The following is a 72089-nucleotide window of genomic DNA, read 5'->3' as shown; positions in this document are numbered from 1 at the left end:
GAGTGATAGGCACCCACCCCTCCTGTGTCTGGGCACTGCTGGGAGGACTCTGCACCCACCCCTCATATGTCTGGGCACTGCTGGGAATGATAGGCACCCACCCCTCCTGTGTCTGGGCACTGCTGGGAGTGATAGGCACCCACCCCTCCTATGTCCGGGCACTGCTGGGGGGACTCTGCACCCACCCCTCCTATGTCTGGGCACTGCTGGGAGTGATTGGCACCCACCCCTCCTATGTCTGGGCACTGCTGGGGGGACTCTGCACCCACCCCTCCTATGTTTGGGTACTGCTGGGGGGACTCTGCAACCACCCCTCATACGTCTGGACACTGCTGGGGGGACTCTGCACCCACCCCTCCTATGTCTGGGCACTGCTGGGGGGACTCTGCACCCACCCCTCCTATGTCTGGGCACTGCTGGGAGTGATAGGCACCCACCCCTCCTGTGTCTGGGCACTGCTGGGAGTGATAGACACCCACCCCTCCTATGTCTGGGCACTGCTGGGGGGACTCTGCACCCACCCCTCCTATGTCTGGGCACTGCTGGGGGGACTCTGCACCCACCCCTCATATGTCTGGGCACTGCTGGGGGGACTCTGCAGCCACCCCTCCTATGTCTGGGCCCTGCTGGGAGTGATAGGCACCCACCCCTCATATGTCTGGGCACTGCTGGGGGGACTCTGCACCCACCCCTCCTATGTCTGGGCACTGCTGGGAGTGATTGGCACCCACCCCTCCTATGTCTGGGCACTGCTGGGAAGACTCTGCACCCACCCCTCATATGTCTGGGCACTGCTGGGAATGATAGGCACCCGCCCCTCCTATGTCTGGGCACTGCTGGGAGTGATTGGCACCCACCCCTCCTATGTCTGGGCACTGCTGGGAGGACTCTGTACCCACCCCTCCTGTGTCTTGGCACGGCTGGGAGTGATAGGCACCCACCCCTCCTGTGTCTGGGCACTACTGGGAGTGATAGGGACCCACCCCTCCTATGTCTGGGCACTGCTGGGAGTGATAGGCACCCACCCCTCATATGTCTGGGCACTGCTGGGAGGACTCTGCACCCACCCCTCCTATGTCTGGGCACTGCTGGGAGTGATTGGCACCCAGCCCTCCTATGTCTGGGCACTGCTGGGAGGACTCTGCACCCACCCCTCCTATGTCTGGGCACTGCTGGGATTGATAGGCACCCACCCCTCCTGTGTCTTGGCACTGCTGGGAGTGATAGGCACCCACCCCTCCTATGTCTGGGCACTGCTGGGAGTGATAGGCACCCACCCCTCATTTGTCTAGGCACTGCTGGGGGGACTCTGCACCCACCCCTCCTATGTCTGGGCACTGCAGGGAGTGATTGGCACCCACCCCTCATATCTCTGGGCACTGCTGGGGGACTCTGCACCCACCCCTCCTATGTCTGGGCACTGCAGGGAGTGATTGGCACCCACCCCTCATATGTCTGGGCACTGCTGGGGGGACTCTGCACCCACCCCTCCTATGTCTGGGCACTGCTGGGGGGACTCTACACCCACCCCTCCTATGTCTGGGCACTGCTGGGAGTGATAGGCACCTAGCCCTCCTGTGTCTGGGCACTGCTGGGAGTGATAGGCACCCACACCTCCTATGTCTGGGCACTGCTGGGGGGACTCTGCACCCACCCCTCCTATGTCTGGGCTCTGCTGGGGGGACTCTGCACCCACCCCTCCTTTGTCTGGGCACTGCTGTGGGGACTCTGCACCCACCCCTCCTATGTCTGGGCACTGCTGGGAGTGATAGTCACCCACCCCTCCTGTGTCTGGGCACTGCTGGGGGTGATAGGCACCCACCCCTCCTATGTCTGGGCACTGCTGGGGGGACTCTGCGCCCACCCCTCCTATGTCTGGGCACTGCTGGGAGTGATAGGCACCCAACCCTCCTGTGTCTGGGCACTGCTGGGAGTGATAGGCACCCACCCCTCCTATGTCTGGGCACTGCTGGGGGGACTCTGCACCCACCCCTCCTATGTCTGAGCACTGCTGGGGGGGCTCTGCACCCACCCCTCATATGTCTGGGCACTGCTGGGGGGACTCTGCACCCACCCCTCCTATGTCTGAGCACTGCTGGGAGGACTCTGCACCCACCCCTCCTATGTCTGGGCACTGCTGGGAGTGAAAGGCACCCACCCCTCCTGTGTCTGGGCACTCCTGGGAGTGATAGGTACCCACCCCTCCTATGTCTGGGCACTGCTGGGAGTGATAGGCACCCACCCCTCCTATGTCTGGGCACTGCTGGGGGGACTCTGCACACACCTTCCTATGTATGGGCACTGCTGGGAGTGATAGGCACCCACCCCTCCTATGTCTGGGCACTGCTGGGGGGACTCTGCACCCACCCCTCCTATGTCTGGGCACTGCTGGGGGGACTCTGCACCCACCCCTCCTATGTCTGGGCACTGCTGGGAGTGATAGGCACCCACCCCTCCTGTGTCTGGGCACTGCTAGGAGTGATAGGCACCCACCCCTCCTATGTCTGGGCACTGCTGGGAGGACTCTGCACCCACCCCTCATATGTCTGGGCACTGCTGGGAATGATAGGCACCCGCCCCTCCTATGTCTGGGCACTGCTGGGAGTGATTGGCACCCACCCCTCCTATGTCTGGGCACTGCTGGGAGGACTCTGTACCCACCCCTCCTGTGTCTTGGCACGGCTGGGAGTGATAGGCACCCACCCCTCCTGTGTCTGGGCACTAATGGGAGTGATAGGGACCCACCCCTCCTATGTCTGGGCACTGCTGGGAGTGATAGGCACCCACCCCTCATATGTCTGGGCACTGCTGGGAGGACTCTGCACCCACCCCTCCTATGTCTGGGCACTGCTGGGAGTGATTGGCACCCAGCCCTCCTATGTCTGGGCACTGCTGGGAGGACTCTGCACCCACCCCTCCTATGTCTGGGCACTGCTGGGATTGATAGGCACCCACCCCTCAGGTGTCTTGGCACTGCTGGGAGTGATAGGCACCCACCCCTCCTATGTCTGGGCACTGCTGGGAGTGATAGGCACCCACCCCTCATTTGTCTGGGCACTGCTGGGGGGACTCTGCACCCACCCCTCCTATGTCTGGGCACTGCAGGGAGTGATTGGCACCCACCCCTCATATGTCTGGGCACTGCTGGGGGACTCTGCACCCACCCCTCCTATGTCTGGGCACTGCTGGGAGGACTCTGCACCCACCCCTCCTATGTCTGGGCACTGCTGGGAGTGATAGGCACCCACCCCTCCTGTGTCTGGACACTGCTGGGAGTGATAGGCACCCACCCCTCCTATGTCTGGGCACTGCTGGGAGTGATAGGCACCCACCCCTCATATGTCTGGGCACTGCTGGGGGGACTCTGCACCCACCCCTCCTATGTCTGGGCAGTGCTGGGAGTGATTGGCACCCACCCCTCCTATGTCTGGGCACTGCTGGGAGGACTCTGCACCCACCCCTCCTATGTCTTGGCACTGCTGGGGGGACTCTGCACCCACCCCTCCTATGTCTGGGCACTGCTGGGGGGACTCTACACCCACCCCTCCTATGTCTGGGCACTGCTGGGAGTGATAGGCACCCACCCCTCCTGTGTCTGGGCACTGCTGGGAGTGATAGGCACCCACACCTCCTATGTCTGGGCACTCCTGGGGGGACTCTGCACCCACCCCTCCTATGTCTGGGCACTGCTGGGAGTGATTGGCACCCACCCCTCATATGTCTGGGCACTGCTGAGAGGACTCTGCACCCACCCCTCCTATGTCTGGGCTCTGCTGGGAGTGATTGGCACCCACCCCTCCAATGTCTGGGCACTGCTGGGAGTGATTGGCACCCACCCCTCCTGTGTCTGGGCACTGCTGGGAGGACTCTGCACCCAGCCCTCCTATGTCTGGGCACTGCTGGGAGTGATAGGCACCCACCCCTCCTGTGTCTGGGCGCTGCTGGGAGTGATAGGCACCCACCCCTCCTATGTCTGGGCCCTGCTGGGAGTGATAGGCACCCACCCCTCATATGTCTGGGCACTGCTGGGGGGACTCTGCACCCACCCCTCATATGTCTGGGCCCTGCTGGGAGTGATAGGCACCCACCCCTCATATGTCTGGGCACTGCTGGGGGGACTCTGCACCCACCCCTCCTATGTCTGGGCACTGCTGGGAGTGATTGGCACCCACCCCTCCTATGTCTGGGCACTGCTGGGAAGACTCTGCACCCACCCCTCCTATGTCTGGGCACTGCTGGGGGGACTCTGAACCCACCCCTCCTATGTCTGGGCACTGCTGGGGGGACTCTGCACCCACCCCTCCTATGTCTGGGCACTGCTGGGAGTGATAGGCACCCACCCCTCCTGTGTCTGGGCACTGCTGGGAGGACTCTGCACCCACCCCTCATATGTCTGGGCACTGCTGGGAATGATAGGCACCCACCCCTCCTGTGTCTGGGCACTGCTGGGAGTGATAGGCACCCACCCCTCCTATGTCCGGGCACTGCTGGGGGGACTCTGCACCCACCCCTCCTATGTCTGGGCACTGCTGGGAGTGATTGGCACCCACCCCTCCTATGTCTGGGCACTGCTGGGAGGACTCTGCACCCACCCCTCCTATGTCTGGGCACTGCTGGGAGTGATAGGCACCCACCCCTCCTGTGCCTGGGCACTGTTGGGAGTGATAGGTACCCACCCCTCCTATGTCTGTGCACTGCTGGGGGGACTCTGCACCCACCCCTCCTATGTTTGGGTACTGCTGGGGGGACTCTGCAACCACCCCTCATACGTCTGGACACTGCTGGGGGGACTCTGCACCCACCCCTCCTATGTCTGGGCACTGCTGGGGGGACTCTGCACACACCCCTCCTATGCCTGGGCACTGCTGGGAGTGATTGGCACCCACCCCTCCTATGTCTGGGCACTGCTGGGAGGACTCTGCACCCACCCCTCCTATGTCTGGGCACTGCTGGGAGTGATAGGCACCCACCCCTCCTGTGTCTGGACACTGCTGGGAGTCATAGGCACCCACCCCTCCTATGTCTGGGCACTGCTGGGAGTGATAGGCACCCACCCCTCCTATGTCTGGGCACTGCTGGGGGGACTCTGCACACACCTTCCTATGTATGGGCACTGCTGGGAGTGATAGGCACCCACCCCTCCTATGTCTGGGCACTGCTGGGGGGACTCTGCACCCACCCCTCCTATGTCTGGGCACTGCTGGGGGGACTCTGCACCCACCCCTCCTATGTCTGGGCACTGCTGGGAGTGATAGGCACCCACCCCTCCTGTGTCTGGGCACTGCTAGGAGTGATAGGCACCCACCCCTCCTATGTCTGGGCACTGCTGGGAGGACTCTGCACCCACCCCTCATATGTCTGGGCACTGCTGGGAATGATAGGCACCCGCCCCTCCTATGTCTGGGCACTGCTGGGAGTGATTGGCACCCACCCCTCCTATGTCTGGGCACTGCTGGGAGGACTCTGTACCCACCCCTCCTGTGTCTTGGCACGGCTGGGAGTGATAGGCACCCACCCCTCCTGTGTCTGGGCACTAATGGGAGTGATAGGGACCCACCCCTCCTATGTCTGGGCACTGCTGGGAGTGATAGGCACCCACCCCTCATATGTCTGGGCACTGCTGGGAGGACTCTGCACCCACCCCTCCTATGTCTGGGCACTGCTGGGAGTGATTGGCACCCAGCCCTCCTATGTCTGGGCACTGCTGGGAGGACTCTGCACCCACCCCTCCTATGTCTGGGCACTGCTGGGATTGATAGGCACCCACCCCTCCTGTGTCTTGGCACTGCTGGGAGTGATAGGCACCCACCCCTCCTATGTCTGGGCACTGCTGGGAGTGATAGGCACCCACCCCTCATTTGTCTGGGCACTGCTGGGGGGACTCTGCACCCACCCCTCCTATGTCTGGGCACTGCAGGGAGTGATTGGCACCCACCCCTCATATGTCTGGGCACTGCTGGGGGACTCTGCACCCACCCCTCCTATGTCTGGGCACTGCTGGGAGGACTCTGCACCCACCCCTCCTATGTCTGGGCACTGCTGGGAGTGATAGGCACCCACCCCTCCTGTGTCTGGACACTGCTGGGAGTGATAGGCACCCACCCCTCCTATGTCTGGGCACTGCTGGGAGTGATAGGCACCCACCCCTCATATGTCTGGGCACTGCTGGGGGGACTCTGCACCCACCCCTCCTATGTCTGGGCAGTGCTGGGAGTGATTGGCACCCACCCCTCCTATGTCTGGGCACTGCTGGGAGGACTCTGCACCCACCCCTCCTATGTCTTGGCACTGCTGGGGGGACTCTGCACCCACCCCTCCTATGTCTGGGCACTGCTGGGGGGACTCTACACCCACCCCTCCTATGTCTGGGCACTGCTGGGAGTGATAGGCACCCACCCCTCCTGTGTCTGGGCACTGCTGGGAGTGATAGGCACCCACACCTCCTATGTCTGGGCACTGCTGGGGGGACTCTGCACCCACCCCTCCTATGTCTGGGCACTGCTGGGAGTGATTGGCACCCACCCCTCATATGTCTGGGCACTGCTGAGAGGACTCTGCACCCACCCCTCCTATGTCTGGGCTCTGCTGGGAGTGATTGGCACCCACCCCTCCAATGTCTGGGCACTGCTGGGAGTGATTGGCACCCACCCCTCCTGTGTCTGGGCACTGCTGGGAGGACTCTGCACCCAGCCCTCCTATGTCTGGGCACTGCTGGGAGTGATAGGCACCCACCCCTCCTGTGTCTGGGCGCTGCTGGGAGTGATAGGCACCCACCCCTCCTATGTCTGGGCCCTGCTGGGAGTGATAGGCACCCACCCCTCATATGTCTGGGCACTGCTGGGGGGACTCTGCACCCACCCCTCATATGTCTGGGCCCTGCTGGGAGTGATAGGCACCCACCCCTCATATGTCTGGGCACTGCTGGGGGGACTCTGCACCCACCCCTCCTATGTCTGGGCACTGCTGGGAGTGATTGGCACCCACCCCTCCTATGTCTGGGCACTGCTGGGAAGACTCTGCACCCACCCCTCCTATGTCTGGGCACTGCTGGGGGGACTCTGAACCCACCCCTCCTATGTCTGGGCACTGCTGGGGGGACTCTGCACCCACCCCTCCTATGTCTGGGCACTGCTGGGAGTGATAGGCACCCACCCCTCCTGTGTCTGGGCACTGCTGGGAGGACTCTGCACCCACCCCTCATATGTCTGGGCACTGCTGGGAATGATAGGCACCCACCCCTCCTGTGTCTGGGCACTGCTGGGAGTGATAGGCACCCACCCCTCCTATGTCCGGGCACTGCTGGGGGGACTCTGCACCCACCCCTCCTATGTCTGGGCACTGCTGGGAGTGATTGGCACCCACCCCTCCTATGTCTGGGCACTGCTGGGAGGACTCTGCACCCACCCCTCCTATGTCTGGGCACTGCTGGGAGTGATAGGCACCCACCCCTCCTGTGCCTGGGCACTGTTGGGAGTGATAGGTACCCACCCCTCCTATGTCTGTGCACTGCTGGGGGGACTCTGCACCCACCCCTCCTATGTTTGGGTACTGCTGGGGGGACTCTGCAACCACCCCTCATACGTCTGGACACTGCTGGGGGGACTCTGCACCCACCCCTCCTATGTCTGGGCACTGCTGGGGGGACTCTGCACACACCCCTCCTATGCCTGGGCACTGCTGGGAGTGATTGGCACCCACCCCTCCTATGTCTGGGCACTGCTGGGAGGACTCTGCACCCACCCCTCCTATGTCTGGGCACTGCTGGGAGTGATAGGCACCCACCCCTCCTGTGTCTGGACACTGCTGGGAGTCATAGGCACCCACCCCTCCTATGTCTGGGCACTGCTGGGAGTGATAGGCACCCACCCCTCATATGTCTAGGCACTGCTGGGGGGACTCTGCACCCACCCCTCCTATGTCTGGGCACTGCTGGGAGTGATTGGCACCCACCCCTCCTATGTCTGGGCACTGCTGGGAGGACTCTGCACCCACCCCTCCTATGTCTGGGCACTGCTGGGGGGACTCTGCACCCACCCCTCCTATGTCTGGGCACTGCTGGGGGGACTCTACACCCACCCCTCCTATGTCTGGGCACTGCTGGGAGTGATAGGCACCCAGCCCTCCTGTGTCTGGGCACTGCTGGGAGTGATAGGCACCCACACCTCCTATGTCTGGGCACTGCTGGGGGGACTCTGCACCCACCCCTCCTATGTCTGGGCTCTGCTGGGGGGACTCTGCACCCACCCCTCCTATGTCTGGGCACTGCTGTGGGGACTCTGCACCCACCCCTCCTATGTCTGGGCACTGCTGGGAGTGATAGGCACCCACCCCTCCTGTGTCTGGGCACTGCTGGGGGTTATAGGCACCCACCACTCCTATGTCTGGGCACTGCTGGGGGGACTCTGCGCCCACCCCTCCTATTTCTGGGCACTGCTGGGAGTGATAGGCACCCACCCCTCCTGTGTCTGGGCACTGCTGGGAGTGATAGGCACCCACCCCTCCTATGTCTGGGCACTGCTGGGGGGACTCTGCACCCACCCCTCATATGTCTGGGCACTGCTGGGGGGACTCTGCACCCACCCCTCCTATGTCTGGGCACTGCTGGGAGTGATAGGCACCCACCCCTCCTGTGTCTGGGCACTCCTGGGAGTGATAGGCACCCACCCCTCCTATGTCTGGGCACTGCTGGGAGTGATAGGCACCCACCCCTCCTATGTCTGGGCACTGCTGGGTGGACTCTGCACACACCTTCCTATGTATGGGCACTGCTGGGAGTGATAGACACCCACCCCTCCTATGTCTGGGCACTGCTGGGGGGACTCTGCACCCACCCCTCCTATGTCTGGGCACTGCTGGGGGGACTCTCCACCCACACCTCCTATGTCTGGGCACTGCTGGGAGTGATAGGCACCCACCCCTCCTGTGTCTGGGCACTGCTGGGAGTGATAGGCACCCACCCCTCCTATGTCTGGGCACTGCTGGGAGGACTCTGCACCCACCCCTCCTATGTCTGGGCACTGCTGGGAAGGATAGGCACCCACCCCTCCTGTGTCTGGGCACTGCTGGGAGTGATAGGCACCCACCCCTCCTATGTCTGGGCACTGCTGGGAGTGATTGGCACCCACCCCTCCTCTGTCTGGGCACTGCTGGGAGGACTCTGTACCCACCCCTCCTGTGTCTTGGCACGGCTGGGAGTGATAGGCACCCACCCCTCCTGTGTCTGGGCACTACTGGGAGTGATAGGGACTCACCCCTCCTATGTCTGGGCACTGCTGGGAGTGATAGGCACCCACCCCTCATATGTCTGGGCACTGATGGGAGGACTCTGCACCCACCCCTCCTATGTCTGGGCACTGCTGGGAGTGATAGGCACCCACCCCTCCTGTGTCTGGACACTGCTGGGAGTCATAGGCACCCACCCCTCCTATGTCTGGGCACTGCTGGGAGTGATAGGCACCCACCCCTCATATGTCTAGGCACTGCTGGGGGGACTCTGCACCCACCCCTCCTATGTCTGGGCACTGCTCGGAGTGATTGGCACCCACCCCTCCTATGTCTGGGCACTGCTGGGAGGACTCTGCACCCACCCCTCCTATGTCTGGGCACTGCTGGGGGGACTCTGCACCCACCCCTCCTATGTCTGGGCACTGCTGGGGGGACTCTACACCCACCCCTCCTATGTCTGGGCACTGCTGGGAGTGATAGGCACCTAGCCCTCCTGTGTCTGGGCACTGCTGGGAGTGATAGGCACCCACACCTCCTATGTCTGGGCACTGCTGGGGGGACTCTGCACCCACCCCTCCTATGTCTGGGCTCTGCTGGGGGGACTCTGCACCCACTCCTCCTATGTCTGGGCACTGCTGTGGGGACTCTGCACCCACCCCTCCTATGTCTGGGCACTGCTGGGAGTGATAGGCACCCACCCCTCCTGTGTCTGGGCACTGCTGGGGGTGATAGGCACCCACCCCTCCTATGTCTGGGCACTGCTGGGGGGACTCTGCGCCCACCCCTCCTATGTCTGGGCACTGCTGGGAGTGATAGGCACCCAACCCTCCTGTGTCTGGGCACTGCTGGGAGTGATAGGCACCCACACCTCCTATGTCTGGGCACTGCTGGGGGGACTCTGCACCCACCCCTCCTATGTCTGAGCACTGCTGGGGGGACTCTGCACCCACCCCTCATATGTCTGGGCACTGCTGGGGGGACTCTGCACCCACCCCTCCTATGTCTGAGCACTGCTGGGAGGACTCTGCACCCACCCCTCCTATGTCTGGGCACTGCTGGGAGTGAAAGGCACCCACCCCTCCTGTGTCTGGGCACTCCTGGGAGTGATAGGTACCCACCCCTCCTATGTCTGGGCACTGCTGGGAGTGATAGGCACCCACCCCTCCTATGTCTGGGCACTGCTGGGGGGACTCTGCACACACCTTCCTATGTATGGGCACTGCTGGGAGTGATAGGCACCCACCCCTCCTATGTCTGGGCACTGCTGGGGGGACTCTGCACCCACCCCTCCTATGTCTGGGCACTGCTGGGGGGACTCTGCACCCACCCCTCCTATGTCTGGGCACTGCTGGGAGTGATAGGCACCCACCCCTCCTGTGTCTGGGCACTGCTAGGAGTGATAGGCACCCACCCCTCCTATGTCTGGGCACTGCTGGGAGGACTCTGCACCCACCCCTCATATGTCTGGGCACTGCTGGGAATGATAGGCACCCGCCCCTCCTATGTCTGGGCACTGCTGGGAGTGATTGGCACCCACCCCTCCTATGTCTGGGCACTGCTGGGAGGACTCTGTACCCACCCCTCCTGTGTCTTGGCACGGCTGGGAGTGATAGGCACCCACCCCTCCTGTGTCTGGGCACTACTGGGAGTGATAGGGACCCACCCCTCCTATGTCTGGGCACTGCTGGGAGTGATAGGCACCCACCCCTCATATGTCTGGGCACTGCTGGGAGGACTCTGCACCCACCCCTCCTATGTCTGGGCACTGCTGGGAGTGATTGGCACCCAGCCCTCCTATGTCTGGGCATTGCTGGGAGGACTCTGCACCCACCCCTCCTATGTCTGGGCACTGCTGGGATTGATAGGCACCCACCCCTCCTGTGTCTTGGCACTGCTGGGAGTGATAGGCACCCACCCCTCCTATGTCTGGGCACTGCTGGGAGTGATAGGCACCCACCCCTCATTAGTCTGGGCACTGCTGGGGGGACTCTGCACCCACCCCTCCTATGTCTGGGCACTGCAGGGAGTGATTGGCACCCACCCCTCATATGTCTGGGCACTGCTGGGGGACTCTGCACCCACCCCTCCTATGTCTGGGCACTGCTGGGAGGACTCTGCACCCACCCCTCCTATGTCTGGGCACTGCTGGGAGTGATAGGCACCCACCCCTCCTGTGTCTGGACACTGCTGGGAGTGATAGGCACCCACCCCTCCTATGTCTGGGCACTGCTGGGAGTGATAGGCACCCACCCCTCATATGTCTTGGCACTGCTGGGGGGACTCTGCACCCACCCCTCCTATGTCTGGGCACTGCTGGGAGTGATTGGCACCCACCCCTCCTATGTCTGGGCACTGCTGGGAGGACTCTGCACCCACCCCTCCTATGTCTTGGCACTGCTGGGGGGACTCTGCACCCACCCCTCCTATGTCTGGGCACTGCTGGGGGGACTCTACACCCACCCCTCCTATGTCTGGGCACTGCTGGGAGTGATAGGCACCCACCCCTCCTGTGTCTGGGCACTGCTGGGAGTGATAGGCACCCACACCTCCTATGTCTGGGCACTGCTGGGGGGACTCTGCACCCACCCCTCCTATGTCTGGGCACTGCTGGGAGTGATTGGCACCCACCCCTCATATGTCTGGGCACTGCTGAGAGGACTCTGCACCCACCCCTCCTATGTCTGGGCTCTGCTGGGAGTGATTGGCACCCACCCCTCCAATGTCTGGGCACTGCTGGAAGTGATTGGCACCCACCCCTCCTGTGTCTGGGCACTGCTGGGAGGACTCTGCACCCAGCCCTCCTATGTCTGGGCACTGCTGGGAGTGATAGGCACCCACCCCTCCTGTGTCTGGGCGCTGCTGGGAGTGATAGGCACCCACCCCACCTATGTCTGGGCCCGGCTGGGAGTGATAGGCACCCACCCCTCATATGTCTGGGCACTGCTGGGGGGACTCTGCACCCACCCCTCCTATGTCTGGGCACTGCTGGGAGTGATTGGCACCCACCCCTCCTATGTGTGGGCACTGCTGGGAGGACTCTGCACCCACCCCTCCTATGTCTGGGCACTGCTGGGGGGACTCTGCACCCACCCCTCCTATGTCTGGGCACTGCTGGGGGGACTCTGCACCCACCCCTCCTATGTCTGGGCACTGCTGGGAGTGATAGGCACCCACCCCTCCTGTGTCTGGGCACTGCTGGGAGTGATAGACACCCACCCCTCCTATGTCTGGGCACTGCTGGGGGACTCTGCACCCACCCCTCCTATGTCTGGGCACTGCTGGGGGGACTCTGCACCCACCCCTCATATGTCTGGGCACTGCTGGGGGTGATTGGCACCCACCCCTCCTATGTCTGGGCACTGCTGGGAAGACTCTGCACCCACCCCTCCTATGTCTGGGCACTGCTGGGGGGACTCTGAACCCACCCCTCCTATGTCTGGGCACTGCTGGGGGGACTCTGCACCCACCCCTCCTATGTCTGGGCACTGCTGGGAGTGATAGGCACCCACCCCTCCTGTGTCTGGGCACTGCTGGGAGTGATAGGCACCCACCCCTCCTATGTCTTGGCACTGCTGGGGGGACCCTGCACCCACCCCTCCTATGTCTGGGCGCTGCTGGGGGGACTTCGCACCCACCCCTCCTATGTCTGGGCACTGCTGGGAGGACTCTGCACCCACCCCTCCTATGTCTGAGCACTGCTGGGAGTGATAGCCACCCACCCCTCCTGTGTCTGGGCACTGCTGGGAGTGATAGGTACCCACCCCTCCTATGTCTGGGCACTGCTGGGAGTGATAGACACCCACCCCTCCTATGTTTGGGCACTGCTGGAGGGACTCTGCACCCACCCCTCCTATGTCTGGACACTGCTGGGAGTGATTGGCACCAACCCCTCCTATGTCTGGGCACTGCTGGGAGGACTCTGCTCCCACCCCTCCTGTGTCTGGGCACTGCTGGGAGTGATAGGCACCCACCCCTCCTATGTCTGGGCACTGCTGGGAGTGATAGGCACCCACCCCTCATATGTCTGGGCACTGCTGGGGGACTCTGCACCCACCCCTTCTATGTCTGGGCACTGCTGGGGGGGACTCTGCACCCACCCCTCCTATGTCTGGGCACTGCTGGGAGTGATAGGCACCCACCCCTCCTGTGTCTGGGCACTGCTGGGAGTGATAGGCACCCACCCCTCCTATGTCTGGGCACTGCTGGGGAGACTCTGCACCCACCCGTCCTATGTCTGGGCACTGCTGGGGGGACTCTGCACCCACCCCTCCTATGTCTGGGCACTGCCGGGAGGACTCTCCACCCACCCCTCCTATGTCTGGGCACTGCTGGGAGTGATTGGCACCCACCTCTCCTATGTCTGGGCACTGCTGGGAGTGATAGGCACCCACCCCTCCTATGTCTGGGCACTGCTGGGGGGACTCTGCACCCACCCCTCATATGTCTGGGCACTGCTGGGGGGACTCTGCACCCACCCCTCCTATGTCTGGGCACTGCTGGGAGGACTCTCCACCCACCCCTCCTATGTCTGGGCACTGCTGGGAGTGATTGGCACCCACCTCTCCTATGTCGGGGCACTACTGGGAGTGATAGGCACCCACCCCTCATATGTCTGGGCACTGCTGGGGGGACTCTGCACCCACCCCTCCTATGTCTGGGCACTGCTGGGGGGACTCTGCACCCACCCCTCCTATGTCTGGGCACTGCTGGGAGTTATAGGCACCCACCCCTCCTGTGTCTGTGCACTGCTGGGAGTGATAGGCCCCCACCCCTCCTATGTCTGTGCACTGCTGGGGGGACTCTGCACCCATCCCTCCTATGTCTGGGCACTGCTGGGGGGACTCTGCAACCACCCCTCATACGTCTGGGCACTGCTGGGGGGACTCTGCACCCACCCCTCCTATGTCTGGGCACTGCTGGGAGGACTTTGCACCCACCCCTCCTATGTCTGGGCACTGCTGGGAGTGATAGGCACCCACCCCTCCTGTGTCTGGGCACTGCTGGGAGTGATAGGCACCCACCCCTCCTATGTCTGGGCACTGCTGGGAGTGATAGGCACCCACCCCTCCTATATCTGGGCACTGCTGGGGGAACTCTGCACACACCCCTCCTATGCCTGGGCACTGCTGGGAGTGATTGGCACCCACCCCTCCTATGTCTGGGCACTGCTGGGAAGACTCTGCACCCAACCCTCCTATGTCTGGGCACTGCTGGGAGTGATAGGCACCCACCCCTCCTGTGTCTGGACACTGCTGGGAGTCATAGGCACCCACCCCTCCTATGTCTGGGCACTGCTGGGAGTGATAGGCACCCACCCCTCATATGTCTGGGCACTGCTGGGGGGACTCTGCACCCACCCCTCCTATGTCTGGGCACTGCTGGGAGTGATTGGCACCCACCCCTCCTATGTCTGGGCACTGCTGGGAGGACTCTGCACCCACCCCTCCTATGTCTGGGCACTGCTGGGGGGACTCTGCACCCACCCCTCCTATGTCTGGGCACTGCTGGGGGGACTCTACACCCACCCCTCCTATGTCTGGGCACTGCTGGGAGTGATAGGCACCTAGCCCTCCTGTGTCTGGGCACTGCTGGGAGTGATAGGCACCCACACCTCCTATGTCTGGGCACTGCTGGGGGGACTCTGCACCCACCCCTCCTATGTCTGGGCTCTGCTGGGGGGACTCTGCACCCACTCCTCCTATGTCTGGGCACTGCTGTGGGGACTCTGCACCCACCCCTCCTATGTCTGGGCACTGCTGGGAGTGATAGGCACCCACCCCTCCTGTGTCTGGGCACTGCTGGGGGTGATAGGCACCCACCCCTCCTATGTCTGGGCACTGCTGGGGGGACTCTGCGCCCACCCCTCCTATGTCTGGGCACTGCTGGGAGTGATAGGCACCCAACCCTCCTGTGTCTGGGCACTGCTGGGAGTGATAGGCACCCACACCTCCTATGTCTGGGCACTGCTGGGGGGACTCTGCACCCACCCCTCCTATGTCTGAGCACTGCTGGGGGGACTCTGCACCCACCCCTCATATGTCTGGGCACTGCTGGGGGGACTCTGCACCCACCCCTCCTATGTCTGAGCACTGCTGGGAGGACTCTGCACCCACCCCTCCTATGTCTGGGCACTGCTGGGAGTGAAAGGCACCCACCCCTCCTGTGTCTGGGCACTCCGGGGAGTGATAGGTACCCACCCCTCCTATGTCTGGGCACTGCTGGGAGTGATAGGCACCCACCCCTCCTATGTCTGGGCACTGCTGGGGGGACTCTGCACACACCTTCCTATGTATGGGCACTGCTGGGAGTGATAGGCACCCACCCCTCCTATGTCTGGGCACTGCTGGGGGGACTCTGCACCCACCCCTCCTATGTCTGGGCACTGCTGGGGGGACTCTGCACCCACCCCTCCTATGTCTGGGCACTGCTGGGAGTGATAGGCACCCACCCCTCCTGTGTCTGGGCACTGCTAGGAGTGATAGGCACCCACCCCTCCTATGTCTGGGCACTGCTGGGAGGACTCTGCACCCACCCCTCATATGTCTGGGCACTGCTGGGAATGATAGGCACCCGCCCCTCCTATGTCTGGGCACTGCTGGGAGTGATTGGCACCCACCCCTCCTATGTCTGGGCACTGCTGGGAGGACTCTGTACCCACCCCTCCTGTGTCTTGGCACGGCTGGGAGTGATAGGCACCCACCCCTCCTGTGTCTGGGCACTACTGGGAGTGATAGGGACCCACCCCTCCTATGTCTGGGCACTGCTGGGAGTGATAGGCACCCACCCCTCATATGTCTGGGCACTGCTGGGAGGACTCTGCACCCACCCCTCCTATGTCTGGGCACTGCTGGGAGTGATTGGCACCCAGCCCTCCTATGTCTGGGCATTGCTGGGAGGACTCTGCACCCACCCCTCCTATGTCTGGGCACTGCTGGGATTGATAGGCACCCACCCCTCCTGTGTCTTGGCACTGCTGGGAGTGATAGGCACCCACCCCTCCTATGTCTGGGCACTGCTGGGAGTGATAGGCACCCACCCCTCATTAGTCTGGGCACTGCTGGGGGGACTCTGCACCCACCCCTCCTATGTCTGGGCACTGCAGGGAGTGATTGGCACCCACCCCTCATATGTCTGGGCACTGCTGGGGGACTCTGCACCCACCCCTCCTATGTCTGGGCACTGCTGGGAGGACTCTGCACCCACCCCTCCTATGTCTGGGCACTGCTGGGAGTGATAGGCACCCACCCCTCCTGTGTCTGGACACTGCTGGGAGTGATAGGCACCCACCCCTCCTATGTCTGGGCACTGCTGGGAGTGATAGGCACCCACCCCTCATATGTCTTGGCACTGCTGGGGGGACTCTGCACCCACCCCTCCTATGTCTGGGCACTGCTGGGAGTGATTGGCACCCACCCCTCCTATGTCTGGGCACTGCTGGGAGGACTCTGCACCCACCCCTCCTATGTCTTGGCACTGCTGGGGGGACTCTGCACCCACCCCTCCTATGTCTGGGCACTGCTGGGGGGACTCTACACCCACCCCTCCTATGTCTGGGCACTGCTGGGAGTGATAGGCACCCACCCCTCCTGTGTCTGGGCACTGCTGGGAGTGATAGGCACCCACACCTCCTATGTCTGGGCACTGCTGGGGGGACTCTGCACCCACCCCTCCTATGTCTGGGCACTGCTGGGAGTGATTGGCACCCACCCCTCATATGTCTGGGCACTGCTGAGAGGACTCTGCACCCACCCCTCCTATGTCTGGGCTCTGCTGGGAGTGATTGGCACCCACCCCTCCAATGTCTGGGCACTGCTGGAAGTGATTGGCACCCACCCCTCCTGTGTCTGGGCACTGCTGGGAGGACTCTGCACCCAGCCCTCCTATGTCTGGGCACTGCTGGGAGTGATAGGCACCCACCCCTCCTGTGTCTGGGCGCTGCTGGGAGTGATAGGCACCCACCCCACCTATGTCTGGGCCCGGCTGGGAGTGATAGGCACCCACCCCTCATATGTCTGGGCACTGCTGGGGGGACTCTGCACCCACCCCTCCTATGTCTGGGCACTGCTGGGAGTGATTGGCACCCACCCCTCCTATGTGTGGGCACTGCTGGGAGGACTCTGCACCCACCCCTCCTATGTCTGGGCACTGCTGGGGGGACTCTGCACCCACCCCTCCTATGTCTGGGCACTGCTGGGGGGACTCTGCACCCACCCCTCCTATGTCTGGGCACTGCTGGGAGTGATAGGCACCCACCCCTCCTGTGTCTGGGCACTGCTGGGAGTGATAGACACCCACCCCTCCTATGTCTGGGCACTGCTGGGGGGACTCTGCACCCACCCCTCCTATGTCTGGGCACTGCTGGGGGGACTCTGCACCCACCCCTCATATGTCTGGGCACTGCTGGGGGTGATTGGCACCCACCCCTCCTATGTCTGGGCACTGCTGGGAAGACTCCGCACCCACCCCTCCTATGTCTGGGCACTGCTGGGGGGACTCTGAACCCACCCCTCCTATGTCTGGGCACTGCTGGGGGGACTCTGCACCCACCCCTCCTATGTCTGGGCACTGCTGGGAGTGATAGGCACCCACCCCTCCTGTGTCTGGGCACTGCTGGGAGTGATAGGCACCCACCCCTCCTATGTCTGGGCACTGCTGGGGGGACCCTGCACCCACCCCTCCTATGTCTGGGCACTGCTGGGGGGACTTCGCACCCACCCCTCCTATGTCTGGGCACTGCTGGGAGGACTCTGCACCCACCCCTCCTATGTCTGAGCACTGCTGGGAGTGATAGCCACCCACCCCTCCTGTGTCTGGGCACTGCTGGGAGTGATAGGTACCCACCCCTCCTATGTCTGGGCACTGCTGGGAGTGATAGACACCCACCCCTCCTATGTTTGGGCACTGCTGGAGGGACTCTGCACCCACCCCTCCTATGTCTGGACACTGCTGGGAGTGATTGGCACCAACCCCTCCTATGTCTGGGCACTGCTGGGAGGACTCTGCTCCCACCCCTCCTGTGTCTGGGCACTGCTGGGAGTGATAGGCACCCACCCCTCCTATGTCTGGGCACTGCTGGGAGTGATAGGCACCCACCCCTCATATGTCTGGGCACTGCTGGGGGACTCTGCACCCACCCCTTCTATGTCTGGGCACTGCTGGGGGGGACTCTGCACCCACCCCTCCTATGTCTGGGCACTGCTGGGAGTGATAGGCACCCACCCCTCCTGTGTCTGGGCACTGCTGGGAGTGATAGGCACCCACCCCTCCTATGTCTGGGCACTGCTGGGGAGACTCTGCACCCACCCGTCCTATGTCTGGGCACTGCTGGGGGGACTCTGCACCCACCCCTCCTATGTCTGGGCACTGCCGGGAGGACTCTCCACCCACCCCTCCTATGTCTGGGCACTGCTGGGAGTGATTGGCACCCACCTCTCCTATGTCTGGGCACTGCTGGGAGTGATAGGCACCCACCCCTCCTATGTCTGGGCACTGCTGGGGGGACTCTGCACCCACCCCTCATATGTCTGGGCACTGCTGGGGGGACTCTGCACCCACCCCTCCTATGTCTGGGCACTGCTGGGAGGACTCTCCACCCACCCCTCCTATGTCTGGGCACTGCTGGGAGTGATTGGCACCCACCTCTCCTATGTCGGGGCACTACTGGGAGTGATAGGCACCCACCCCTCATATGTCTGGGCACTGCTGGGGGGACTCTGCACCCACCCCTCCTATGTCTGGGCACTGCTGGGGGGACTCTGCACCCACCCCTCCTATGTCTGGGCACTGCTGGGAGTGATAGGCACCCACCCCTCCTGTGTCTGGGCACTGCTGGGAGTGATAGGCCCCCACCCCTCCTATGTCTGTGCACTGCTGGGGGGACTCTGCACCCATCCCTCCTATGTCTGGGCACTGCTGGGGGGACTCTGCAACCACCCCTCATACGTCTGGGCACTGCTGGGGGGACTCTGCACCCACCCCTCCTATGTCTGGGCACTGCTGGGAGGACTTTGCACCCACCCCTCCTATGTCTGGGCACTGCTGGGAGTGATAGGCACCCACCCCTCCTGTGTCTGGGCACTGCTGGGAGTGATAGGCACCCACCCCTCCTATGTCTGGGCACTGCTGGGAGTGATAGGCACCCACCCCTCCTATGTCTGGGCACTGCTGGGGGAACTCTGCACACACCCCTCCTATGCCTGGGCACTGCTGGGAGTGATTGGCACCCACCCCTCCTATGTCTGGGCACTGCTGGGAAGACTCTGCACCCAACCCTCCTATGTCTGGGCACTGCTGGGAGTGATAGGCACCCACCCCTCCTGTGTCTGGACACTGCTGGGAGTCATAGGCACCCACCCCTCCTATGTCTGGGCACTGCTGGGAGTGATAGGCACCCACCCCTCATATGTCTGGGCACTGCTGGGGGGACTCTGCACCCACCCCTCCTATGTCTGGGCACTGCTGGGAGTGATTGGCACCCACCCCTCCTATGTCTGGGCACTGCTGGGAGGGCTCTGCACCCACCCCTCCTATGTCTGGGCACTGCTGGGGGGACTCTGCACCCACCCCTCCTATGTCTGGGCACTGCTGGGGGGACTCTACACCCACCCCTCCTATGTCTGGGCACTGCTGGGAGTAATAGGCACCCACCCCTCCTGTGTCTGGGCACTGCTGGGAGTGAGAGGCACCCACCCCTCCTATGTGTGGGCACTGCTGGGAGGACTCTGCACCCACCCCTCCTATGTCTGGGCACTGCTGGGGGGACTCTGCACCCACCCCTCCTATGTCTGGGCACTGCTGGGGGGACTCTGCACCCACCCCTCCTATGTCTGGGCACTGCTGGGAGTGATAGGCACCCACCCCTCCTGTGTCTGGGCACTGCTGGGAGTGATAGACACCCACCCCTCCTATGTCTGGGCACTGCTGGGGGGACTCTGCACCCACCCCTCCTATGTCTGGGCACTGCTGGGGGGACTCTGCACCCACCCCTCATATGTCTGGGCACTGCTGGGGGTGATTGGCACCCACCCCTCCTATGTCTGGGCACTGCTGGGAAGACTCTGCACCCACCCCTCCTATGTCTGGGCACTGCTGGGGGGACTCTGAACCCACCCCTCCTATGTCTGGGCACTGCTGGGGGGACTCTGCACCCACCCCTCCTATGTCTGGGCACTGCTGGGAGTGATAGGCACCCACCCCTCCTGTGTCTGGGCACTGCTGGGAGTGATAGGCACCCACCCCTCCTATGTCTGGGCACTGCTGGGGGGACCCTGCACCCACCCCTCCTATGTCTGGGCACTGCTGGGGGGACTTCGCACCCACCCCTCCTATGTCTGGGCACTGCTGGGAGGACTCTGCACCCACCCCTCCTATGTCTGAGCACTGCTGGGAGTGATAGCCACCCACCCCTCCTGTGTCTGGGCACTGCTGGGAGTGATAGGTACCCACCCCTCCTATGTCTGGGCACTGCTGGGAGTGATAGACACCCACCCCTCCTATGTTTGCGCACTGCTGGAGGGACTCTGCACCCACCCCTCCTATGTCTGGACACTGCTGGGAGTAATTGGCACCAACCCCTCCTATGTCTGGGCACTGCTGGGAGGACTCTGCTCCCACCCCTCCTGTGTCTGGGCACTGCTGGGAGTGATAGGCACCCACCCCTCCTATGTCTGGGCACTGCTGGGAGTGATAGGCACCCACCCCTCATATGTCTGGGCACTGCTGGGGGACTCTGCACCCACCCCTTCTATGTCTGGGCACTGCTGGGGGGGACTCTGCACCCACCCCTCCTATGTCTGGGCACTGCTGGGAGTGATAGGCACCCACCCCTCCTGTGTCTGGGCACTGCTGGGAGTGATAGGCACCCACCCCTCCTATGTCTGGGCACTGCTGGGGAGACTCTGCACCCACCCGTCCTATGTCTGGGCACTGCTGGGGGGACTCTGCACCCACCCCTCCTATGTCTGGGCACTGCCGGGAGGACTCTCCACCCACCCCTCCTATGTCTGGGCACTGCTGGGAGTGATTGGCACCCACCTCTCCTATGTCTGGGCACTGCTGGGAGTGATAGGCACCCACCCCTCCTATGTCTGGGCACTGCTGGGGGGACTCTGCACCCACCCCTCATATGTCTGGGCACTGCTGGGGGGACTCTGCACCCACCCCTCCTATGTCTGGGCACTGCTGGGAGGACTCTCCACCCACCCCTCCTATGTCTGGGCACTGCTGGGAGTGATTGGCACCCACCTCTCCTATGTCGGGGCACTACTGGGAGTGATAGGCACCCACCCCTCATATGTCTGGGCACTGCTGGGGGGACTCTGCACCCACCCCTCCTATGTCTGGGCACTGCTGGGGGGACTCTGCACCCACCCCTCCTATGTCTGGGCACTGCTGGGAGTGATAGGCACCCACCCCTCCTGTGTCTGGGCACTGCTGGGAGTGATAGGCCCCCACCCCTCCTATGTCTGTGCACTGCTGGGGGGACTCTGCACCCATCCCTCCTATGTCTGGGCACTGCTGGGGGGACTCTGCAACCACCCCTCATACGTCTGGGCACTGCTGGGGGGACTCTGCACCCACCCCTCCTATGTCTGGGCACTGCTGGGAGGACTTTGCACCCACCCCTCCTATGTCTGGGCACTGCTGGGAGTGATAGGCACCCACCCCTCCTGTGTCTGGGCACTGCTGGGAGTGATAGGCACCCACCCCTCCTATGTCTGGGCACTGCTGGGAGTGATAGGCACCCACCCCTCCTATGTCTGGGCACTGCTGGGGGAACTCTGCACACACCCCTCCTATGCCTGGGCACTGCTGGGAGTGATTGGCACCCACCCCTCCTATGTCTGGGCACTGCTGGGAAGACTCTGCACCCAACCCTCCTATGTCTGGGCACTGCTGGGAGTGATAGGCACCCACCCCTCCTGTGTCTGGACACTGCTGGGAGTCATAGGCACCCACCCCTCCTATGTCTGGGCACTGCTGGGAGTGATAGGCACCCACCCCTCATATGTCTGGGCACTGCTGGGGGGACTCTGCACCCACCCCTCCTATGTCTGGGCACTGCTGGGAGTGATTGGCACCCACCCCTCCTATGTCTGGGCACTGCTGGGAGGACTCTGCACCCACCCCTCCTATGTCTGGGCACTGCTGGGGGGACTCTGCACCCACCCCTCCTATGTCTGGGCACTGCTGGGGGGACTCTACACCCACCCCTCCTATGTCTGGGCACTGCTGGGAGTAATAGGCACCCACCCCTCCTGTGTCTGGGCACTGCTGGGAGTGAGAGGCACCCACACCTCCTATGTCTGGGCACTGCTGGGGGGACTCTGCACCCACCCCTCCTATGTCTGGGCACTGCTGGGAGTGATTGGCACCCACCCCTCATATGTCTGGGCACTGCTGAGAGGACTCTGCACCCACCCCTCCTATGTCTGGGCTCTGCTGGGAGTGATTGGCACCCACCCCTCCTGTGTCTGGGCACTGCTGGGAGGACTCTGCACCCACCCCTCCTATGTCTGGGCACTGCTGGGAGTGATAGGCACCCATCCCTCCTGTGTCTGGGCACTGCTTGGAGTGATAGGCACCCACCCCTCCTATGTCTGGGCCCTGCTGGGAGTGATAGGCACCCACCCCTCATATGTCTGGGCACTGCTGGGGGGACTCTGCACCCACCCCTCCTATGTCTGGGCACTGCTGGGAGTGATTGGCACCCACCCCTCCTATGTCTGGGCACTGCAGGGAGGACTCTGCACCCACCCCTCCTATGTCTGGGCACTGCTGGGGGGACTCTGCACCCACCCCTCCTATGTCTGGGCACTGCTGGGGGGCCTCTGCACCCACCCCTCCTATGTCTGGGCACTGCTGGGAGTGATAGGAACCCACCCCTCCTGTGTCTGGGCACTGCTGGGAGTGATAGGCACCCACCCCTCCTATGTCTGGGCACTGCTGGGGGGACTCTGCACCCACCCCTCCTGTGTCTGGGCACTGCTGGGGGGACTCTGCACCCACCCCTCATATGTCTGGGCACTGCTGGGTGGACTCTGCACCCACCCCTCCTATGTCCGGGCACTGCTGGGAGGACTCTGCACCCACCCCTCCTATGTCTGAGCACTGCTGGGAGTGATAGCCACCCACCCCTCCTGTGTCTGGGCACTGCTGGGAGTGATAGGCACCCACCCCTCCTATGTCTGGGCACTGCTGGGAGTGATAGGCACCCACCCCTCCTATGTTTGGGCACTGCTGGGGGGACTCTGCACACACCCCTCCTATGTCTGAGCACTGCTGGGAGTGATAGGCACCCACCCCTCCTATGTCTGGGCACTGCTGGGGGGACTCTACACCCACCCCTCCTATGTCTGGGCACTGCTGGGGGGACTCTGCACCCACCCCTCCTATGTCTGGGCACTGCTGGAGTGATAGGCACCCACCCCTCCTGTGTCTGGGCACTGCTGGGAGTGATAGGCACCCACCCCTCCTATGTCTGGGCACTGCTGGGAGGACTCTGCACCCACCCCTCATATGTCTGGGCACTGCTGGGAATGATAGGCACCCACCCCTCCTGTGTCTGGGCACTGCTGGGAGTGATAGGCACCCACCCCTCCTATGTCCGGGCACTGCTGGGGGGACTCTGCACCCACCCCTCCTATGTCTGGGCACTGCTGGGAGTGATTGGCACCCACCCCTCCTATGTCTGGGCACTGCTGGGAGGACTCTGCACCCACCCCTCCTATGTCTGGGCACTGCTGGGAGTGATAGGCACCCACCCCTCCTGTGTCTGGGCACTGTTGGGAGTGATAGGTACCCACCCCTCCTATGTCTGTGCACTGCTGGGGGGACTCTGCACCCACCCCTCCTATGTCTGGGTACTGCTGGGGGGACTCTGCAACCACCCCTCATACGTCTGGACACTGCTGGGGGACTCTGCACCCACCCCTCCTATGTCTGGGCACTGCTGGGGGGACTCTGCACACACCCCTCCTATGCCTGGGCACTGCTGGGAGTGATTGGCACCCACCCCTCCTATGTCTGGGCACTGCTGGGAGGACTCTGCACCCACCCCTCCTATGTCTGGGCACTGCTGGGAGTGATAGGCACCCACCCCTCCTGTGTCTGGACACTGCTGGGAGTCATAGGCACCCACCCCTCCTATGTCTGGGCACTGCTGGGAGTGATAGGCACCCACCCCTCATATGTCTAGGCACTGCTGGGGGGACTCTGCACCCACCCCTCCTATGTCTGGGCACTGCTGGGAGTGATTGGCACCCACCCCTCCTATGTCTGGGCACTGCTGGGAGGACTCTGCACCCACCCCTCCTATGTCTGGGCACTGCTGGGGGGGACTCTGCACCCACCCCTCCTATGTCTGGGCACTGCTGGGGGGACTCTACACCCACCCCTCCTATGTCTGGGCACTGCTGGGAGTGATAGGCACCCAGCCCTCCTGTGTCTGGGCACTGCTGGGAGTGATAGGCACCCACACCTCCTATGTCTGGGCACTGCTGGGGGGACTCTGCACCCACCCCTCCTATGTCTGGGCTCTGCTGGGGGGACTCTGCACCCACCCCTCCTATGTCTGGGCACTGCTGTGGGGACTCTGCACCCACCCCTCCTATGTCTGGGCACTGCTGGGAGTGATAGGCACCCACCCCTCCTGTGTCTGGGCACTGCTGGGGGTGATAGGCACCCACCACTCCTATGTCTGGGCACTGCTGGGGGGACTCTGCGCCCACCCCTCCTATGTCTGGGCACTGCTGAGAGTGATAGGCACCCATCCCTCCTGTGTCTGGGCACTGCTGGGAGTGATAGGCACCCACCCCTCCTATGTCTGGGCACTGCTGGGGGGACTCTGCACCCACCCCTCATATGTCTGGGCACTGCTGGGGGGACTCTGCACCCACCCCTCCTATGTCTGGGCACTGCTGGGAGTGTTAGGCACCCACCCCTCCTGTGTCTGGGCACTCCTGGGAGTGATAGGCACCCACCCCTCCTATGTCTGGGCACTGCTGGGAGTGATAGGCACCCACCCCTCCTATGTCTGGGCACTGCTGGGTGGACTCTGCACACACCTTCCTATGTATGGGCACTGCTGGGAGTGATAGGCACCCACCCCTCCTATGTCTGGGCACTGCTGGGGGGACTCTGCACCCACCCCTCCTATGTCTGGGCACTGCTGGGGGGACTCTCCACCCACCCCTCCTATGTCTGGGCACTGCTGGGAGTGATAGGCACCCACCCCTCCTGTGTCTGGGCACTGCTGGGAGTGATAGGCACCCACCCCTCCTATGTCTGGGCACTGCTGGGAGGACTCTGCACCCACCCCTCCTATGTCTGGGCACTGCTGGGAATGATAGGCACCCACCCCTCCTGTGTCTGGGCACTGCTGGGAGTGATAGGCGCCCACCCCTCCTATGTCTGGGCACTGCTGGGAGTGATTGGCACCCACCCCTCCTATGTCTGGGCACTGCTGGTAGGACTCTGTACCCACCCCTCCTGTGTCTTGGCACGGCTGGGAGTGATAGGCACCCACCCCTCCTGTGTCTGGGCACTACTTGGAGTGATAGGGACCCACCCCTCCTATGTCTGGGCACTGCTGGGAGTGATAGGCACCCACCCCTCATATGTCTGGGCACTGATGGGAGGACTCTGCACCCACCCCTCCTATGTCTGGGCACTGCTGGGAGTGATAGGCACCCACCCCTCCTGTGTCTGGACACTGCTGGGAGTCATAGGCACCCACCCCTCCTATGTCTGGGCACTGCTGGGAGTGATAGGCACCCACCCCTCATATGTCTAGGCACTGCTGGGGGGACTCTGCACCCACCCCTCCTATGTCTGGGCACTGCTGGGAGTGATTGGCACCCACCCCTCCTATGTCTGGGCACTGCTGGGAGGACTCTGCACCCACCCCTCCTATGTCTGGGCACTGCTGGGGGGACTCTGCACCCACCCCTCCTATGTCTGGGCACTGCTGGGGGGACTCTACACCCACCCCTCCTATGTCTGGGCACTGCTGGGAGTGATAGGCACCTAGCCCTCCTGTGTCTGGGCACTGCTGGGAGTGATAGGCACCCACACCTCCTATGTCTGGGCACTGCTGGGGGGACTCTGCACCCACCCCTCCTATGTTTGGGCTCTGCTGGGGGGACTCTGCACCCACCCCTCCTATGTCTGGGCACTGCTGTGGGGACTCTGCACCCACCCCTCCTATGTCTGGGCACTGCTGGGAGTGATAGGCACCCACCCCTCCTGTGTCTGGGCACTGCTGGGGGTGATAGGCACCCACCCCTCCTATGTCTGGGCACTGCTGGGGGGACTCTGCGCCCACCCCTCCTATGTCTGGGCACTGCTGGGAGTGATAGGCACCCAACCCTCCTGTGTCTGGGCACTGCTGGGAGTGATAGGCACCCACCCCTCCTATGTCTGGGCACTGCTGGGGGGACTCTGCACCCACCCCTCCTATGTCTGAGCACTGCTGGGGGGACTCTGCACCCACCCCTCATATGTCTGGGCACTGCTGGGGGGACTCTGCACCCACCCCTCCTATGTCTGAGCACTGCTGGGAGGACTCTGCACCCACCCCTCCTATGTCTGGGCACTGCTGGGAGTGAAAGGCACCCACCCCTCCTGTGTCTGGGCACTCCTGGGAGTGATAGGTACCCACCCCTCCTATGTCTGGGCACTGCTGGGAGTGATAGGCACCCACCCCTCCTATGTCTGGGCACTGCTGGGGGGACTCTGCACACACCTTCCTATGTATGGGCACTGCTGGGAGTGATAGGCACCCACCCCTCCTATGTCTGGGCACTGCTGGGGGGACTCTGCACCCACCCCTCCTATGTCTGGGCACTGCTGGGGGGACTCTGCACCCACCCCTCCTATGTCTGGGCACTGCTGGGAGTGATAGGCACCCATCCCTCCTGTGTCTGGGCACTGCTAGGAGTGATAGGCACCCACCCCTCCTATGTCTGGGCACTGCTGGGAGGACTCTGCACCCACCCCTCATATGTCTGGGCACTGCTGGGAATGATAGGCACCCGCCCCTCCTATGTCTGGGCACTGCTGGGAGTGATTGGCACCCACCCCTCCTATGTCTGGGCACTGCTGGGAGGACTCTGTACCCACCCCTCCTGTGTCTTGGCACGGCTGGGAGTGATAGGCACCCACCCCTCCTGTGTCTGGGCACTACTGGGAGTGATAGGGACCCACCCCTCCTATGTCTGGGCACTGCTGGGAGTGATAGGCACCCACCCCTCATATGTCTGGGCACTGCTGGGAGGACTCTGCACCCACCCCTCCTATGTCTGGGCACTGCTGGGAGTGATTGGCACCCAGCCCTCCTATGTCTGGGCACTGCTGGGAGGACTCTGCACCCAACCCTCCTATGTCTGGGCACTGCTGGGATTGATAGGCACCCACCCCTCCTGTGTCTTGGCACTGCTGGGAGTGATAGGCACCCACCCCTCCTATGTCTGGGCACTGCTGGGAGTGATAGGCACCCACCCCTCATTTGTCTGGGCACTGCTGGGGGGACTCTGCACCCACCCCTCCTATGTCTGGGCACTGCAGGGAGTGATTGGCACCCACCCCTCATATGTCTGGGCACTGCTGGGGGACTCTGCACCCACCCCTCCTATGTCTGGGCACTGCAGAGAGTGATTGGCACCCACCCCTCATATGTCTGGGCACTGCTGGGGGGACTCTGCACCCACCCCTCCTATGTCTGGGCACTGCTGGGGGGACTCTACACCCACCCCTCCTATGTCTGGGCACTGCTGGGAGTGATAGGCACCTAGCCCTCCTGTGTCTGGGCACTGCTGGGAGTGATAGGCACCCACACCTCCTATGTCTGGGCACTGCTGGGGGGACTCTGCACCCACCCCTCCTATGTCTGGGCTCTGCTGGGGGGACTCTGCACCCACCCCTCCTATGTCTGGGCACTGCTGTGGGGACTCTGCACCCACCCCTCCTATGTCTGGGCACTGCTGGGAGTGATGGCACCCACCCCTCCTGTGTCTGGGCACTGCTGGGGGTGATAGGCACCCACCCCTCCTATGTCTGGGCACTGCTGGGGGGACTCTGCGCCCACCCCTCCTATGTCTGGGCACTGCTGGGAGTGATAGGCACCCAACCCTCCTGTGTCTGGGCACTGCTGGGAGTGATAGGCACCCACCCCTCCTATGTCTGGGCACTGCTGGGGGGACTCTGCACCCACCCCTCCTATGTCTGAGCACTGCTGGGCGGACTCTGCACCCACCCCTCATATGTCTGGGCACTGCTGGGGGGACTCTGCACCCACCCCTCCTATGTCTGAGCACTGCTGGGAGGACTCTGCACCCACCCCTCCTATGTCTGGGCACTGCTGGGAGTGAAAGGCACCCACCCCTCCTGTGTCTGGGCACTCCTGGGAGTGATAGGTACCCACCCCTCCTATGTCTGGGCACTGCTGGGAGTGATAGGCACCCACCCCTCCTATGTCTGGGCACTGCTGGGGGGACTCTGCACACACCTTCCTATGTATGGGCACTGCTGGGAGTGATAGGCACCCACCCCTCCTATGTCTGGGCACTGCTGGGGGGACTCTGCACCCACCCCTCCTATGTCTGGGCACTGCTGGCGGGACTCTGCACCCACCCCTCCTATGTCTGGGCACTGCTGGGAGTGATAGGCACCCACCCCTCCTGTGTCTGGGCACTGCTAGGAGTAATAGGCACCCACCCCTCCTATGTCTGGGCACTGCTGGGAGGACTCTGCACCCACCCCTCATATGTCTGGGCACTGCTGGGAATGATAGGCACCCGCCCCTCCTATGTCTGGGCACTGCTGGGAGTGATTGGCACCCACCCCTCCTATGTCTGGGCACTGCTGGGAGGACTCTGTACCCACCCCTCCTGTGTCTTGGCACGGCTGGGAGTGATAGGCACCCACCCCTCCTGTGTCTGGGCACTACTGGGAGTGATAGGGACCCACCCCTCCTATGTCTGGGCACTGCTGGGAGTGATAGGCACCCACCCCTCATATGTCTGGGCACTGCTGGGAGGACTCTGCACCCACCCCTCATATGTCTGGGCACTGCTGGGAGGACTCTGCACCCACCCCTCCTATGTCTGGGCACTGCTGGGATTGATAGGCACCCACCCCTCCTGTGTCTTGGCACTGCTGGGAGTGATAGGCACCCACCCCTCCTATGTCTGGGCACTGCTGGGAGTGATAGGCACCCACCCCTCATTTGTCTGGGCACTGCTGGGGGGACTCTGCACCCACCCCTCCTATGTCTGGGCACTGCAGGGAGTGATTGGCACCCACCCCTCATATGTCTGGGCACTGCTGGGGGACTCTGCACCCACCCCTCCTATGTCTGGGCACTGCTGGGGGGACTCTGCACCCACCCCTCCTATGTCTAGGCACTGCTGGGAGTGATAGGAACCCACCCCTCCTGTGTCTGGGCACTGCTGGGAGTGATAGGCACCCACCACTCCTATGTCTGGGCATTGCTGGGGGACTCTGCACCCACCCCTCATATGTCTGGGCACTGCTGGGGGGACTCTGCACCCATCCCTCCTATGTCTGGGCACTGCTGGGAGGACTCTGCACCCACCCCTCCTATGTCAGGGCACTGCTGGGAGTGATAGGCACCCACCCCTTCTGTGTCTGGGCCCTGCTGGGAGTGATAGGCACCCACCCCTTCTATGTCTGGGCACTGCTGGGAGTGATTGGCACCCACCCCTCCTATGTCTGGGCACTGCTGGGAGGACTCTGCACCCACCCCTCCTGTGTCTGGGCACTGCTGGGAGTGATAGGCACCCACCCCCCCTATATCTGGGCACTGCTGGGAGTGATAGGCACCCACCCCTCATATGTCTGGGCACTGCTGGGAGGACTCTGCACCCACCCCTCCTATGTCTGGGCACTGCTGGGAGTGATTGGCACCCAGCCCTCCTATGTCTGGGCACTGCTGGGAGGACTCTGCACCCACCCCTCCTATGTCTTGGCACTGCTGGGATTGATAGGCACCCACCCCTCCTGTGTCTGGGCAATGCTGGGAGTGATAGGCACCCACCCCTCCTATGTCTGGGCACTGCTGGGAGTGATAGGCACCCACCCCTCATATGTCTGGGCACTGCTGGGGGACTCTGAACCCACCCCTCCTATGTCTGGGCACTGCTGGGGGGACTCTGCACCCACCCCTCCTATGTCTGGGCACTGCTGGGAGTGATAGGCACCCACCCCTCCTGTGTCTGGGCACTGCTGGGAGTGATAGGCACCCACCCCTCCTATGTCTGGGCACTTCTGGGGGGACTCTGCACCCACCCATCCTATGTCTGGGCACTGCTGGGGGGACTCTGCACCCACCCCTCATATGTCTGGGCACTGCTGGGGGGACTCTGCACCCACCCCTCCTATGTCTGGGCACTGCTGGGAGGACTCTCCACCCACCCCTCCTATGTCTGGGCACTGCTGGGAGTGATTGGCACCCACCTCTCCTATGTCTGGGCACTACTGGGAGTGATAGGCACCCACCCCTCATATGTCTGGGCACTGCTGGGGGGACTCTGCACCCACCCCTCCTATGTCTGGGCACTGCTGGGGGCACTCTGCACCCACCCCTCCTATGTCTGGGCACTGCTGGGAGTGATAGGCACCCACCCCTCCTGTGTCTGGGCACTGCTGGGAGTGATAGGCACCCACCCCTCCTATGTCTGTGCACTGCTGGGGGGACTCTGCACCCACCCCTCCTATGTCTGGGCACTGCTGGGGGGACTCTGCAACCACCCCTCATACGTCTGGACACTGCTGGGGGGACTCTGCACCCACCCCTCCTATGTCTGGGCACTGCTGGGAGGACTCTGCACCCACCCCTCCTATGTCTGGGCACTGCTGAGAGTGATAGGCACCCACCCCTCCTGTGTCTGGGCACTGCTGGGAGTGATAGGCACCCACCCCTCCTATGTCTGGGCACTGCTGGGAGTAAAAGGCACCCACCCCTCTTATGTCTGGGCACTGCTGGGGGGACTCTGCACACACCCCTCCTATGCCTGGGCAATGCTGGGAGTGATTGGCACCCACCCCTCCTATGTCTGGGCACTGCTGGGAGGACTCTGCACCCACCCCTCCTATGTCTGGGCACTGCTGGGAGTGATAGGCACCCACCCCTCCTGTGTCTGGACACTGCTGGGAGTGATAGGCACCCACCCCTCCTATGTCTGGGAACTGCTGGGAGTGATAGGCACCCACCCCTCATATGTCTAGGCACTGCTGGGGGGACTCTGCACCCACCCCTCCTATGTCTTGGCACTGCTGGGAGTGATTGGCACCCACCCCTCCTATGTCTGGGTACTGCTGGGAGGACTCTGCACCCACCCCTCCTATGTCTGGGCACTGCTGGGGGGACTCTGCACCCACCCCTCCTATGTCTGGGCACTGCTGGGGGGACTCTACACCCACCCCTCCTATGTCTGGGCACTGCTGGGAGTGATAGGCACCCAGCCCTCCTGTGTCTGGGCACTGCTGGGAGTGATAGGCACCCACACCTCCTATGTCTGGGCACTGCTGGGGGGACTCTGCACCCACCCCTCCTATGTCTGGGCTCTGCTGGGGGGACTCTGCACCCACCCCTCCTATGTCTGGGCACTGCTGTGGGGACTCTGCACCCACCCCTCCTATGTCTGGGCACTGCTGGGAGTGATAGGCACCCACCCCTCCTGTGTCTGGGCACTGCTGGGGATGATAGGCACCCACCCCTCCTATGTCTGGGCACTGCTGGGGGGACTCTGCGCCCACCCCTCCTATGTCTGGGCACTGCTGGGAGTGATAGGCACCCACCCCTCCTGTGTCTGGGCACTGCTGGGAGTGATAGGCACCCACCCCTCCTATGTCTGGGCACTGCTGGGGGGACTCTGCCCCCACCCCTCCTATGTCTGGGCACTGCTGGGGGGACTCTGCACCCACCCCTCATATGTCTGGGCACTGCTGGGGGGACTCTGCACCCACCCCTCCTATGTCTGGGCACTGCTGGGAGGACTCTGCACCCACCCCTCCTATGTCTGGGCACTGCTGGGAGTGATTGGCACCCACCCCTCCTATGTCTGGGTACTGCTGGGAGGACTCTGCACCCACCCCTCCTATGTCTGGGCACTGCTGGGGGGACTCTGCACCCACCCCTCCTATGTCTGGGCACTGCTGGGGGGACTCTACACCCACCCCTCCTATGTCTGGGCACTGCTGGGAGTGATAGGCACCCAGCCCTCCTGTGTCTGGGCACTGCTGGGAGTGATAGGCACCCACACCTCCTATGTCTGGGCACTGCTGGGGGGACTCTGCACCCACCCCTCCTCTGTCTGGGCACTGCTGTGGGGACTCTGCACCCACCCCTCCTATGTCTGGGCACTGCTGGGAGTGATAGGCACCCACCCCTCCTGTGTCTGGGCACTGCTGGGGGTGATAGGCACCCACCCCTCCTATGTCTGGGCACTGCTGGGGGGACTCTGCGCCCACCCCTCCTATGTCTGGGCACTGCTGGGAGTGATAGGCACCCACCCCTCCTGTGTCTGGGCACTGCTGGGAGTGATAGGCACCCACCCCTCCTATGTCTGGGCACTGCTGGGAGTGATAGGCACCCACCCCTCCTGTGTCTGGGCACTGCTGGGGGTGATAGGCACCCACCCCTCCTATGTCTGGGCACTGCTGGGGGGACTCTGCGCCCACCCCTCCTATGTCTGGGCACTGCTGGGAGTGATAGGCACCCGCCCCTCCTGTGTCTGGGCACTGCTGGGAGTGATAGGCACCCACCCCTCCTATGTCTGGGCACTGCTGGGGGGACTCTGCCCCCACCCCTCCTATGTCTGGGCACTGCTGGGGGGACTCTGCACCCACCCCTCATATGTCTGGGCACTGCTGGGGGGACTCTGCACCCACCCCTCCTATGTCTGGGCACTGCTGGGAGGACTCTGCACCCACCCTCCTATGTCTGGGCACTGCTGGGAGTGATAGGCACCCACCCCTCCTAAGTCTGGGCACTGCTGGGGGGACTCTGCACCCACCCCTCCTATGTCTGGGCACTGCTGGGGGGACTCTGCACCCACCCCTCCCATGTCTGGGCACTGCTGGGAGTGATAGGCACCCACCCCTCCTGTGTCTGGGCACTGCTGGGAGTGATAGGCACCCACCCCTCCTATGTCTGGGCACTGCTGGGAGGACTCTGCACCCACCCCTCATATGTCTGGGCACTGCTGGGAATGATAGGCACCCACCCCTCCTGTGTCTGGGCACTGCTGGGAGTGATAGGCACCCACCCCTCCTATGTCTGGGCACTGCTGGGAGTGATTGGCACCCACCCCTCCTATGTCTGGGCACTGCTGGGAGGACTCTGTACCCACCCCTCCTGTGTCTTGGCACGGCTGGGAGTGATAGGCACCCACCCCTCCTGTGTCTGGGCACTACTGGGAGTGATAGGGACCCACCCCTCCTATGTCTGGGCACTGCTGGGAGTGATAGGCACCCTCCCCTCATATGTCTGGGCACTGCTGGGAGGACTCTGCACCCACCCCTCCTATATCTGGGCACTGCTGGGAGTGATTGGCACCCAGCCCTCCTATGTCTGGGCACTGCTGGGAGGACTCTGCACCCACCCCTCCTATGTCTGGGCACTGCTGGGATTGATAGGCACCCACCCCTCCTGTGTCTTGGCACTGCTGGGAGTGATAGGCACCCACCCCTCCTATGTCTGGGCACTGCTGGGAGTGATAGGCACCCGCCCCTCATATGTCTGGGCACTGCTGGGGGGACTCTGCACCCACCCCTCCTATGTCTGGGCACTGCAGGGAGTGATTGGCACCCACCCCTCATATGTCTGGGCACTGCTGGGGGACTCTGCACCCACCCCTCCTATGTCTGGGCACTGCTGGGGGGACTCTGCACCCACCCCTCCTATGTCTGGGCACTGCTGGGAGTGATAGGCACCCACCCCTCCTGTGTCTGGGCACTGCTGGGAGTGATAGGCACCCACCACTCCTATGTCTGGGCATTACTGGGGGGACTCTGCACCCACCCCTCACATGTCTGGGCACTGCTGGGGGGACTCTGCACCCATCCCTCCTATGTCTGGGCACTGCTGGGAGGACTCTGCACCCACCCCTCCTATGTCTGGGCACTGCTGAGAGTGATAGGCACCCACCCCTTCTGTGTCTGGGCCCTGCTGGGAGTGATAGGCACCCACCCCTCCTATGTCTGGGCACTGCTGGGAGTGATAGGCACCCACCCCTCCTATGTCTGGGCACTGCTGGGGGGACTCTGCACCCACCCCTCCTATGTCTGGGCACTGCTGGGAGTGATAGGCACCCACCCCATCCTATGTCTGGGCACTGCTGGGGGGACTCTGCACCCACCCCTCCGATGTCTGGGCACTGCTGGGAGTGATAGGCACCCACCCCTCATATGTCTGGGCACTGCTGGGAGTGATAGGCACCCACCCCTCCTATGTCTGGGCACTGCTGGGGGGACTCTGCACCCACCCCTCCTATGTCTGGGCACTGCTGGGGGGACTCTGCACCCATCCCTCCTATGTCTGGGCACTGCTGGGAGTGATAGGCACCCACCCCTTCTGTGTCTGGGCACTGCTGGGAGTGATAGGCACCCACACCTCCTATGTCTGGGCACGGAACTTGTCCTCACTGGTGGCCCCTCCAACCCTTGGTCTCCTGCACAGTGGCCCCTTTCTTTTGGTCCCCCTCCTTTGCCCGTCCCCTCTGTACGCACCCTTGGCATTAAAGTCAGCCATGACTTATCTATGCACAGTCAGATTAGTTCCGTTGTGTCTTCCTGCTTCTTGTCCCTCTGTCTTATCCGGAAGATTTCGCGGTTTTTTTCCACCGACGCACTTAAAACCATAGTCATGGCCCTTGTCACCTCTCGCCTTGACTATGGGAATGGCCTGTATGTGGGCATACCTGCCTTCGAATCCCGCCGACTTCAGGCCATTCAAAACCAAGCGGCCCGCCTCATCCTTTCCCTCCCTAAATCCTCTCATATCACACCTGCTCTCAAGTCCCTCCACTGGCTTCCTGTTCGTTTTAGATCTTTTTTTAAACTGGCTTGTTTAGCCTTTCGGGCTCATTCCCGCTCTGCTCCCCTTTTCATCACTTCTCTTATCTCTTCTCACGCCCCCAGCCGCACTCTTCGCTCTTCTTCCCTGTCTCTTTTGCACATCCCCCGCTTACGTAAATCCAGAACGGGGGGTACCCGGTTTTCAGTCCTGGCCCCTCAGCTCTGGAACAGTCTTCCTCTTTCCATTCGCTCTATTCCCATTTACACTCACTTCCGTAAGGCCCTCAAAACCTTTCTTTTCTCTCAGGCATTCCCTTCCTAGTCTCCCGGGGTGTTCTCTGTGAGCTCTGATCAGGTCCTCAGCGCCAGGAAGCCGCTTGGCCGCAGTGCGCTTTATTAAATATTTTTTTCATTTCATTTCATTCATTTCATTTCATTTGCACTGCTGGGAGTGATAGGCACCTACCCCTCATATGTCTGGGCACTGCTGGGGGGACTCTGCACCCACCCCTCCTATGTCTGGGCACTTCTGGGAGTGATTGGCACCCACCCCTCCTATGTCTGGGCACTGCTGGGAGGACTCTGCACCCACCTCTCCTATGTCTGGGCACTGCTGGGAGTGATAGGCCCCCACCCCTCCTGTGTCTGGGCACTGCTGGGAGTGATAGGCACCCACCCCTCATATGTCTGGGCACTGCTGGTGGGACTCTGCACCCACCCCTCCTATGTCTGGGCACTGCTGGGGCTGATGGCCACATCCCCTATGTGTCTGGCCACTGGCGTGGTATGACCCGTACCCACGTCCTACGGCCTGGGTATGGGCCCTACCCCTACGTCACCCCAACAATGGCAGGACGGACCGTACCCATGCCTTTTGGACGTGGGTACGGGTCGTACCCCAATTGTTGGGGTGCCGTAGGGGTACGTACCGTACCCATGCCTTTAGGGCGTGGGTACGGCTCGTACCAAGCGTACCCCTACATCACCACTGCAATGGTGGTACGGGCCGTATCCATGCCTGTGGGACGTGGGTACGGGCCGCAACACCATTGCAGTGGTGATGTCGGGGTACGCGTGGTACGGCCCGTAGCCACACTCTGGGGGTGTGGGTACGGCCCGTACCTCCATTGTTTGGGTGACGTGGGGCACGCACCGTACCCACGTCTTAGGAACATGGGTATGGGTCGTACCACGCCCACCCCACCTCACCCCACAATGGCGGTACGGGCCATACCCACGTCCCACAGGCATGGGTACAAGCCGTACCACCATTGCTGTGGTGATGTAGGGGTACGCGTGGTACGGGCCGTACCCACGCTCTGGGGGCGTGGGTACGGCCCGTACCTCCATTGTTGGGGTGACGTGGGGCACGCACCGTACCCACGCCTTAGGAGCGTGGGTACGGGCCGTACCAGGCCCACCCCTACGTCACCCCACAATGGCGGTACGGGCCGTACCCACGTCCCAAAGGCATGGGTACGGGCCATACCACCATTGTTGGGGTGACGTAGGGGTGGGCGTGGTACGACCCGTACCCACGCTCTTAAGGCGTGGGTACGGTGCGTACCACAATTGTTGTGTTGCCAGTTCGCGTCCCTGTCGACTTCCGTTGTGGCGGACGCAGGCCTTGTTGGAGACGCCCCCGCCCCCCGAAGTGACCATGCCCTGGGGGTCAGGTATGTACAGGGCATGTATGATTTAGAACTTGGGTGGGGGTTATGTTTCCTGCCCCTGCCCCCCCCCCTTTGCCCCTGGGTGTTGTTCTGACCTTCTGCGGCGTCTGCGTCGGTTCCTGTACACCAGGTGGACTGCTATGAGGGCCGGGATGACACGTAGGTTGGGGTCCATGGCTGTCCGTCGCGTACAGGTGCTCTTCCTGCGCGTCGTCCTGATTTCCTGGCAGTTTTTGGCAGCCGTAAAATATTGTCCGTGCGGAGTGACGTGGGCACGAATCGTACTTGCTGGTTCGTGAAACGCTGCCTGACTCCGTCCGGACGTCAGGTCCGCGGCGTCCCAGATCAGAATTGTGGGTATATTTTGGTTGGTCGGTGATTTTTACGAATCGTACGGCAATGGTGTTTGCGTACGAATCGTACTTGCATGTTTGTATGGTATTTTTCCCGGGTACGAGTCGGACGGAGAAAACTCACTTCCGTAAGGCCCTCAAAACCTTTCTTTTCTCTCAGGCATTCCCTTCCTAGTCTCCCGGGGTGTTCTCTGTGAGCTCTGATCAGGTCCTCAGCGCCAGGAAGCCGCTTGGCCGCAGTGCGCTTTATTAAATATTTTTTTCATTTCATTTCATTCATTTCATTTCATTTTCACTGCTGGGAGTGATAGGCACCTACCCCTCATATGTCTGGGCACTGCTGGGGGGACTCTGCACCCACCCCAACCTATGTCTGGGCACTTCTGGGAGTGATTGGCACCCACCCCTCCTATGTCTGGGCACTGCTGGGAGGACTCTGCACCCACCCCTCCTATGTCTGGGCACTGCTGGGAGTGATAGGCCCCCACCCCTCCTGTGTCTGGGCACTGCTGGGAGTGATAGGCACCCACCCCTCATATGTCTGGGCACTGCTGGTGGGACTCTGCACCCACCCCTCCTATGTCTGGGCACTGCTGGGGCTGATGGCCACATCCCCCTATGTGTCTGGCCACTGGCGTGGTGTGACCCGTACCCACGTCCTACGGCCTGGGTATGGGCCCTACCCCTACGTCACCCCAACAATGGCAGGACGGACCGTACCCATGCCTTTTGGACGTGGGTACGGGTCGTACCCCCATTGTTGGGGTGCCGTAGGGGTACGTACCGTACCCATGCCTTTAGGGCGTGGGTACGGCTCGTACCAAGCGTACCCCTACATCACCACTGCAATGGTGGTACGGGCCGTATCCATGCCTGTGGGACGTGGGTACGGGCCGCAACACCATTGCAGTGGTGATGTCGGGGTACGCGTGGTACGGCCCGTAGCCACACTCTGGGGGCGTGGGTACAGCCCGTACCTCCATTGTTTGGGTGACGTGGGGCACGCACCGTACCCACGTCTTAGGAACATGGGTATGGGTCGTACCACGCCCACCCCACCTCACCCCACAATGGCGGTACGGGCCATACCCACGTCCCACAGGCATGGGTACAAGCCGTACCACCATTGCAGTGGTGATGTAGGGGTACGCGTGGTACGGGCCGTACCCACGCTCTGGGGGCGTGGGTACGGCCCGTACCTCCATTGTTGGGGTGACGTGGGGCACGCACCGTACCCACACCTTAGGAGCGTGGGTACGGGCCGTACCACGCCCACCCCTACGTCACCCCACAATGGCGGTACGGGCCGTACCCACGTCCCAAAGGCATGGGTACGGGCCATACCACCATTGTTGGGGTGACGTAGGGGTGGGCGTGGTACGACCCGTACCCACGCTCTTAAGGCGTGGGTACGGTGCGTACCACAATTGTTGTGTTGCCAGTTCGCGTCCCTGTCGACTTCCGTTGTGGCGGACGCAGGCCTTGTTGGAGACGCCCCCGCCACCCGAAGTGACCATGCCCTGGGGGTCAGGTATGTACAGGGCATGTATGATTTAGAACTTGGGTGGGGGTTATGTTTCCTGCCCCTGCCCCCCCCCTTTGCCCCTGGGTGTTGTTCTGACCTTCTGCGGCGTCTGCGTCGGTTCCTGTACACCAGGTGGACTGCTATGAGGGCCCGGATGACACGTAGGTTGGGGTCCATGGCTGTCCGTCGCGTACAGGTGCTCTTCCTGCGCGTCGTCCTGATTTCCTGGCAGTTTTTGGCAGCCGTAAAATATTGTCCGTGCGGAGTGACGTGGGCACGAATCGTACTTGCTGGTTCGTGAAACGCTGCCTGACTCCGTCCGGACGTCAGGTCCGCGGCGTCCCAGATCAGAATTGTGGGTATATTTTGGTTGGTCGGTGATTTTTACGAATCGTACGGCAATGGTGTTTGCGTACGAATCGTACTTGCATGTTTGTATGGTATTTTTCCCGGGTACGAGTCGGACGGAGAAAACGACGGTTCGTACCCGGGTTTTACAGGATCGGAATCGACACCAAAGTTGTTAAACCACACAAATGTATTCAATTAAAAAAGGGAGCAGAAACACATTGTGTCATGTCAAGGAGGGCATGCAAAATGTTAATTTGGCAAATGCGAGGAGAATAAAAATTGATATGGGTGCTAAAAAAGAGATTTAATGATCTGTGCCTATAGAAATTCTGGAGTCAGGCACAGTAGATCTGGAAAGTGGATACCACTATAATTAACAAAAAATAATAAATGCAATGAGAATAATCTTACTTGCTAGGGAGTTTAACAAGCAACTAACATTAAAAAAAAATCAGTGTGCAAAGTCATGAAATTCATTGATTTTATCAATAAGGAATATGCTCTTTCTCTGTACCTCAATATTATATGTGGTTCTCGCAAAGTAGCAACATTTAGCAAATAGGAAGCTGAACCAGTAAATTAAAATTAAATTTGTATTACAAAAATGCATGATAAAGTGATGAAGCTGTTCAGTTTTTCTGTCCAATTTATGCAAAACCAAAGTCCAAAGGAATTGTTCGCATGTACAGAGCCCGTAGCCTATTAAATAGCAGGATTTAAATATATATAAGTGAAATGTACTCCGTTATGGTTGTGGGGGTTTGGTCATTTTCAAATTATCTATTGGTTGATTACATGTAAAGTGTTGATCAGTGTACAAATGTATACATAATTGTGGTTTTGAATGTTTCTAGATGTTTGCACATAGCATAGTGAATTTAAAAAATCGTTAGAAACAATATAAACTTTAGATAATGATGTAGCTTCAATATACTATAAAATGGTAAATGTACCATAAACTTATCTATCTATTATTTTTAATAGGTTTATTTTTACATTAGATTCATAGACATTTTAAATATGTTAAAAAATACATTTTAATATTGTTTAAGAAAATGTTTAAAAATCACACTGTAACGAATGGTTGGCATACTAATTAAGCAAATTGAAAACAGTTTTAGCAAAAAATGTAAAAGATTGTTCTCATGGAAAAAGCATGACTTGATGGAAAGATGGATTACTTATACTTTTATCTTAAACATTAATAAAAAAATATTTATATGGAACAAAGCGTTATAGATAGACTTACAATAAATTTGGAAAGATGGCTAATTTATACTCACAGTTTGTATTTCTGTAAAGAAATCACGTTTTAAAAGTGCCAAGTTTAAAAGTTAAGGGGATTAGTGTCAAGGAGAAGACGACCATCAAACAGATATGATTTATATGAACTAATAGTTGAAAAATGCAAATATAACTGGCAATGAAATGTTAGGTGAAAAAAAAAGTCATCAAAAATGATTATGACAAACGTGAACAAGCCACTTAAATCTCCCACCAGAAGCCAGCCTCCGACACAGCATTGTGGCACCTTTGGAAATTCAACTACCAAACAACTAATCTTAAATGTAGCTTCCATGTGCCATCCACACTCTGCCATAATGAGCAAAAAATGTAAAGGATATAAAAAATATAAAACCCTAGTGATAAAAGGAAAAAGAAAGAGAGAGCCTTGTAAAGTATGTAATCCAATAATAAACATGGAATATTCCCAAATAGCCCGCTCAAACAACTAAACTAATGATGAGAACATTCTTTATTTCAATAGCATGATTCTTCAAAGTTAAAGTAATAGAGGGCAACTTTAAAAAAAAAAAAAGAGCTGGCTGTAGGCTGAAAAAAAGGATTGGTGCATTAGAATGAAACACTTTAACATGGTAATTTAGTATGTAAACCACCTGTAATATAACAAATAGATGAAAGTTGAAATTAGTGATTAGGTGGGCAAACCACACAAAATATAAATTAAGGTGTTAACAGATAAAGGATAAAGTATGGTAAAGTTGAATACTTACTCAATACTGCAGGAAAAAAGGATGAGGCTGCTAGATGACTTTCATCAGGAACCACAAGTTCAACTGAGGCTTGCAACCTGGATGGTCTTCATGGATCCACAAGGTCCACATAGGAGGACAAGTAAGGTATAACACCTTGGCGATACACATGAAAGCAACAAAGCTAGCAATAAAAGTGGGTGAATTGCATAATTTGAAACAAGAAAACCAGTGAACGATCCTTACTTCTCAGCTTGAAAAAGATCCTGGCTTCAAGAACTTCAAAGATCTTCCAAACAAAATTGTATAAACAACTATTTGCAAAAATGAATGCAAAGTCTCTACACTTCCTGGCCAAATCTGCCCAATCTAACCTTGACTTGCTGGGGTCCTATTGCCTTGACTGTATTCACTAGTACAAAGGTGAGTGGAATATGCCACTTTGATTACATTGATCAATGAGCAATATGTACACTGTGGAGTGTGGAGGGTATGGAAACGTATTTCTGGCCATGCGACTTTTGTTATGTGGGAGTGGAGTAACAGGAATGAAAACAAAAGGAAAAGCACAGTGCCTACTGACACCTTACTGAAATAAAATATGAAGAAAATAATAACTGCGATAACCTGAAATAGGGAACAAGGCACGTTAGAAGCAACAAACTGCCATATATATATATATAACAATGCTTCAAGATAGCAAAGGAGAAAAATATTAGGCCAATGAAAATAACCGATTTAAAGTACTCATAGCAGAAAATAAGGCCAAATTGTTAACAACACATGCATATGGATGAGAAATAATGTAAGATGCAGAGACCGCTATACTTGAATGACTGGTGATAAGATTGTATAAACAACTTTCGAAATTAACCAAGATCAACATCGTCCGACAAAGTATGTTTGAAAATCTCAGTAACAAAATATCCACTCCATATATATGCAGCATTTTTGATGCTCTACAACAAATTGTGCTCTAATGCAGATTATCGTGGCACAAAGATTTTAGACTGAAAACAACTTTAAAAGGAGGAAAGGAGGCTATAAGAAATATCTTGAAAGCAGCATTGGGAGGCTTGAATTAGCCACTTTGTAGAATGGCAATAGATATGGGCAAACTTTCAAACGAGTGGTAAACCAAATAATTAAACTAGTAATTGGGTAACAGATAAAGATAAACTTTAGAAGAGATTACATGGGTGGCTGGTCTTCAAATGATTCACCACCCAAACAGAATTGCCTGTTCTGGGAACAACATACCATTGGAAAATGAAACAGGTATACACTGCACTGGACTCAGTGAGAGACACAAACTAGATTTACTACAATAATGGAGGTAAAGCGGCCAAGAAAAATCAACAGTTGCCGCCTATATCACCAAGGAGATGAGACTTTACCAAATATCAAATGTATCTGACCTGCTATGGCAACACAGAGAAGAAGTTTGATAAGCAAAGAGTTTAACAAGAAAGGAGTCAGGAGCTGTAGAAACACACTGATGGAATCATTGGACGCAAGAAACACAATGATAAACATTCCAATAGTAAAGTTCATGGCCTTTTTTTAAACCATAATTAGTGTAAAGGATCTGACATTAATAGTGTTGGAGTGGGCTGATAAAAAGAGGACCCAAAAGGAATCCGTGGTGTGATTCTTCATGCATGAACAGGCTGCTAGAAAAATGGGCGTAAGCTGCTCCATAACCCGTCAAGCCATATATCATTAAAACATTGTTTATGTCTGCTCGCAGGGCTTTATGACTTTAAATACAATTTGCAAAAAAAGCATTAACGATTAACTGAGCTCTAAAAACCTGTACCAATATCACCATACACCATTTTCCGGGCATGCCTTTGCACAATATGGTATCTTCTATGTCAAATGTAAACATTGCATAGTCTTTGGTCTGTTAACCTAACCACGCACATTGGAAATTTATCCAATATTTTCAATGGTTTGATTAGTAAATGTTATAGATGGTACCCAATAAAGGAATAAAAAGGTTTCTTGAAAGGAACTCATGGGATGCTTCGCTATACATTGACAGCTGCTAGGGAAACAAACTTAAGTTGATGCCTAGCCCTTTAAAACATGTACCAATGAAAAGTCAATTTAATTGTGTGTTCTGAGGTTTATCACTTTAAGTGCAATCTGAATAAAGACAATCAAGTCAGTTGTTAATGCTTATACCAGTATTACCATAGCCCCAACGCCTTTTTTATAAACATGAATATCCACAATAGGCTTTACACAATCTAACATATGCTAATTGTATATCCTTTTTTGGACAATCAAATTAATCTGCCCCCTATTACATTAAGCTATCTATCAATAAAAACTCCTTTAGGACTGCTCGTGGAGGTTTGGCACTTTTAGTGCAATCAGCATAAATGCATTAACAAAATCACATTATCTCATAAAGCCTTTAGCAGTATTTACGAACACCCTGCACACCCCTCACTTCTCTGCATCATTTGGCATAATAGGCTTTCCTCGATGTAATATTTGCCCATGGTATAGCTTTTCCAGCCCTGTCGCCCTAACCTTGCATACTTTATTTGATTTGAAAAAAATTGAACTAACTATATAGTACATTTTTATGTGCTTCACAAATAAGAAATAAAAATGTCTGTTTAGGATTAACACTTATTTTTAAATTTGTAGGTACATGGCATATTATGTATGTCTATTGCAAGGTTTATGGTTATAATGGTTTTTTAAAGAATTTTTGGAGGCACTTTTAAAAAAAAAAACTAACATGAGGCATATTTGTTTGCTAGAAAAGAAATTGTATGGTTTGAGCTTGATGGCAAAAACTTTTTAGAATTACTTTTTAATTTATATGTTTGGTTATGTATGTCCTTTGCTACTTTTATGGTTTAAATTGACTAATAAAGTATTTCAATAATAAAATATAAAAAAAAGAAAAATGAATCTAGCAAGGCAAAAAGGTGAACAGGGGATCATAACTTAATAACTGTCCAGCAAACCACCATAAAGGATACAGGCCAGTAAAATCCCAATCTTATCGTATTTAAAAAATATGGACAAAAGCTTACTACAAAAAAATTTATTACAACAATTTATGGAACAAAAAAAATCGGGGAAAAAAATGGTCTAAAAAATAGCATTTGTCCATGCAAAACATAGTAAAATTATTAGCTCTTTGAATCATTATTGAAATAACGTGACAAACACTATAGAGTTGTCAAAATATAATCAGGCGTAAGAGACTACTTTCTAACTTACAACACAAATGGACAGTTCAACAAATACAACAGAGTGCAATACAGCGGCAAGCACACTCTACCAATGGATGGCCAAATGGGCCAACACCCTCGCCCACCATCTAGAACACGAAGAGACGACACAACATGAAAGCAAAATGGTTCACAATGGATCTAGGGGAATCCAAGTACTCATGCCAAAGACTGGATAAGAAGAGGAGAAACAGAAAAACACCAGAATGACACCCCACCTACAAAGCAGCTATCACAGCACACCACCAAGTCATCAATCATCAAATAGACAAAGAAAAACTTCATCCAAAACAGAATCCTCTCCAACGCCCACAACTCCAAGGAAATCTTCACCATCATACAGGAATAAAAAAAAACAATAGCAAAAGATCCGACATGCCTCCATACCAAGACCGCTGCAACAAAGTAAGGTCCTTCTATCACCAGAATATCAAAATGCTCTTAGACAACCTTGAGAACAAAGACGACAAAACCGCCTCAACCCACACCTCCAACGACGCCATCCACCAGACCATTCACACCTGAAGAGTTCTCACCACACAAAACACCATAAAGACAATGAAGAGCATTCAGTCGGGAGCAACTACTGACCCCTGCCAGATGCACATTTTACACAGCGCCGACACTGCCTTCGAACCAGAACTTTGCAGAAATATGAACTGCTCCCTGAAGACCTCCACATTCCCTGACAACAGGAAGAATGCCGAAGTCAACACCATACTAAAAGAAGCCCGCTGCAGAACCAACAAATCACAAAAATAATGAGGCCCCTGTTTATGCTCCCTTTCACCGCAAAAGTAATAAAAAATGACGTCAACATCCAGCTAGCACATTATATAGAAAAAAAAACATCAGAGACACCTCTCAATCCAGATTCAGCAACAACCACAGCACGGAGAACAGCCTCATCACTGACACTAATGACATACGCAGGCTCCTCGACCAAAGCCACACGGCAGCCCTTATCATTCTGGAGCTATCAGCAGGCTTCAACACCATCTCGGACCACACACTAGTCAACAGGCTCCATGACGCCGGCATCTGAGAAATAGCATTAGACTGGATAAGATCTGTCCTCTCATGCATAACACAGAGAATCCAACTGCTACCCATCATCTCAGAAACGACAGATATCAGATGCAGAGTACCAAAAGGATCCTCCATCAGCCCCACACTCTTCAACGTCTACATAGCCAAAATCACGACCATCGTCGGAAAACAAAAAATAAAAATTGTCTCATGCAAAAATGACACCAAGCTCATCCTCGCACTCACCAAAGAAGACAACATAACCAGGAGCAATTTCCAAGAAGTGATGAAAGCCATTGCAACCTGGATGAGCAACAGATGGCTGAAGGTCAACGCGGAGAAAACAGAAGTCATCATACTCTGCTGCACCTCCTACGCATGAGACAACGCATGGTGGCCATCCACCTTTAGAAAACCAACCACCCCAACAGACCACACATGCAACTTTGGCATCATACTTGACTCCTAGCTTAAAATAAATAGCCTGCTCAACATCGTATCCTCAGCATGCTTCAAACGGTGCACAGTCAAACTATCGAGTTTTTTATTTCGATATACAGAAATATCGAGTTGTCAATATCGACATTGGCAGATATCAATGTCCTGTATATCAAAGTAAAAAATATCGATTTGATGTCCTTAGTGAAATATCGATGTAAGTAATGTCGAAAGGAAAAATATCGACATGTAAAAATATTGTTTTAGTATGTTTTTTGAATTATTTTATAGTTAGTGTTAAGTATTAAATTGTGTTTAAAATTTGTATAATAATGTTTTATTTTAATATTGTTTTAGGAGTGGGATGTTGGGGGATAAGAGTGGGGAGTGTTTTAAAAAACTTATATTAAATTAATAAAATTTTTAAATTTAATTATGAAATTAATTTATTAAATTTCGAATTTCAAATTAAGTTTTAGGAGCGGGATGCTGGGTTTATAGGGTATAAGGGCTTGGAGTGTTTTAAAAAAGTTTAATTAAATTAATAATTTTTTTTCATTAAATTATTAAATTAATTTATTAAATTTCGAATTTCAAATTAAATTTTAGGAGCGGGATGTTGGGTTTATAGGGGATAAGGGTGGGGAGTATTTTTAAAAAGTTAAATTAAATGTATAAAAATTTTAAATTGTATTATGAAAATATTTTATTAAATTTCGAATTTAAAATACAATTTTAGGAGTGGGATGTTGGGTTAATAGGGGATTAGGGTGGGGAGTGTTTTTTATAATTTCAATTAAGGGAGGAGCTGGAGATTCTTGTCAAAGAAGTCATCAGATTCGAGACACAGCTGTTTAGAACATTGGTCAGACAGACCAGCATAGCTGAAAAATCACACCTGTGGCAGAGGATCGTCGATAGGGTGAATGCTGTTGCACCCATCAGAAGGACCAGGAATGAATGCCAAGCCAGGTGGTACGATCTGCGGAGGGCGGTCAAGCGCAAAATGAATGATGACTACGCCCAGAGCAACATCACTGGAGGTGATGTGCCCCACCATCCCTGGGAGGAGAAGGTGATGGCCCTGCTTCCGCCGGTGGGAGTACATGGACTACAAGGACTTCCAGAGCCTGGTGAGTACACAAACAACTTAGGTAACATGGGGGTAATGGCATCCACACCCCAACTACACCAAATGCACGCAACTACCCCCAAGCCCTCACCGGCCACAACCACAGTCAAAAATAACGCTAATGCCACTAACATGTGTATGCTCCATTGAGAAAGCAAGGCCATGCTATGTCCCATGCTACATGAAGCAGCAACCCAAGAATGGATGTCCGGTATGCTGGGAGGGTGGGTGGCACAAAACACATTGTTGAACTCCAAATCAGACACAATTGCCCTCATCCCATATGGCCCAGATACATACCCATGCACCATGCGCAATGCACAGGGATTGGGAAAGTACTGACAAGATAGCTCACACTCGGCCCGGATGTAGGCAGCACAAGGCCCTCCTGTGACCAGTGCAAACACAAACACCAAGACAACAAGGTGAGATATCTAGAACAGGAACTCACACTCACTGTCATGGCAGCATGCTCCATGGGCGGACAGCTACATCACCTGGGAGCCCCACTGCCAAATCACACTACACCCACCAGCAGGCCCTGTCACACACACCCCTTACACAAGCAGACACCCCCGGGACAGGCAATGGATTTACCCACTGTCACAATGGACATGTAACACAACAACACTAATACATAGCCAAAGAAGCATCCAAGCCAAAAATCTACATGTCAAAGACTCAGGAGAACATATCAATCTGTCCCCCACAACATACCCATCCACAAGTGAACATTGAGGAGAATGCTAGGCACATACAACTACCTGGAGGAACAGTGCCAACTTGAATGTGTATGATACACGCGTGTTGCATGAAACAGCATTAACATTGTCTGTCTCTCACACACAGGGCAACGTGATGAATATACCCCCAACAATGGGGGTGAAGATTCACAGTCCCTGGCCCGGGAGGAACCTGATCCCACCGGCAGCGACGCCTCTCAACATTCCGTGGATGACCCCGACCGACCTGGACCCTCTGGTGTCCAAGCCCCTGCAGAACCTGGTTCAGGACAATCTGTGCCAACCACCACCCCCATTCCTGCCACATCCCAGGAGACACCGAGGAGCCCTGCCCGCAGTGAACAACTGAGCCAGTCTGACCAGGAGGGACAAGGAGCGCCGGGCACCCAGGAGGAGGCAGACAACACTGCCACTGCCATCCCTCAGGGGTCCCGTAGACCCGATGTGCCCACAATGGCAGGCCAGGCTCGTGTGGGCAGGGGTGGTGGGAGTGGAGGCAGGCGGAGGCGAGAACCTGACCAGCCAGCTGAAGGGACCGGTATGTCACACATGCACAACATCATGGAGGCATACCGGCGTGACACCAGGGAGTTCAGCCAGGTAGTTGTGACCCTCGCAGAGATCAAGAACCAGCAGGCCGAGCAACACACCAGTCAACAAGAACACCAAGGGCGGATGGAGGCAAGACTGGCTGAGCTCCAGGCGGTGCAAAGGGACATAAGCCATTCACTCCGTCGGATCGCCGACAACATGGGCAACCCTCCCTGTGCCACCAGGCGAAGACCATCACCAGCCACAGGGAGGGAGGAGGAGGAGGATTTGTCCGACGGAGCGTCCCAAGCATCGTCAAGGCCAGCATCTGAGTGTCCCCCGAGGAAGGTGGGTCGTCCACGGAAAAGACCGTGAGAGGCAGCGGCACATCCACATCTCCCAGGTCACCTGGCCTGGCACCTGGCCTTCATGTGCGACAGCATCACCTCATTGACTGACATCATCTGCCACATGGACCTGCTGGTCAGTCTGACTAATGATGCCAAACACTGTGGTCTGGACTCTGATGACTTCAAATGCCAAGGATCCCATCTCCCCCTGTGAACTTTGGATTCTATGGTCCCTGCATTGCACCTTTTTCAGTGCACAAGCTATAATTAAATAATTAATACATGAAATTTTATGTAGCAGTCATTTAGCATGAGTCCACAACATACGTGTGGGAATATGTCAAAGTATGCCTGAGTGTGGAACGAACTCCAGCCACCCATATACTTGGATCTGAGTCCGGTCGAGGACACCCATGTGTCTCAATGTATCACCAAATACAGACATGGAGCCCAATACTCACCCGTGATGGCCTCAAGCTGCTGAGGGGGGGCTTGCAATACTGCTCAGACAGACCAATTTGGAAAAGTATCATAAAGGTGTAGAGGTCATGGGTCATGTGTATGTGCCCGGGGAGGGAGTCCCAGGTCTGTTTGGCGATGTGGGAGAACCATCTCCTGCATGCAGTTTTTATGTGGATGTGATGTATGGTGGCCAGGGCAAGGTGGGCTGCATGGAGTTGGGCCAATGGGGTGTTGGATGACAGACGTCCAAGGTTTGTTTTGGGTCTGGGGTTGTGGACTGCCTCCTGAGTGTGTTTGAGGAGTCTGGAGGTGATCCTGCAGCAGACAGTGAGCCATTCTAGCTATCTCAGGTGGACGGTGATGTGGCTGGGGCTGGGGATGTTGGAGATGAGGTGTGCAGATGCACCCCGGATGTGGACAAGTTGTCCTGCAGTTTTGCTGTTGTTTCTACATAGAGGCCGGTGCTGTAGTTGAGCCGGCTGGTGTTGTGGACCTGGGGGACGGTCTGTCTTGCCTTGTAGTGGATCTATCTGTGGATCATTTGCAGTATGCGGAGGGTGTTGCAGCATGAGGTACAGATGGTGGTGAGTTGCATGGTAATTGTGAGCGGTGGGTCCATAATGAACACTAGCTTGCATGCATGGCCACTGGGTGCTGGTGCGGTGCCCAGCCCAGTGGGACACAAGGAGTTGACCCAGACGTAAGGGGACAATCCTCAGATGATGACCTCAGTCCTGTCCAAGTCCAGCCTCAGGTGGCTGATGTTCAGCCATTCGTCAACAGATCTCATGCCTTCTTGAAGTTTGGATCTGGCAATGGCTGGCTCTTTGGTGAGTTTGAGGAGCAGCTGGCTGTCAATGGCATACAAGATGATGATGAGGTTGTGTGCACATGTGATGGTGGAGAGGGGGGGTCATGGAGACATTGAAGATCGTCACGCTGAGAGAAGAGCCCTGGGGCATGTGCCACATGACCCCAGTGTACTACATGCTGCATTGTTGAGCAGGGCAAAGTTGTCGTTGGTGGTGGCAATGATGACGGTTTGCAGTGGTGTGATTACTGTGGAATATGGTCTGGTGCCAGTTGCATGGAGGTGGTTGCGTGGAGGAAATTTGTCAGTTGCTTGTTGAGTGTCTTCTGGATGACATTTGCTGTGTAGGGAAGCAGGGTGATGTACCAGGAGATCCTGCGGTACTGCCGTCCGTTGTTCAAGAAGGGCCTGGGTCTCTCCAGCACCCAGGGAATGTGGCTAACTCAAAGGAGACATTCAGGACACGCTGGACGTGGGCTTCAAGGATGGGGAATGATGTGGTTGAGATGTTGTGTGGGAAGGGGCCTGATGAAGAGCCAGAGTGGATGGTGCACATAAGCCAGGTGGTGTACTTGCTGCTGACAGGAGTCCAGAACCTGAGGGGGGTTTGTCCTGCGGATAATAGTGCTGTTTGCCTCTGTGTGCCAAGGCCGTTGTGTATGGCCATGAGTTAGCAGTGGTACAAAGTTGCAAGGGATGTGATCTGCCTTGCAAGGGTGGGGTGTCTTGGATGGAGATCTGCTGTCAGTTCACTCACAATGCTGATGAGCTCCTTGATGTCGTGTGTTTTGGTGTCTCAGCACTATCTGAAGGATCTCCACTTGTCCTTGCTGATGATATGGTGATAGCTGTGTGTGGTCTTTTCCAGGCCTGTAAGGTAAATGATGGCTCTTTGTGTTGCAAGGTGTGCACAAGAGTCCGGCTATGTCTGTAGGAGTCCAGTAGGTCTGTCTTGTCCCAGGTGCCTTAACTATTGTTGTGCTTCACAGGAAAGTCCGTCAATGTGGCAAGATTGTTGGATCAGTTGCTGATCCGGTGCGTGAGGTTTCAGGGTGTTGCGTTGGTGTTGTTTTGAGTGTCCCACACAGCTTTTCTGTGGTGACTTACATCAAGCATCTTTGGGGGATCATTAGCAGGGTGTGGGGCAGTGTGTTGCTTGTCGAAGACGTCGATTAAAATGTTGATGGACCAATGATGGATGGTGGTGTGGTTCTCCTCCAGCCAGAAGTTACTGGCCCCCAGCCACATGTAGCCTGTGGAGGTGAGGGCGTGCGTGCAGATGTACGTGTTGATGGCTTAGCGCAATTGTGGATGTAGGCCTGGATATCTGTAGATGAGTGTTACTCTGAGGGTTGCCAGGGAGTTGCTGCAAACCCAGATTTGTGACTCTGAGGGTGTACTTGTGAATAAATTGCAATTCATCCTCCGGGATTGTTGGTGCCGTCCCTGCGGGTGATCTTGTATCCGTCAGAGATGGCAATGAAGAAGTCGTGTGCTGAGGATGCTTATGTCCAGGTTACTGTCGTGAAGGTGATGTGTGGGCCTGTTGTGTTGAGGAGGTAAAAGAGTCCAATGGCGTGCTGGTGGACGGAGCGGGTGTGGAGTAGGAGGCACATGACCTGGTTGTTCTGACAGGGTCTGGTAGGCTGGGCAGCGCTGTGTAGGCAGTTGGAGTTGCACACTCAGCATGCGAAGGTGTCGTGTGTGTGCTTAGGGGTTGCCTGATAGCAGGGGGATGATTGTCTAGAGGACATTGCTTGGAGGTTGGCTGCAGCATGAGCCTGTTGTGTGACGTGGGTCATGCAAAGACCAGTGGCTCGTGCACTGTGCACGTTGCAGGCGCAGACGGTCCTGCCTTTGGCACGGCATTGGCGCAACAGTGGCACAGACAAGCTACTGGCTGCATTAAGAATGGGTGGAGGGGGAAGGGAGGAGCATTTTGGAGGCGTGTAGGTTGCAGAATCAGGGCCCTCGGCGGGGCGGTGATGCAGGTGACGCAGCAGCAGGCGGAAGGGGTGAGAAACTAGGCAAAAAGTAGCACACAAAGACAAGGATTTCAGAAAAGCACAGTGCAACAGGTGTATGTAAAGGAAGGAGTGTCAGGTAACTCATGGGTCACTACGAGAAAATGTATGACCAATCACCAAAAATGACGGTCACAGGGTCAGGCAACAAAATGCGGAGCTGCGCACAGGAGACACACCATCAGCATGTGTTCACGTCCCGTTGTGGGGAGCAACCTGCACAAATACATACACAACCAGGGACTTCATGCACAATAGATATTATTAGCCATGAAGAACTGCATGCATGTTGCCAAAGTACACATACACATATGCTCAATATTTGACAAGTATGCCATAGATGACCCATGTAAACTGGCAAGAGAGCTGCAGTGACAGAGATGAGGCACTTTGGATTGTGCTGAACACCTTTATTCCACATACACACACAGAGGGAAATGAATCCAAATGAACAGACTCACAGGTCAGTTGACAGAACATGTGGGACATACGCTGGACCCCCCCCTTCACGACACGGATGATGTCAATCCCAATGAACTGGCACACAAGTCAAGGGGATGAGCCAAACACATCCTGCTGCACACGGAGAGGCTGCAATTCCCCATAGAGCCTGTTGTTGTGATGTCCCACACTATGTCCACCCGTAGCATCCGCAATGTTCAGAGGCAAGGTTAACATACATTGATGCCTTCAATCGACGCCACACTCCACTACAGATGACAGTCAAGAAGGGTGACTATCATGTCATGGGAGTGATGCTACATGTTATATGCTCCATGGTGAGAAGACATGTATGCATGGTACCACAACATGCACAAAAGCAGGCCCACACATTCCCAACCCGTACCACCACCAAAAAGCCTTGCTGCAATCCTTACCCAAACTGACATTTCCACATGTCCGTGCATGGAACGCTGATTCAGCACACATTGCAATCCTCATGAGGAATGGCAGGAGGACAACGATGACACAAGCAGATAACATGCGCAAAAACCTGGGAATGACAGACACACAAGAAGTCACCTAAAACAATTCTCGCCGCACACATGGACATTTACAAAACATGAACAATGTTGGACACATGTAAATTTCAAAGAAAGTCTCTCCGCAAAACTGTGTGGCATGACATCATCACTCGAGTGACACATCCGAACACACATCAAAGTCACTTTGCATTCAGTCAGCTGGACACACACATTGCAACACATGCCACTCAATGCTCCGCTTGCACACTCATACCCAGTGACTCACCATTATGAGAAGAAGTTGCGTATGAGCTGACTCCGGATATCATCCTCCTCCTCCTCCTCATCACTAGCCTTGTGAGCAAGCCCTTGATCCTCCTCGGGTAGATGCTCCTGCTCATCCGGATCCAGGATGAGTGGCACTGCCTTCTCAACTGCCATGTGGTGCAGCATGCAGCACACGAGAAAGATTCAGCAGACCTTCTCCGGGGCATAAGGGAGGGACCCGCCTGTCTTGTCCAGGCACCGTAATCGGCTATTCAGGAGTCCTAACGTTCTCTCAATCACTCGCCTGGTCTGCCCATGTGCATTGTTGTACCGGTGATCTGTAGCTGTTCTTGGGTTGTGGAGCGGTGTCAGCAGCCATGGCATGTTGGGATAGCCAGAGTCCCCTACATGGAAACATCATGTAAAAAAGTGGGTCAGGAGATGCCGTAAGAGCCAAAGATACCGCAACACACAGGGCAAACAGAGTATACCCACCAACAAGACATGCTCGTTCGTTGTGCAGCCGCAGCATCCTTTGTGGCACCCTACTACGCCTCATGATGTAGGCATTGTGTGCTGATCCTGGAAAACGTGCACAGACAGGGTAAATCAGCATGTTAGCAAGACACACCACAAGGGCATTTATCGAGTGGTAATGTTTTCAATTGCGATAGGTTTGTTCCTGTGCCTGTGGTGGTACCAAAGCCACATGTGTACCATCAATGGACCCAATTACATGGGGCATCCCTCCCAGGGCATAGAAATCACCCTTGACATCTGTCAACTCCTCAGGAGTAGGAAATGTGATGAATTCATCAAGGTGCTCCAACATGGCTGCTAAAACATCACGCAGGACACGGCTGAACATTGTCTTTGACATGCCACCAACATCAGCTATGGTGAATTGAAACCTACCTGTGGCAAAAAAATGTAGAGCTGCCATCACCTTCATCTTTGGGGTCAGCGCAGTAGGATACCTGTGTCGTGGTTGGAGGTGTGGTGCCAGCCTGTCGGTCAAGTCCTCAATCAACTGTTGAGTTAATCTGTAACGTCGGATGCAGGCACGTTCCCTCATGGCACCTAAGTCTGGCATTATTCTTGGGACAGGCTGTGCCCTGCAAGACATTGTTTGTAAGAATGAAGATTGAGAGTCTGCCAATATCTATGTCAATGAACATAGCACATGCTACACTGCTAATACACATCAGGTAACTATGGAGTGGGGTGTGTGCAATACATACAGGACACATATGCCAGCTTGCTGGCACTCCTACAAAAAGCCAGATACACCTGTTTATTGTCAAGTCTACATGACATGCCCTGAAATGAGTTGGTGGCCAGTCTGAGTGAAGAGCCACAGATATCACCGGAGTGACACACAACCACATAGCTGCATTGGAAGGATGTCATCTCATCCACACAGCTGACTGCAAGGCACACGCACAGGTCACATGGAATGTCAAATGTACATATCAAACACATTGCGATGAAGGGGAACACGTGACAAGAGAAAGACACAGCCATTGAGACAAAGCAGACATGTATGACTGGGAAAATATGATGTCCGATGCACACAGACCCTACAGCGGTAGGAATCCACATGTGGCATGGTGTGCGTTGATGTGTTCCATGCCCATCTCCACACAGACCCATGTTGGATGCACCAACAGCAGATGCAGTTGACGGAACACTGACATCCAGCTCATAGGAACACATGACACACACCTGACATAGTCACAAAGGGGCACACTGATCGTGACATGTCAGTTGATAGAGTGTCCCTGGCATCAGGAGACAGGTGCGGGTGTTGATGACTGTGCCATCCCACTGCTGCTGTGCATGACACAGTTGGACTACAGACACACATGTGGCAAGTGTCAAGGTGATGTGTGCCACATAGTGCCCCATCACACATGACATGTGTCCACAGGTCATCAGACATCAATTGTGCAACTAGATGAGATGACCTGTGCAATATCACTGGCTGCCACACCTGGGGCCTGCACATGACAGTATGCAATGACAACTACTTAATGGACATCCTTGTGCGACTCGTAACCCTCCATTCCTGGCATGTGTGCGCCTGTATTACCATTGTAAGCGTGTGAAATGCGTACCCGTGCGTGTGAACTAGTGCGTACCCGTACATGTCAAACGCACTTTACTACTAGTGCGTACCCATACATGTGAACTAGGGCATACCCATAGGTGTCAAACGCAGTGTACGACTAGTGCGTACCCGTACGTGTGAACTAGTGCATACCCGTACGTGTCAAACGCACTGTACTACTAGTGCGTACCCGTACGTGTGAACTAGTCTGTACCCATAGGTGTCAAACACACTGTACGACTAGTGCGTACCCATACGTGTGAACTAGTGCATACCCGTAGGTGTCAAATGCACTGTACTACTAGTTCGTACCCGTACGTGTGAACTAGTGCGTACCCGTAGGTGTGAACTAGTGCGTACCCATAGGTGTCAAACGCACTGTACTACTAGTTCGTACCCGTACTTGTGAACTAGTGCGTACCTTTAGGTGTCAAACGCACTGTACTACTAGTGCGGACCCGTACGTGTGAAACGCACCGTACACCCGCTATCATCGCGTGTGTACGCTTTGTTTCACCATTGTACTTGTGCCGTAGGGGTACGTGTGAAACGCACCGTACACCCGCTATCATCGCATGTGTACGCTTCGTTTCCCCATTGTACTTGTGCCGTAGGGGTGCGTGTGAAACGCACCATACCTGTGTGGATTTCAAAATTACATAGGGAACACATAAGGGACAAGTATTAGGCCCTAAATGCATGCTGGTTGTCATGGAGGCAGAGTTTTCAGTTGAAAAGTGTCGATTATGTGTCCTGGAACAGTCAGTTGGCCACAAAATACAATGTTGCAAAGTGGTTGTTGACTTGACATGATGCTCAAAATTTGAACGATGCGAATGCTGTCATTGGTGTATGTTTAAAGTCATTGGTGTATGTTTAAAGGGATTGGAGTAAACGTAGGATGCGAATGAGTCTGACCAATCACTAGGTACTCCTCTAAATGAATGCCCCTCAGCAAGACAGATATAAGGCAGCCAGAACCCATGAGAGGGCACTTGCCTGCACAACTTTCCAGTCGACCACACTGCTGGTGTCTCTGCTTCCTCTGGACCATGTCACGTACTGTGGAGAGGGCCCAGCCATTCACCCAGGAGGAGAATGAAGCCTTGCTTGACGTCCTCCTCCCACAGTACACCAAGCTGTATGGGAGACCAGGGGAGCAGGTGAGTGCTGAGTCCACTAACTTTGCCTATGCACCTGTTATGTGACTGTCAATATTGCAATGTTGTTTAGAGTGGGTCCCGGGGGGGGACATGCTGATGTCTCTCATGCAGAGCATGATGTAGTTCCTGTGTGCACTCCTCACTAGCATTGTGCTTACTGTGACTTTTACTGCATAGTGCATGACACTTTCAGCCTGGCAAATCCTTGGTGTTTTTTTTCCCTATTGTCCTGAGGTGATTCAGTGGTCCCCCGGTGTGACAGGTGACTGTACCCACAGATGTGTATGAGTTGAGTGGCCCTGTGGTGGGAGTGTCCAAATGATGTGTACGACCTCATGGACAGTGATGTGTGTGAATGTTCCTTGTCATGTGGGTGAGTGTCTATGTGAAGTGTTGCAAGTTGAAGCACGTTCTGGGTAAGAGCGCGTCACTCGTGTTGCACTCCGGGGAGGAGTATTAAACTTCCAAGGTAAATCAAAAGTACATGAGATGTTTGTTCATCACGTTAGATTCTTTAATCATCATTCAGTTCAAAAACCTTGTTGATATCAATATCACATGTCGGTATAATCCAAAATAACCTAAAGTGCCCAATGCATTTCGGGCTAGCAGGGCCCTTCATCAGGGGCAGCACTATAAAGAAAGAAAGAAAAACAAGGAATCAGCCTACATCCTGGTAGGTGGTAACAAAATCATGCCACATGTAATAATAACGGGTGAAAAAAGATGCGTCTAAAAATCATTAAGACATGCGTAAAGTACGTCAGAGGTACCAATAAGAAGAAATAAGTTGAAGCCTGAGAGAAATAAGTAAAAAATGGTTCACAGGAAAAGGTACACAAGAAAAAAGAGGGGCGAAAAAGATTGCCGCGGGTGAGCCAGTGTAACCCAGGTGTCAAGAAAAAAGGGGGATGCACCACGTGAGTAAAAATGTGAAAGAGAAGATACCAACTTCCCATGTCGAGTGGCGGGTAAAAAACGTTGCTGAATACTTACGGTATCAGGAGATTCTGGGTCGGCAAGTCGTAGTGACTAAACGTGTCGGCAAGTGAAGCAACCTTGCGGTAAGCACGGAAGTGTGTGCCAGTGAAAGTCAGCTGATGGATTTAAAGCGTATCAAGTGGTTTGTGCGAACGAATCAAATGAGGTGTGGACGCGTGAGCGAATCAAGTGCAGTAGAAAGGAAACAGACATATACGTCTGCGTAGCCAGGGGACAGAGGGTTGGTTGTAATTCACCACGTGATTAGGTGAACGAATCACGTTAAAAGTGTGACGTAACTAAGAAAAACCAAATTTGTGCACGTAAATATCTCGTTGTGAGCAAACAAGAGAAAGAGAAGAAACAGCCGTAGACAGGTGTAACGAGTGAAGAACTACGAAGAAGAAAGACTGGTAGTTGTGAGAATAAAAGTCTTCAGTGTGTGAAATAAACATTGTACATTGTATTATCCTTATTTACACACTCCCTTGACACTTATGTTTCCAATGTGAACGCGATACTCTTCTTTTCTGATAACTTGTTAGTTTATTTTCTGTGTTTATTTCACACACTGTAGACTTTTATTCTCACAACTACCAGTCTTTCTTCTTCATAGTTCTTCACTTGTTACACCTGTCTACAGCTGTTTCTTCTCTTTCTCTTGTTTGCTCACAACGAGATATTTACGTGCACAAATTTGGTTTCTCTTAGTTACGTCACACTTTTAACGCGATTCGTTCGCCTGATCACGTGGTGAATTACAACCAACCCTCCGTCCCCTGGCTACGCAGACGTATATGTCTGTTTCCTTTCTACTGCACTTGATTCGCTCACGCGTCCACACCTCATTTGATTCGTTCGCACAAACCACTTGGTACGCTTTAAATGCATCAGCTGACTTTCACTGGCACACACTTCCGTGCTTGCCGCAAGGTTGCTTCACTTGCCGACACGTTTAGTCACTACGACTTGCCGACCCAGAATCTCCTGATACCGTAAGTATTCAGCGACGTTTTTTACCCGCCACTCGACATGGAAAGTTGGTATCTTCTCTTTCACATTTTTACTCACGTGGTGCATCCCCCTTTTTTCTTGACACCTGGGTTACACTGGCTCACCCGCGGCAATCTTTTTCGCCCCTCTTTTTTCTTGTGTACCTTTTCCTGTGAACCATTTTTCACTTATTTCTCTCAGGCTTCAACTTATTTCTTCTTATTGGTACCTCTGACGTACTTTACGCATGGCTTAATGATTTTTAGACGCATCTTTTTTCACCTGTTATTATTACATGTGGCATGATTTTGTTACCACCTACCAGGATGTAGGCTGATTCCTTGTTTTTCTTTCTTTCTTTATAGTGCTGCCCCTGATGAAGGTCCCTGCTAGCCCGAAATGCATTGGGCACTTTAGGTTATTTTGGATTATACCGACATGTGATATTGATATCAACAAGGTTTTTGAACTGAATGATGATTAAAGAATCTAACGTGATGAACAAACATCTCATGTACTTTTGATTTACCTTGGAAGTTTAATACTCCTCCCCGGAGTGCAACACGAGTGACGCACTCTTACCCAGAACGTGCTTCAACTTGTATTCATCCCAACTCAGGGGGATCTACTCGCTTGCACCCACGAACCTCTCTCAACTTTTGATTACCCTCGCTTCACAACACGAGTGCACGATTTTTGTCCAATCTTTTTTTTTTTTTTTTTTTATGTGAAGTGTTGCACCACAGCTGCATGGAGGAGGCAACAGATCAACCCATCTGATGTGACAAGTAAGCCGTGCTGTGTGTCTGACTTGCAGAGCTAGCATGACACCTGTGACACCCCACAGGCAAGTGGCACATGTGCAGAGTGAGGGTTGTATCCGCTGTTGTCAATGAGAGGCGAGTGATCTGTGCTTGGGTGTCTGTCTAGTATGCTGATGGTGCGTCAGTGGAGTGAGACATGTGACTGCTTGGCACGTGCTGGCCTTCAGCCTGCTGTTGCATGTGCTGCACAGTGTGTGGCATGATCAGTGAGTGTGTCGCACCCCTCACGCCAACCTGTTGACTTTCAATGCCATATAGTGCATTGGGGCTTGCACACAGGCCAATTTCTTATTGTGTATGATGTCATTCCTGTCTGCATCCTATGCCCTGTTCAACATTTCAATGATGTTCAAATGTGTGTCTCTGGGACATGGAACAGGTGTATTAATGTTGTGTCACTTTGTCATCCTGACAGGTAACTGCCTACGGGAAGGAGGTGAGCTGGAAAAACATCGTCAGGGCCGTGAGATCTGAGGGGGAGCGTACTCGGCAGCTGCCACAGGTCCGCAAGAGGTGGCAGGACATCCGGTGCTGGACCCGGCGGATCACCCGGGTCCAGCTGGGGCTCGACAGTCCTCGCCCCCACGGCGGCCGCCGACGCCTGACCCCCCACATGAAACATGTCCTGGCGGTGGTATTCCCTGAGCGCGATAGGCAGTTACAGGAGAGACTGCAGCAAGGAGGGGGTAGGTACATGGCTGTTTGTCGTGTTATGTGTCGCCAGCTTTTGGAAGTGCTCTGTAGCCTGGATACACTCCCAGAGTTAATATGTGCAGTGCATTTTCTGTTCCCCAATGTCACCTGGTGCTCTTTTTCATCCCTTCCCCTCCTTGACATGTGTCCCCTGGTCTGTGTGTAATCACATTTGCACGGGGCGTGGCTTGGCGTTCAGCGCGATGGCCGCACAATAGTGTTGCTCTGCCGGCCGCCGACTGCAATTCTGTACTTATCCTGCCTCCATCGGGTCATCCACTGTGGCATTGAGTGCGGAAGTGCTGCGGGGATAAAGGGCACTTACGCTGAGGTCTGTCGCTGAAATCGGAGCCCCAGGAGTGGCGATGTATATTGCGGCATACCCCGGACCCGACAAAATGGCGGCTGCGGGATCGAACTAGACGCGACTCTGGAGCTCCACGGCGGCATCCAGGCAGTGAGGTGCGCCATCACTGGCTGCTCGGAGGACGGAGGACAAGCGGCGATTCGCGGCAGCGTATTTGGGCGTGAATGAGATGATCCTGGGGTCCGGATCAGGGAGGTGAGGCAGGTGTGCGAGAAGCGCGCACAGAGAGGCCGGGAGAGCGGCTCCGATCCTGAGAAGAGGCCGCATACACAGCGCGACAGGGACAGCGCCAGCCACGCTGACGGCGGAGCCTGCTCGGGCGGGAGGGTGGTGTTCTCCTCCCCTGGAGGATCATCATTCCCGGGACTTGGAGCGGGAATCTAATTAATATTGCACCATCGGAGGTCTCTGTGGCCCAACGCCCATTGTGTGTGGTGAGCGGGATAGACATTGGCACCTGGCTGCAAAGGGGATAGTGATCACATCTGCGACGCGTACAGAGCGATTCAGCTGCTGTGAAACCCGGACTATAACTAGGCTGTGGCAGGACAAAATCTGGGGGTCCTGCTGTATGTGGGTGAGTCGGGCTGGTCACTCGTCAACCTGCCCGGCCTTCTAAACTTGAGCCTCCCTGTTGTAATAACGGCTGGACCGCGGTGCTGGGCATGACTAAAGAGGGCACTACTGGAGACATTGGTTGATGCCCTACATTGCCATAGAGACATTGTTCGCCGCGTGGGCCTCGTTTCTGGGGGCTGTGACTCCTGGGCTTGGTGGCTGCTGGATCCATGCGCAGGGGGCCTCACATGCTGATCCTCTGTGGAGTACGGTGCGGAGGGGCATAGCTCGGCGGCACTAAGCACCATTGTTTGGATATTGTGGGCATTTGACTCTTGGTGTATGCTCCCGGTGCGCGGCTGCCGCCGCGCGAATTGCAGCATTGTGCTCCGCTGGTGCAGGACTTTAAAGCTAGAGTGCACACGATGGGAAAACCAGATAAAAACCAGACACGGCTCACGTTTGACTCGCGGAAAGGGGGTAAGTCCACTCAAACTGTGGCGTCGGACTCTGAACTAGATGCGACATCCCCGACCCCCACAGCACTCGAAAAATCATTGGCCGCCATCCAGGCTAGCTTGCAGGCCATAGATGGCCCTTAATGGACGAATGGATCATTTTTCGGCAAACTTGGATAAGCAGGCGGCGCGACTCGGAGAAGCCGAGCAACGCATTTCTGATGCTGAAGATGGGCTGCAGCAAGTTGTAACGAAAACGTCCGACATCACGAAATTGCTTGCTGTTATCCAGGCGAAAACTGAAGATATTGAGGCGCGGTCTCGGCGCAATAATGTGCGCATTTTGGGCCTTCCGGAGTCCACAAATGTGGGGCGCTTAGAAGACTACATGGAGACGCTGTTGCAGGGCGTCTGTGGCGCCGAAAATTTCACATCCATGTTCGCTGTGGAGAGGGCTCATAGATCCTTGGCGGCGCGCCCCTCGCCTGGCGCTCTGCCGCATCCAATCATTGTCAGGTTGCTAAATTTTAGAGACCGGGACGCTGTGCTGCGCATTGCCCGTCAAAAAGGCATGATCAAATACCAGGGGAATGAGCTATCATTTTATCCGGACTTCACGGCGACAGTTCAGGCAGCCGGGAAGGAATTCCAGAAGCTACTGCTGAAAGGGACGATACAGTATGCGAAGCTTTATCCAGCACGGCTGCGCATAGGAGAGGCAGGTGATTCCAAGATCTTCGCCAACCCTAAGCAGGCCATGGACTACGCTAGATCTCTGCGTCGGAAGCGCAGTACCCCAGTCCACACTTCGGACGTTAACGACTGAGTAGTAAGGGGCTCTATGCAGTTTGGATGTTTGTATAGGAGTGTGCAAAGACAATGCCCAGAGGCACGCTACATGTGGTTGGGGTGATGCCTACGGTGCATGCTGCTTTTATGTGTCCTGTCCGGGATGGGGCGCTCATCCACCCCTTGGCGTACTGATATGGCCAGGTCTGTTAGTATGATAATGGTGCCGCGGGGGGCACTATGGAGGTTCCACTGCTACATGGCTGATGGGGTTGGTTCTCCTTAAAAGTGTCATGCTGGGACTGCCGGTTTCTATATATACTTGATGCCCTGTGATGTATCCCCTGCATTATGCCGGTGGGTTGACCACAGATGGGAGGGTAAAAGTGATTCTCGGCGGCCCCCTCCCACCTAGATCTGGGAGTGGTCCTCGCTGCTGCGACCCCCCAATGGGCATACCCACTTGACATGGGATAGGTTGTTGTTGTTGTGGGGTTGGTTTTTTCATGAGGGTCTTGTCTTTGGAGGAGGGTGTGGGTGGTTTTTGTTTATTACATGGGAGGTACCTTGACTGGAAGTGCAATGCTACTGATATTGTGTGTAACGGCGTGTGCATGGACTGGATAATATCGCGTTTTGTAGGCTGCCTGGCTGACAGATGACAGGGACAATGTATAAATGTATAACTTGGAATGTTCAGGGATTGAACATCCCAAAGAAGATTAGGCAGGTACTAGCACAACTAGATAGGCACGCTGTGTCGATCGCTTTGTTACAAGAGACCCACTTGAATAAATACTCAGAGGATAGGGTGGCATGCAGATGGACGACCTATCGGCTGGCATCCTCATACTCTACCTACTCAAGGTGTGTACTCATTCTCATCAAGAGGGGGGTACCGTTCCAGCCTATACATAACTGTGTTGATACGGAGGGCCGATGGGCAATGGTGCAGGGAAAGCTGGGAGTGAAGCTGGTGACAGTGGTGAATTTGTATGGTCCCGTTGTGGATGACACAGCGCCTTTTCTGCAGCTGCTTACTACACTGCGCACTTGGCCTGAGTCGGCGATCCTTTGGGGAGGAGACCTGAATACCCATCTTAATCCTTTAGTGGATAAATCTAATCCAGCGGGGGCGTGGACCCAGAGGGTGGCACAATGTGTGAGAGACGCCATGGAGGAGTTGGGGCTCGTGGACATGTGGCGGCTGCGGAATGAGGGAGTGTTGGAGGGCACGCACGTAACACCTGCATTTGGCAGCTGGTCGCGGTTGGACTATTGGCTGCTGAATGATGAGGCCAATGGGTGGGTGGAAAGAGTTCACATACTCCCACGCAAGCTATCGGACCATAACCCGGTTGTCCTTGAAGTGTCCATTCCCACTAAGCCGCACCGCCCCTTTACATGGAGGTTCAGAGCAGAGGCTTTGTTAGATCTCATCTATAACGACACTGTTAGAAAGGCTATTGCACAATACTTTGACTTGAATGTGGGCTCTGTGGATAGTCAGGCGATATTATGGGAAGCCTTCAAGGTGACGATCAGAGGGGTGTGTATAGGTACCTCAGCGGGGATTCTTAAGGACCTCAGGGGGCAGTTGACAAAGATAGAGGGGAAGCTAGGGGAGCTCGAGAAACAGTACCAGCGAGTACCAACTGCGGCTCTATTGGCGCAAATTCACAAGCAATTGGAGGAACATAGGAAGTTAGCAGAGACGGAAATAAGGTATCTCTCCAAGCGACAGGTAGCTAGAGCCTACGGGGAGTGGGGGAGACCAGGTAGGAATTTAGCTGGAAAATTGCATTCAAGAATGGATAATCCCCCAATTGATCACATTATGGATTGTAATGGTACGGCACACTACAATCCCCATGAAATAGTGGAACAATTCAAAAATTTCTATGCAGATATCTATGCCACATGTGGCGGCATGGATGATGCAGCGCTTAATGACTACCTAGAGGAGACGGCCTGTGCATGGCTCTCCGACACCCACAGAGAATATTTAAGCCAGCCCATTGATGAGACAGATGTTAGAGAAGCTATACTATCCCTATCCAACAATAAAGCTCCGGGCCGGATGGCCTGACGGCGGAGTTTTACAAGACCTATGTGGACCTCCTCATACCGCATGAATTGGGGATTCTACCTCCTTCGTTGCGCCAGGCACTACTTATCACTCTCCTTAAGAAAGACAAGTCTCCAGCGCACTGCGACTCATATCGTCCACTCTCACTGATTAATGTAGATGCCAAAATCTTAGCAACAATACTGGTTACTAAGGTGTGGCCGTTGATGCCACTCTTGGTGCTCCCAGATCAATCTGGATTTATTCCTGAGCGCTCCACTTCCCACAATTTGCGCACCCTTTTTGCCATGTTCCATGTGCTTAACCCTGACATGTCGGCTGTAGCAGTTTTGTTGGAAGCTGCAAAAGCATTCGACTCTATAGAATGGCATTATATGTTGTATATTTTACACAGAATGGAGTTTCCCTTCATTTTGACTCGGTGGATACAGGTTCTTTATACAGATGCCTTGGCGAGAATTCGAGTGGGCGGCCTCACTTCAGAACCATTTCAGATAGCACGCGGTACTAGAGAGGGCTGTCCTCTGTCCCCCCTTCTCTTTGCCCTTGTACTGGAGCCGTTAGCATGTAAAATAAGGCAGAGGCATAGGGATGCTGCCCTAAATTTTAATCATCGACCGGTAGGGATCTCCCTATATGCGGACGATATGGTCCTATTTGTTCGGGAGCCCCAGTGTTATCTATCCGAGATCATACAAGAATATATCAAATTTGGTCTTTTCTCAGGGCTACAAATAAATTGTGCAAAATCTGTAATCATCCCTTTAACGCTAGCTATGGCTCCACCCCATGTGGAGTACCCACTGGTATGGATGGATGAACCGGTCAAGTACCTTGGGGTATGGGTGCACCGAGATCCTGAGGTGGTGGTCAAGGTGAATTATGGGCAGGCTTATAACACCTTAGTGCAGCAGGTTGATCGGTGGGCCCGTCTGCCGTTGTCATTGGCGGATCGTATAGCTGCGATCAAGATGGTCATCCTCCCTAAGTATCTGTATCTTTTTTGCAATATTCCAATCCCACTAACAAAACATTTTTTTTAAACGGTACAAACTCAATTACTGAGGCTGGTATGGGGGAATAAGCAGCCTAGAATTAGCTGTCATACTTTAACGCAGACTTACGAGAAAGGTGGGTTTACTGCTCCAGACTTTTATGTGTACTACTTATGCATGCAGGCGCAGTATGCATATTACTGGTTTAAACCCCATGAGTATATTCCGCATGTAGCTGTTGAGGAAGGTGACTCTCACCCTGTGCCTTTGAGGTGTGTCGTCACACATACTCATAGACAAACACCCAGGAAGGAGATCAATACAATAGACGCCACTGTCAAGGCCTGGAAGGCGATTGGTAGGCGAACACATAAGCTCCCTTTATATGCACCGGCATTGCCTATTGAGGGGCATGCGGCAATATCTGTGGCATGTGAACCTGGGCCTATAGCCGCTCTCCGTGAGGTTAGAATCACCCATATGGGGGATCTTTACGTTGGGTGACAGTACATCACGGAGGATGACTTACACTACATCCAAAATCCCACCCCGCTCTTTCGGTACACCTGCTATAGTTTGAAACGGGCGGTGAGGGACCACTATACCACTTTTCCTGCTGAGCCAGCACCACTTAAGGCACTACAGACCCTGATAGTAGCCCCAACTAGGAAGACGATGATCACCAAGTTAAACAAAGCGGTTCAGGGGGATGCAGTCCACAGGCCGGACAGGAGTCTGGAGCGCTGGAACGCGCTACTGACGATCACTGATAGGGAATGGGAGCAGATCTGTACGCTGACGGGTCGGCTGACCTCCAACAGTAATCTGAGAATCATAGACTTTAAGTTTCTGCATCAAGTGTACTACACTCTGGATAAATTGCATAAAATGGGTCTTAGGGATTCCGACGCTTGCAGGAGATGTAGACAGGGAGGTGCGGATTTCTTTCATCTTGCATGGCAATGTGGTCCGGTATTTCAGTATTGGGAAACTGTTGTTGCTACCATACATGCTATGACGGGACAGGTTTTATGATGTACGCCATTGGAGTGCCTTTTGGGCTATGTCCCCCAACTCAAGGCTGCAGTGGGAAGGTTTGTGAGAGTGGACCTCTTACTTGCAAGGAGGCGAGTGTTGTTCACGTGGGAAAGCAGGCTGGTGCCGAAGGTTGATGGATGGTTAAAAGACATGATATATTGTCGAGACCAGCTGGAATTATATGCTGAGGAACTGTCGTCAACTTCCAGACCTACAGATATCTGGACACCTCTGAGAGCCTATCTGTTGGCACAAAATGACATAGATGCTGTATGTGCTGAGATTATAGGAAATGATTAAAGGGGAACTACAGACTACCGGGCTAATAGACCTGTTTCTGTTGTGTGGAGAGCTGGGCGGGAAGTGAACATGTATGCTATATGCTAATCAGAAGAAGTTACCTACCAATTTGTTTTTGTTGTAACTCAGTTGTTTTGTGGTTCTATGCAGCAAGGAATATTATAACAGTGTATCTGTGGACTGTGATTATGCTGTATGCTGTTGCAAAAACTTCAATAAATAAAATTTTTACAAAAAATCACATTTGCACATGGTCATCTAGGGTGCCAGTAAATCTAAGTGCACATTGCTTTCTGCATCATGTGGGAGGGTGGTCTGTGACTTGTGTTGGTACCTTGTCTGTGCCATGACCTGTTCACTATGTTGGGGGTCCATATTTGTTGTCACTGATGATGATTCTCAACATAGGAGTGTGAGCTTTCAACTGAACACCCTTGCAGCATGCATGACCAATGTTGTGGCCTCAGACATGATGTGCATGAGTGGGAGATATGCATATTGCCATGACGGTTGAACATGGTACTGTCAGCTCATTCCAGGACCACGGAGCAGTGTGCCCACTACAGTCCCCTGAGACACCCTGGCCTCCTAATCATGTGTGTCATCCAATACTGTGCACATTCTCTGTGGGTTCAGCATAGGTCTGCCTCTGTGGCATTGTTCCCTGGCCTAGTTAGTATTTTGCAAATGTGTGCTACATGTGTCCACTGGACAGGGATACACCCTTTTGCTTGTGCATACTCACACTGGGCAATGCCTGTGTGGCTATTCACAACAATCTGTTGATGGTTTTTTGTCACAAATATGTGTTGCCAGCCCCACGAGGTGATGTTGTGTCAATGAAGCTATTTTTCAAGCACAGTTATTGTAACCCTGAATAAGAGGTGTCACTTCTTGATCTGAGTCAATCACATTGACTCAGGCATGGGGTGGGGTGTGCGGGAGAGTCATACATGTGCAACCCTGATTTTTCATTGCCAGGTCTGACTTGTGTGTGAGACTTGGCTGTACAAAGAATAACCGTGCAGTGCCCCTGTGATGCTGGCCAGTGCTTAATGTTCGTGCTTTGCAGCCTGTGTCAGTTTTTTGAAAACATGATTCCTGCTCCTACATTTTTAGCACCTGTGTGTGGTTCAGATGCAACGCTGTTTGGACTTTGTGTGCTGACATCTGTGTGTACATTCTGGCTTGCCATGAGGGTGTCCCCACAGTACAGCTAGGCTTTTTTTCAACCCAATTGCAGGCCCATTAGCTTATGCATTGTCCTGGGTGTGGACATGTGTGCCACTCAAGATGACAGGCAGTAGGTCATATGTGTAGCCAACTGTGTAATCAGGTGACGGATGGCCATGTGACAACTGACATAATTCAAGTTGTTACTCTTAAAAAATTGTACCTTGGCACTCACAGCACTTGTAAATGTGGAAATTTGATGATTTGTGTTAAGAACACTGATGTGCCTGCATGAAAAAAGTCTCCCAAGGAAGTGCACACCAAACGACATTTCCACTTTCATGGAACACACTGGCACATTTTCTAAGAAGCCACTGTTAGAATAAAATGGTGTTGCAGATTCTCCATATACATGTTCCCACAGTGCTCTTGATTTTGTGAGACTCCTTTGTTGTTGGTGATACAAACTGACGAGTCTCAAGACATCAAGACCTCTGTGGGCCCATGTATATGTACTTTCTGCAACACCATTAATTTCTAACAGTGGCTTCTTAGAAAAGGTGCCAGCTTCTTCAATGACAGTGTAAATATACTTTTGTGTGCACTGCCTTGTGCGACATATTTCATGCAGGCACATGAGTGTTCTTTTCACGAAATGGCGATTTGGCACATTCAAAACATGTAGATTGTGTAAAGTATTGTGAGTCCAAAGGTAGCAACATTTTTTCATTTTGTGTTCAAAAGTACTTACAGGTCTCTGAGTGTGGTGACACCTTGAGTATTGAGGTGTGTCAGTTTACGTTGGGTGCACCACTACTGTTTCTTTCAGGGTAAACAAGAGGTGGCATGACTTCATTGTATTGCTGTGCTCACCGGTTCACAGACACTAGCTTCTCAGTGTATTTCTCATTCAAGTTGTGGCCTTTTGTGTTATTTTTTTCCTGGTGTCCAAGTGGCATAGTGGGTCTACCAACTGGGCAGTACAGGGCTTACATATGTGCGGAGTTATCTAGCTGTTACTCATGATGCATTGCCTGATATGCACTGTGATCAATTGTTCTTGTGCTCATGTGTCAAATGTATACAGGTGACTGATGCATTTCGGTTTCCTTGCCCACAGCATCATCATCCGCAACCGAGGGAGACACCTGCATGGACCTGGAGGAGGGACCCAGCGACAGTGCCACCAGTGCTGGGAGTCAGAAGGAGCCAGTGGCACGGAGGGCGAGGGGAGTCAGTCGGAGGACCTGTCTGGAGGCGAGAGCAGCTACGACGCCGACGGGTCTGAGGCTGACCTCCCTGAGGAGGCGGAGGCTGCAACACCAACTGGCAGCATCCCCACATCTGTCCCCGCCTCCTCCATTACCATCTCCGCCCTCCCAGTTGCTCCCGTCCCTTCTGTCCGTGCAGAGTCCCACCATGTATCCTTCAACCCAGGCACCGCACCCCCTGCCCCTGTCACCCCTGCTGCCCTCAATGAAGAGTCTGTGGACATACTGTGGCAGTTGCAGGTTGGGCAGGCATCGGTGCTGAATGTCCTCCATGGACACACTCAACTGCTCACACAGATGGTGTCGTTCATGGAGGGCATGTCAGCAACGATGTCTGACCAACGCAGGTTTCTGCGGTCCATGGACTCTTCCCTGACGGCAGCATTTTCTCTCCTGCAATGCTCCGTCCCCCCCCCCACTTCGGACCCATCCACACTGCCCTCTCCCATGCCTGCCCAACGCACACCCAGACAGTCACGGGCACGCACCCCACCAGACACATCCAGCACACCCCCAAGTAAGGCACAGCGCACACCTCCTGGCACGCACACTCAGGGGGATGTAGGCACACCCACAGGGTCTGGGGGCAGACGACATATACGCAGCCACAGTCGCAGTCCTCACAAGCCTGTTCCTCCAAAACCACTCCCCTTAGCTCCCCTGCCAAACTCTCACCCAAGGAGACCTATATGGTAGAGCTGGGCCTCGTCCCCACTGAGCCACCACCCCACAAGCGGGCGAGGAAGTCCCCGGGCATGGGAGTTGCGTCCCCCACCATGTCCACCCTCTCCCCCAAGAGCGCTGCACCCCATCCCTCGCCCACCACACCCTACGTTGGCCCTGGGGTATCTTCAGGTGCAGGGGTTCGGATGGAGGCCCTAGCAGCAGTGTGCAGCGCCGAGCTCACCTCCACCTTTGGCGCTGCCCCACCCCCTGTGGTGGAGACGTCCACCCCTGCACCCACCACACCTACCCATCCCCCTCCTGTCCCTGCGGTGCCTGGTCCTGCCACAGATGATGCCCCCCCGGTCGACAAACCTTGAGGTTCCTTTGTGCAGGCAAGGTAGGGGTGGACGCAGTCCCCTACGTCCACCCTTGGACTTGAGAAATGGACTGGCCATTGGCCTTTGTACATAGTCTCTTTTAAATTTATTTATTTTTGGTGCTGAATAAAGCCTTTTCTATTACTTTCAACACTATTGCATTTCAGGTACTTGATGTTGGTGATGAGGCTCCTGGAGTTGGTGTTCTGGTAATGTGTTAGGGTTCTGAGAAATGTTTTTGTATGGTGGTCATGAGGTGGACCATGATATATGTGTGCCATCACAATGTCTCTGCAAAGAATCATTGGTAGTGTGTTTTCATTTAGTTTGGAGACATTGTCCCAAGGAGTGTTCCTTCCTCTGTGGCACCTGACATCTTCCCTGCAAACAGTTGCACAATTGTTGTGCTGACCTGTGTCCACATTTCCTTTGTTGGTGACGGATCCCTTCAACAATGGCCATGCCTGCTCACCGATGTCTCCTGCTGACTCGTCTGTGCCATCCTTGCTAGTCACTGTACTTGTGTTTTGGGTATGTAGGAATGCCTTCAGGGACAAATTGGCCCTTTTCAGCACTATGCATGTGTGTAATCACGGCCTACCACACAAATGGTACCTGTTATGCAGGGTATTTGGGCACCTGACTCACAATTGTGGGCATTGTATCTGGTGGAATAGAACCCTATTCCTTCCATGAGAGACAACATCTTGGTGGCTGGACCAGCACCTGAACATTCCTATCAGTCCTGGGATGTGCGTGACAGTGTGTGTTCCCTTTGGCTATATTAGTTTTGTATGCAGTTACATGACTATACAGCCTGCTGACATGAAATTAGGGTGTGTATTGTGCTGCATCTGCCATGGGTGGGTATGCATGTGTTATATGTCCTCACACCCACATGTGGTGTGTCATGCAGTGTGTGAAAGACATCCATCATCCTGGGAGTGGGACACTGCTGTCAGTGATATGTGGTAATAGCACTAAAAATCATAGTCCAAAGTTAGGGATGCGTCCATACCACCATGTAGGTCTGGTCATCTGATGAGGATGTACACCCCCCATATCTCTGTCCACTGCTGGGAGTCCTCTGCACCCACCCCTCATATGTTTGGACACTGCTGGGAGTCATATGCACCAACCCCTCATATTGCAGGCCACTGCTGGTAGTCATATGCACCCATCCCTCATATCTCTGTCCACTGCTGGGAGACATATGCACCCACCCCTCATATCTCTGACCACTGCTGGGAGTCCTCTGCACCCACCCCTCATATGTCTGGACACTGCTGGGAGTCATATGCACCCACCCCTCATATTGCAGGCCACTGCTGGTAGTCATATGCACCCACCCATCATATTGCAGGCCACTGCTGGTAGTCATATGCACCCACCCCTCATATCTCTCTCCACTGCTGGGAGTCATATGCACCCACCCCTCATATCTCTGACCACTGCTGGGAGTCCTCTGCACCCACCCCTCATATGTCTGGACACTGCTGGGAGTCATATGCACCCACCCCTCATATCTCTGACCACTGCTGGGAGTCCTCTGCACCCACCCCTCATATGTCTGGACACTGCTGGCAGTCATATGCTCCCACCCCTCATATCTCTGTCCACTGCTGGGAGTCATATGCACCCACCCCTCATATCTCTGACCACTGCTGGTAGTCATATGCACCCACCCCTCATATGTATGGACACTGCTGAGAGTCATATGCACCCACCCCTTATATCTTTGACCACTGCTGGGAGTCCTCTGCACCCACCCCTCATATGTCTGGACACTGATGGGAGTCATATGCACCCACCCATCATATCTCTGACCACTGCTGGGAGTTCTCTGCACCCACCTCTCATATGTCTGGACACTGCTGGGAGTCATATGCACCCACCCCTCATATTGCAGGCCACTGCTGGTAGTCATATGCACCCACCCCTCATATCTCTGTCCACTGCTGGGAGTCATATGCACCCACCACTCATATCTCTGACCACTGCTGGGAGTCCTCTGCACCCACCCCTCATATGTCTGGACACTGCGGGGAGTCATATGCACCCACCCCTCATATCT

This window comes from Triturus cristatus, chromosome 1_1, assembly GCF_964204655.1.
Source record: "Triturus cristatus chromosome 1_1, aTriCri1.1, whole genome shotgun sequence".
Classification (NCBI taxonomy): Eukaryota; Metazoa; Chordata; class Amphibia; order Caudata; family Salamandridae; genus Triturus; species Triturus cristatus.
Note: the sequence above shows the minus strand (reverse complement) of the source record.